The sequence below is a fragment of the Bufo bufo genome, chromosome 6, assembly GCF_905171765.1.
Source record: "Bufo bufo chromosome 6, aBufBuf1.1, whole genome shotgun sequence".
Lineage (NCBI taxonomy): Eukaryota > Metazoa > Chordata > Amphibia > Anura > Bufonidae > Bufo > Bufo bufo.
In genome coordinates, this window is record NC_053394.1 from 295,932,723 (window position 1) to 296,004,811 (window position 72,089).

At 43.5% G+C, this 72,089-nt stretch overlaps 2 protein-coding genes across 2 annotated transcripts; both read left to right on the plus strand.

Moving 5' to 3' along the window:
- The first annotated feature begins 6,755 nt into the window (after window positions 1–6,755).
- Window positions 6,756–30,327, plus strand: LOC121005671 (keratin, type I cytoskeletal 19-like). Its single transcript, XM_040438446.1, has 8 exons — window positions 6,756–7,244; window positions 7,539–7,621; window positions 9,794–9,950; window positions 10,181–10,342; window positions 11,596–11,721; window positions 11,994–12,214; window positions 12,619–12,653; window positions 29,912–30,327. The coding sequence occupies exons 1-8, from the start codon at window positions 6,756–6,758 to the stop codon at window positions 30,325–30,327; spliced, it is 1,689 nt and encodes a 562-aa protein (XP_040294380.1).
- Window positions 30,328–62,089: 31,762 nt separating this feature from the next.
- Window positions 62,090–68,869, plus strand: LOC121005672 (keratin, type I cytoskeletal 42-like). Its single transcript, XM_040438447.1, has 8 exons — window positions 62,090–62,181; window positions 62,268–62,499; window positions 63,179–63,261; window positions 63,651–63,807; window positions 63,892–64,053; window positions 65,855–65,980; window positions 66,889–67,109; window positions 68,857–68,869. Exons 1-8 carry the CDS (start codon window positions 62,090–62,092, stop codon window positions 68,867–68,869), a joined length of 1,086 nt encoding a protein of 361 aa, XP_040294381.1.
- The last annotated feature ends 3,220 nt before the right edge of the window (window positions 68,870–72,089 follow it).

A 72,089-nucleotide genomic window follows, 5' to 3' on the forward strand; every position in this document is an offset into this window, starting at 1 on the left:
TCAGTGTATTAATCTAACAAAATTATAATAGCGGGTGCAATGAAATACTCTAAACAGCTTCCCACCCCCAAAATGCTAAACACTGATGCTGTAATTTGAAGATAACTATCACAGCGGTAGCTGGTTTTCTACATAATATCTATCCCCTAATTAAGAATTTTTTTGTATTCATATTGCTAAGAATTATTATGTGTATACGTACATTATCTTATTCATCTGCAAACCTAAAAATAATCCTTGTCCCACCATGTTTTCTAATCTGTCCTCAAGATATATGGAATTTCTTTAATTCTCAGTGGATTTGATTATGCTTCACAATGGTTACATTCCTCCTTACAGGGTACAGCCACACAGTCAGGTTTCCTGATTCAGTTTTAGAAGCCAAAACGAGGAAGTCATATCAATCCTTAAAGGGTTTCTGTCACCCCATTAAACCGTTTTTTTTTTTTTTCTTTAATAATAATCCCTATAGTGCGATCTCATGATACCTAATCAACTTAATAATTTTGGTTCAGTAGATTTTGGTAAAAAACGATTTTTAAAATATGCTAATTACCTTGCTACCAGCAAGTAGGGCGGCTACTTGCTGGTAGCAGCCGCATCCTCCGATGGTAATGACGCCCCCTCGGCATGCTGATTGACAGGGCCAGGGAAGGTAATCCTTCTCTGCTGGCGCTGTTAGAATTTGAAATGTCGCGCCTGCGCCGTACCTGGCTTCAATCGGCGCAGGCGCACTGAGAGGCGGCCGCTCTGCTCGACCGCTCCATCCTCAATGCTTTAATGTTTTAATGGGGTGACAGAAACCCTTTAATACTTTTCTTTAATTGTCCACTCCTGATTCTTTACTCTAACTGCATCAGGAAACCTGACCATGTGGCTGTACCTCAACAAATGAAAAAATGACTAGACCAAACAAACATATAAGTTCCTGTAGAAGAATTTTTGCCATTCCGTGGTTCTGTTTTGGGCTAAAAGACACACAGGTAGAAGGTTAACAGTAAGTGATTTAGTTAAAATGAAATGGTATTGCACTGGTTCTTGTTTGCTTAGAAATACTGAAGCGGCCCATACACATGCAATATTTTTGCCTAAAAAGTTTCCACTTCTATTAAAGGAATACTCTGGGCACATTGGGGCAGAATTACTAAAGAAAATATATAGGATTTCTGAATAAAATTGAGTCAAAATTCTGTCGGTCCATGCTACATGACACATTTACTAAGTATCTTAGACACTTTTTGCATGCCACTGGATAACTGGTTGTGGCTTAGCCAGAAAGGGGCGTAAAGATTAACTGTCATTTCATTTTATTTTTAATATAGCGTAGGGACACAGATGGTACACATTTTTTTAATGTACTTCATTGGGGAAAGATGTTTCTCTCGACTAGAATACAGAATGTAAAGAGTCTTCTTAGCAAAGCTCTAACAGCATTGCTAAGGAGAATCTGTCTTCAGTCAGCAGAAATTGCCTCTGTGTAACATGCAGAGGCTTCCAGCTGCCTTGTTTCACTACCTCAGTCCCTGACTATGGACATGTGGCCTATCTTTGCCCATCACCCTGCCTGACTTGTTACACACAGGCATCTTTAGTGCTCAGTAAAACGCTGAAGACAGATGTCCCTTAGAACCACTCAGTTACAGCTTTGATAGAAGACTCTTTAAACTGAAATGAAAGTTACTCTTTAAGATACGGTCATGGGCACCAAAATTGCACCAGGATTTTGGTGAAAAATTCTGATTCAAAGTAAGCCAACTAAAGGTGGTATAAACTTAGACTAGACAGTCTAAAGAGACACATAATTTATCCAGCATCAGCCACTGTGTTAAACCTGGCACTGTATAGTCTAAACTTACACTGTCTAAAAATTAGGATTAGTAAATCTGCACCATTGTGTTATGCCTAATGCAGGGTCTTAAGAGATCCTCTCTCTAGAGTCCTTTGCATCACTTCCTTGGGCCCTCCACAAGATATAACACAGAAAATACAAGTTATTTTGCCTATATAGCATAAACACATTCTACATATTGTTTCTATTCGTATAAGTCCCTCTCTCCAATTGGGCTCCCAATTTAATTTCCCCATAGTTACATCGTTACATTGAATGTTGATGGAAATCAGACCTGGAGGAAACCCAAGCAAAAATGGGTTTGAGAATATTTTAACTCCAGGCAGATGTTGTTGAGGTGAATCCAAATCCAGAACCCAAGTGCTGCAAGGCAGCAGTGATAGTTCATCATAGTGTTCCATTAATATGTACCAAGTTTATGCTTCTCAATCTGAGGGTAACATAAATTTGTATCATAGTCCCTGATTAAATCACTTTATCACTTATTTGTGTTCCTGGAACCCAGAACTTAGTTCTGTTACTCAAGAGAAGCCGTTGGTTCCCACCATCCTCCTGCTACTGTTTGACAAATCTCTCCCCATAGGGAAAGAACTGTCAGTGATAAATGGGAGGAGACAGCTGATTGTTCATTAATACCAGGACTCCATTACACACATTGAGAATGGAGAGGGCTCCAACTGACGGTAATAAAAGTGATTTTTTGAAAACTACAGCAAGAACACCACAATGAATCATGGGTGCTCTCAGATAAGGTAGCATACACTTGTTTACAAATCTCCTTTAACATATTCCTGTTATGGATCTAGTAGATCACATACTCTCGATATTAGACTGTTGGTCACATCCCAGGGATGTGGCAGAAACAAATAAAAAAATTATTTATGCAGAATGAATAACCTTGAGGTGCACGTTGATGGCCAGGTATCTCAGTTACTAAAGCTGACTGAGCATCTGGCATTGCTTAGTTTTTCAACTGTTATTGGGCATAAGGCTTCCCTCTCCAGTTCTCTACTATGAAAAACAGGACAGGTCAGGTGTATTGTACAGGGAAATTTTACAATACATTAATCAGTTGTTTCTGTGTAATATCTCCATGGTTGTTGCCCAATTTGAATAACAGGTAATATAAAAATGTGTATGACTATCTTTAGTGAGATTTCCACCTTCCAACAATTTTAACATTTTATAGCATATGTTTTGTAGTGTAATAAGTTAAACTTGTTTGACAGTGAACAACTATTTCAAAGTGTTGGTTAACTTGCTAGTGGTAACTGAGAGGTAAGAAGTGTACTGGCACGGAGGAATGTGTCATCTCATCCTTGCCTAGGTGTCCCTATAGATCTGGTGGGACTTTTATGGGCAACAGTTCCCTTGTATTTTTTTTTTTTTTCTTGCAGGACATAGCACCAGACATACATAGTATTATATTGTGTTATATTTTGGACCATTGAGAAACTGAGATAATCATGACTTTGTCAAGAGTGTTCCTAGAGATGTTTTTCTGCCAGTTCTTCTGCTTATGTTCAATCTGTATATTTTTCTTGCATAAATAAACCTTACAAATCATAAATTGTTATACTGTTATTTTCTAGTCTATTTTTGAATGTTTCACAATCATAAATACCAGCATGAAAATACTCGAAGTACTTGTGTACGTGGTTTGGGCACGGGTCATCCTCGACAAATGTCTAGCAGTTATACATGGTAGTTAGATAGGGCAGGAGACAAGTATGTTGTGCAACATACAAATAAGCATTTTCATTCCCTCCATTTTACTCTCTCCACATCAGCCCCTCTCTATTTTCCTCTCCCATGTACAGCTAACGTGCTTTTTTCACCTTCCTAAATAATCTTGGCCCATCATGTCCCAGAGTGCAGCAGAGAAAAACCTCTTACACATCACACATACGCCCCTATACGCTTTCACCAGAAATAACTGCAACAGTGCAGTGCGTATATATTTTTCTTTGTTACTGAAATACGCCCCTATGCGCTTTCAACAGAAATAACTGCAGAAGTGTAATGCGTATATATTTTTCTTGTAGTACTGAATAAGATACTAAGACATAAAACTCTAAAAGCATAACAAAAAGCTTGAATGACAGAGCTGTCTAATGACTATTTGGATCCCCAAATGATCGTTCCCTGCACTTGTAAATCACTTTCCTATCAATGTCCCTAGCGCCTTCTGACGTCTCTCCCTCCACTAAGATGCTGTGAAATTATTCCTCCCTATCCTTTCCCTGCACTTATAAAATCGTTTTTTCTGTCTTTTTTCCCCACAATCATTTTTCCAATAGCTGTCCCTAGTGCCTTCACACGTCTGTCCCTGCACTCTGAACGCTGGAAAATGTCTGACTGTAAGATGGCCGACGTATTTATAGGGCTGTGACATCACAGGGTTGGCTGGCTGCTGATTGGCTGCATGCAGGCATGTCAATCTGGGTGATCCCGCCTTCCCAGAGTTCCTTGCCCCATGTCCTCTGTCCTCACACGTGTAGCCGCCATTTTAGGAAAAATGCGATTTGTTACCACGAAGCACGAGGAAATTCACATTTGTTGCGAATCAAATTTTTCCTGAAATTCTAAACAAATTCCACTTCGTCAGCTTCGATTCGCTCGTCTCTAGTGACTACTCTCTATACATTTTTCTCAATCTCTCTGCAGCATTTGATACTTTAGACCACCATCTCCTACTCATCATGCTCCAATCTATTGGCCCTAAGGACACCATTCTCTTTTGGTCTTCTTCCTTTCTCTCTGGCCGCTTCTTCAGTGTGTCATTTGTTGGTTCTACTTGTTCTCCTTTCCCTCTTGCTATTGGGGTTCCTTAGGCTTCAGTCCTAGGTCCTAACCTCTTTTCTGTCCCAATCGGAAAGACTACAAGCAGATTTGATACCCAACTCTCAGAATCTATTATACCAGAATGTTTATTTTTAATAAATTAACCCATACTGGTTTCAGAACTCATCTCCCAAAGCACTGTTCACATGCACTGCACATATGGGTATACTGTTCATGGCTTCAAAGATGCAATATGCTTGTGCCTGATGTCACTAGAAATGAGTCCTGAATAAGTTATACATTTAAGGAACAGATGGGTTTGATACGGGCAGGTGACTTAAAAACAATCAGTATAAGATCTTATCTGATGTACTTAATTGAATCCAGGTGATGGATTTATAGCTAGATAGCATTTGATTGCACAAATGGGTATTTTTTGTGGGTTACTATGAGTGTATACCACCTTAAAAGAATACAACTTGACAGATATTCAGATATTTAGGAGTGAGGGTCTCTGCCTATAAATGTCTTTAAAGTGCTGCATTTAACCCATTTATTGGTATATTCCAGGAATACATTTAAAATTTGAGGGTGGCTCCTGCTGCCATTTGTAGATTAAGTGACTTTAATTAAAGGGCTTCTGTGGGACTGCAATATTGATGACCTTTAATTAGAATAGGTTGATAATATCAGATCACTGGGTGTCCTTAAGGCCAATATGGCTCACATCCTGATGGCTCAGCTGTTTGGTTGGACTGTGATGCTCTAGAACAGGCATGGGAATAGAACAGAAAAGGAGACAACCATACACATTAGGCTACTTTCACACTGGCGGTTTGACTTTCCGTTTGTGAGATCCGTTCAGTGCTCTCACAAGCGGTCCAAAACGGATCAGTTTTGCCCTAATGTATTCTAAATGGAAAAGGATCCACTCAGAATGCATCAGTTTGGCTCTGTTCTGATTCCGCTTTGGAGACGGACACCAAAACGCTGCTTGCAGCATTTTGGTGTCCGTCTGATGAAACTGAGCCAAACGGATCCGTTCTGACACACAATGTAAGTCAATGGGGACGGATCCATTTTCTATGATACAATCTGGCACAATAGAAAACAGATCTGTCCTCCATTGACTTTCAATGGTGTTCAAGACGGATCCGTCTTGGCTATGTTGAAGATAATACAAACGGATCTGTTATGAACGGATGCAGACGGTTGTATTATCTGAACGGATCGGTCTGTGCAGATGCATGACGGATCAGCACCAAACGCGAGTGTGAAAGTAGCCTTAGACTGTCATCAAGTCCAACTGAAATAGGGGGGAAGGGAAGTTAACTTTGTATGGCCATATTAATACAGATGGTTGGTTCTTCATAGTATGGGAGGCATAGGGAAATGGGGAATAAATAAGAATGGTAGGGATGAAAGGGTGACAGGGAAGATTAAATTTAATGATTGGACATCCAACAGTCATTATGCTTAACTTCAGGTACTAAGGGCGGTAGGGCAGAAAACCCATAAAAGCCATGCCTTGGGTACTAACAGAGCTTGTGGTGGCAAAGTTGGCATTCTTTTACGTTGCAAGCGATCCTTCAAACTCCAGGTATTTTGGAACTTTTGTGGACATTTCTGCGACTATTATGTTTAATCACTCTCATATAAGCATTTAGTGAGCTTTAGTCAAAACCTTTAGATAACCTGTGTTCCAGAAAATACTTAAATATTTTATATGTAATGCTGTACTGCTAATAATATGCATGCTTACAATTTTATGATTACTTACAAAAGAGTTATGCTATTAAATAAATGTATAACATTTGGTGTTGTAAAGTACAGTATTGATAGGCTGTGGTTAATTATCTGTTAGATCTTTACTTTTACAGTGTATATAAACTAATAAACCAAATCAGTCATCATATGCTGCTTTACATTTTTCTCAGACAGATGCTAGACAAGCTAAAAAGGTCACTGATGCATATAAAATACATATAAAGTGGCCTAGCTTCAATGAACTGATCTACTATATAAAGAGGTGAGAGGAGAGAAGAACTGTACAGTTAAGATCAAGAACAAGCAAAAGTATCCACTGCTAAGACTGTTGCCTTAAGGAATCCTGACAGAAAACATGACCCACGGTATCAGCCATTCATCCTCCAAATCGCTCAAGGGCCACTATCACACTGCTGTTCACTGTTCTAAAGCCTCCAGTCATATTTCTTCACTCCATCGTGGAGAAAGACATAAGGTCCATCACAAGAACTCTGCTGCTTCCCATCATGGTGGCCACCGTAAAATGCCTATTGTCCATGGAGGCTCAAAGGTTTCTTTTTCTGCACACTCCTCTTCTGGCCATGGACACGGTGCTGTTCATTGTGGGCACAGTTATGGAATCCATCATGGATGGAACAATACTGGTCTTCTCAGCATTAATGAAAAGGAAACTTTACAACATCTTAACCAGCGACTGTCCTCCTATCTAGATAAGGTTCATTCTCTGGAGCAGGAGAATGCCCTTTTGGAGAGGAAGATCTGTGAGTGGTATGCCAACAATGCCCCCATTTCACTCCCTGATTCAAGCCAATACTCCGGAACCATCCAGGAGATCCAGAATATGGTAATGAACTAGTTGTAATGCAAGCAATGTATAGTTTTAGGTACAATATAAGTACTATACTATGGAATAATATTTGGTTTATTCTCATATCTTTATAGTTGACACCTTACATATTGCTCTCAGATTCCATTTATCATCCATGTAGAGCTTATTTGATATCAGTTAGTTTAATAGGCTACTTTTTGAACATTGATATCTACCTTGTACAAACATTATTAATGAGTATTAGAAAGCTATTATTCTTGAATATTTCTGGATTAAGTGCAAATCTTGACTGTTGTATACTTGATTTAGATACTTTCAACCACCATGGAAAATGCAAGACTTGAGCGTCAAAAAGACAATGCCCAGCAGGCAACCATTGACCTAAGAAGAAGGTATGTAGATAATCAGAATATATACGTATTTGCTAGCTGTTTAAAAAATCAAGCTGAAGTTCAGTTCAATTAAGCACTGTTCACACTTCATGTCTAAATTACATTGCACTCATGTGCCAAGCTTGGCTAATATGTGTGTACATACCTTTTAACTTGCTGTATACATTGAGGCATAATTGTTAATATCCTCATGGACTGCAGAGGAACATAATCAAGCTGTATTAAAGATAGGACACCCGGGAATCATGCCCTGGGGCCTCCACCTCTATACAGTAAGAAGGGGCTTCCAACATTTATGGCTGCTGCAAAGTATCTCTGCACTATGAATAAGCAGCAGGGTGGGGAGCTCTGCTCCCTACTATAGTCCTACTCAGGGTAATGAGAGGAGATCAGCAGCACATTGATCCACTGCACAGAGCTTGATAGAGAGAATGGAGCCAGCCAAGCCTCTATTCTTAACTCCGGCCACGTGACCTTCCCCTTTCTAATCCTCTCTCCTTTACCAAAGCTCCGCCTGTATTGACTCTGTGGTGCTGTGCTTCTCATCAAAAAGCGTCCATCCTACTGATGTTGTAAGAAACACTGTTTCCTCCAACAGCTGTAGACCATCAGCTCCATGAGGCAGTGCTTTCAATGAGCATCATGACCATGGAAACCATGGCGGTCCTTTGGAGAGATGACACGAAGACCATGCACGACACCAGAAATGAAGAATACCTAAGGTAGCAGTGAGGTTATAGGGAGGAGGATTAACATCCTCCCACTTTATCTATTTTCATATTGTACCTGTGTGTCACAGAGGTACAGTATACACCTATTTATAATGCACACATATACAGTATATACACTGTGTATATACTATACCTGTGTGGATCATATATGTGTATATTCTGTACCTGTGTGTCCAGTGAAGAACCACAGATCTGGCCTCTGTGTATACTCGTTAGGCCATATGTCAGCTGATCCCTGTAGTAGGTGATGAAGCTGAGCTGTGCCACAGGAAAAGTGTCTGCGCTGTCTATTCAGGGCCCTTATATGTAGTTGTCCTGTCTCTTTAAGGGTCATGTCTTTAAGTTATTCTCTTTTGTCTCATTGTTGAAAAGTCTATGCAGGGGTAAAATATGTCTGAGTAAGTTGGGTGACAATATATCTACCATTACATCTCCCATAGGGTTCATTATTCAGCTTTTTCAGACCCCTGAATAGCAAGTCTGTCAAGTTATACATATAATGTTACAGAGGGTTATGTCCCTCCCTACATTTCAAGATAGTTCTATAAGAATTCTACTGTGGGTGATGTAAGAACAGCCAATTGTTTGTCACCCAGCCTTCCCAGGCTTCTGAATGCCAAGTCTGCCTACTTATACAATGATTGTGGATAGAGAGATGTTTCTTACTAGATGGATTTGTTATTCAGAAGCCCACTGTGAGTAATTTAAGGATGTCCATATTGGTTATCACTTAGGCTTCCCAAACTCCTTAATGTCAAGGTTGGTCCTTCAGCACCATAAAAGTGAATTGAGCAGTGGACTAACATGTGCACTGATTCAGACAGGGGACTCAGGTACCCCTTGGTCTTAGGATTTTGGGGTTGGACTCCCCACCATGATCCATTATATATCACCTATCCTACAAATAAGATATAAATACTTGTCATGGGATAACCACTTTAATATCACAGCCTATGAGTCCAGTCCCATGTAGCAGCAGAAGTAAAAACCCAATGGGCATTTTTTTTTTTTTTTTTAAACAGATTGTTAATTGGCCACACAATTTTGCTGTTAAGAACAAATCTGTTCGGCCTTAACAATCGTGGGCATGCAGTTAAAATTATGAGTCCCTACCAGATTTTTGCTCAGGGACCACCACCAACCTTAATCCAGCCCTAAACATAATAATTGAGGAGACTCACAGTTTCTTTAAAGGGGTTCTACAGTTATTTTAAACTGATGATCTATCCTCTGGATAGATCATCAGCATCTGATCGGCGGGGGTCAGACACCTGGGACCCCCGCCGATCAGCTGTTTGAGAAGGCAGTAGCGCCGCGTAGTAGTTTAAAATAACTGCAGAACCCCTTTGAACATTTTGGTTCTCAAATCAAGATTTTCTTTACTGGTACCATCATGTGTTTCATTTTATTTGCTTCCCCTTCTTCACTGTTGATTAATCAGGTACCAAATGGAGGTAAACCTGAGGCACAGTATTGAATTTGATATTGCTGAGCAGAGCAAAGCATTGAGTGAATTTAATATGACAGTTCAAGACTTGGAAAGACAAGTCCAGTGTCTACAAGAAGAACTTTTCCAAATGAAGAACAACCATGCAGGAGTAAGTCTTCCCTACAGTGTTTCTTAATGTGCTAAGTTTCTTCTGCTAATCTAAATCTTGCATTTGAATCCTATAATATGGCAAATTACTGATCATTTTAGCGCCACATATTTCAGCTGGTGAACATCTCGGCTCTACGAAAGCCAGTTGCATTTATCACTGGTTAGAAGTTGATGATTACATTAGAAATAGAATGTATTTCTATTTTATATAATTATTATTTCTTAAAGGAAGTGAGTTTCCTACGACAACAACTTGGTGCCAGAGTTAATGTAGAAATGAATGCTGCCCCATCTGTTGATCTGAGTCAAGTGTTATCCGAAGTCAGAGATGAATATGAAAACCTAATGGAGAGAAACCTGATGGAAGTTGAGAGCATGTTCCAAACAAGGGTAATGTATTATTGTCTATAATCAGTTTTGCCTCATCCACTACTCCAACTGGTACACACATTATGCTCACAGTGAAATGACCTGTTCAACAGCAGAAGTAAAGGTTTATAGACCAGCACTGATAGAGTAAACATTCTTTCTCTACCAGTTCAACACTGAACATCATTACCTAGAGTTTTTTTTTTTATTGGCAGAGAGCAGACGGCTGTATAAAACAAAGTAGAAAACCATACTCATATACTAAATGTCCCACCACTCACATGTTGCCGCTCCGGTCCCCACTGGGTTTGAATGCCATTCAATATACAGGTGAAACTCGATAAATTAGAATATTGTGCAAAAGTTCATTGACTTCAGTAATGCAACTTAAAAGGAGTTGCTTTAATACAACTTAAAATTTGAATATTGTGAAAAGGTTCAATATTCTAAGCTCAAAGTGTCACACTCTAGTCAGCTAATTAATCCATACCCCCTGAGCAAAGGGTACTTGAGATTGTGACTTTGGGGGTTTCATAAACTGTAAGCCATAATCATCCAAATTATAACAAGTAAAGGCTTGAAATATCTTGCTTTGCATGTAATGAGTTTATCTCATATATTAGTTTCACCTTTTAAGTTGCATTACTGAAATAAAAGAACTTTGCACAATATTCAGTTTCACCTGTACATGTGGTACTCATCCACAGGTGACCGCTGAGACCTGAGATTAGTTGCAGTGGTCACGTGAATGATGAGAGGGGAATGGAGCTGCAGACTGGAGTGGTGGCATGGGAACAACAGGACATTTAAAAGATGAGCAAAGTTTATTCTTTATTTTAACCTATTTAAAGAAGTTGACCCATATGGATGCTTTCTTATCATGCCCAGTGATCAACTGGCTTGGGTCTGTCTTTTGTTTATGCCAAGTGATCAAATGTTTTTCCTATGTTAAGCTGCCTAAGGTTCCTAATTTTCCCTTAACTTATGGCTACAGAAAAAAGAAATATTACAAGGCGGACACTGAACCCAATGAATGACCATGTAATACACAGTCTAACTGAAGTCACCAAAGTGGGAACTGTTCTTTGTAGTGGCCTTTTTTCATATTTTTTTTTTAGAGGGGCTGGGTCAAAAGTTGTGACTCTATCTGTGGTGTCCATTTACTCAACTTGATAACCCATTTTGTAATCTTGCATAAAACATCATTAATAACTACTATTAAACTTACAATTAGATTGTATTTTTCAGCTCTCTGATTTATTTTATCCTTCTAGAGTGCAGAATTAAACCAGGAAGTTTCCATTGGTGCCGAACAACTACAGACAACTAGTAATGAGATCATTGACCTGAAACGTTCTGTGCAAGCCCTGGAGATTGAGCTGCAGACTCAGATGAGTCTGGTAGGAGAAGGGGTGGAATCCGGGGGACCAACCTTTTAAATAAAACCTAATTTGTGGCACATTACTGAACCAGAGCAATAAATGTTTTTGTCTCCTCGCATTATACAAAATATTGGTATCTTCTTATGTGCAAGAAGGAACTTTGGGTCTCCACGAGGGTGCATGTGCCATCTCTATAGCCCCTATAGCTATGCCCCTGATTAGACCCTTAGACTTAAGTACAGCTTAATTCAGTTTTCTAATCCTTGAATCTAAATATTTTCTTTTTTCAGAATAATGCTTTAGGGTCCACCTTGGCTGAAACAGAGGCCACGTTTAGTGCCCAGCTTGCGCAGCTCCAGTGTCTGATTGATAATATTGAAGCTCCACTGGCTCAAATCCGATCTACTCTAGAACGACAGAACTATCAGTACCAACTTCTAATGGACCAGAAAAACCAACTGGATATGGAGATTTCCACATATAGACATCTTCTAGATGGTCATAATATTAAGTATGTTTATATATTATTGGAATTCAATAAAAGTTCTCAATAGCTTTAGCAAATCTTTAAAAATGCCATTCTGCACATGCCTATATTTTAAGTGACCAATATGGAGATGCAGTACCAGACACAGTTCCACTTATATAGACATTGCTGTCTCAGATACTTCATTAATATTGACATGGCACCACTGCCCTTCATTTTGACAATTGGTTGGGGAACCAGGGTTGAGTCTTCCACTGATCACACATTCATTGCTTATCTAAAGGATAGGACATCAATGTACACTACCAGTAAACTCTCTAAATGGCTCAGTAAGCTTTGTTATTGTGGCACATATTTGTCATGGCTTGCTGATTACATAGCATAGGTAACTTTCTATTGAAACTCATCCATAATCTTTCTCCATACAGTGTTCCAACTCATAATTTCTTTGGAGCTAAACATGGTAAGTGATGTCCTCCATTTTTTAACAGTCATGGACTATCTACATCACAGTCTAATGCATATTCAATATTCATGAATTGCACTTTGATACTATATTTAATTAAGACTCACCAAAATTCACTTTTTGGACAGTTTCGCACCACCATATGAAGTGTTAGACTGAGAACATTGTCCAAAAGAAGACTTCAAATCTGGTTCGCACGTTTACAATGAAGAAAGAAGGCCTTTCAACTGCTCTTCTGTCTTTAGCTGACTGTATCTCACTGTCTTATTTAGCTCCCACAATCTTTCTGTTCAAATATGGTACTAAGCAGGTTATATACCCAATGGGAATCGCATATACTGTTAAGGCAGATATTATACTCTGGAAATTATACATACAGTAGATATAGAGATCTGTTGGTGGTTCAATTGGTATAAAGACTCCAGTTTATGTTCAGGAATTATTACATATAGAACAAGGGTCAAAGTTCTTAGCAAATTCATGAACTTGGCTATAAGTGTATTTGGCAAGTGAGCATGATACATTCCTGTATCACAAAGTATATATATATATTAAAAAAAAGTAGGAGACCAAGTCATGAATCAAAGATTGCAACATTAATTTGGTTGGTTTGGGTGGGTCTATATTGTAATAATTCTGATATGTCAACATCATCAATTACATTCTGTTTAGTTATTGAACTGATAACTCAATGCCTATGCACTATATACACTAGCCAAAAATTATACTAAGAAGATCTATTTGTATGTCAGTATTCCCAGGTTTTGTGTAAAATGGATTTGGACTGTATGGTCTTATTTTTTGAACTTCTGTAAACCTTTTCACATTTTCCTTATTGTCCCTAAATAAAAGTATCACATGCAAACTGCTTTTGTGTTTCATGTAATGTGTTTCATTATGTTGCTCAACGCGTTTCGGGGACAATATTCCCCTTCCTCTGGAGCAGGTACAGTACATCCAAGATGCTTTTAACCATCTTGGATGTACTGTACCTGCTCCTGAGGAAGGGGAATATTGTCCCCGAAATGCGTTGAGCCACATATTGTTTTACTGAAATAAAAGGATTGATCATAAGCCTCCAGACATGTGCTGCCATCAATCTTAAACATCTCTACATGCGATCCTGGCCAGGGGGGTTCAAAGTCTCAGGAGTCTTGAGGTCATCCTGCTGACTACCCCCCAGCGAAGTGAGTGCATACTGATTTTATTGTTTATTTTATTTTAATCTATTTTACTATTAATTTGATGCTCATGCTCATTTTAACTGATAGCATCAAATATTTCACCTGTGTATCTCTTTATTGTGACCTGGAGTTTCTACTTTCACTGAGACATATATAACTGCATCATTAACTCTCTTACCGAGTTCACTATATCCAATACAAAGGGAGTGGCGCTTATCATCCCGTTGTTGACATTTACCTTCAGTCTGGTGTAACCACATCATTACACGACTGTTCTTTTGTCACATTTTCCTGATTACTTATGTTTAACTGTTTGACTGCTATCAAACATTTTTTTTTTATAAGCTGCCTTCCCATCACCTTTATTAGTCCCCCCCTTTTTTTGTTTTTTCCATCCTCTATTAACCACTTAAGGACCACAGGTTTATACCCCCCTAAAGACCAGGCCCTTTTTTACAAATCGGCACTCCACAACTTTAGCGGTTTATTGCTCGGTCATGCAACTTACCACCCAAATGAATTTTACCTCCTTTTCTTCTCACTAATAGAGCTTTCATTTGGTGGTATTTCATTGCTGCTGACATTTTTACATTTTTTGTTATTAATCGAAATTTAACGATTTTTTTGCAAAAAAATGACATTTTTCACTTTCAGTTGTAAAATTTTGCAAAAAAAACGAGATCCATATATAAATTTTGCTCTAAATTTATTGTTCTACATGTCTTTGATAAAAAAAAAATGTTTGGGTAAAAAAAAAATGGTTTGGGTAAAATTTATAGCGTTTACAAACTATGGTACAAAAATGTGAATTTCCGCTTTTTGAAGCAGCTCTGACTTTCTGAGCACCTGTCATGTTTCCTGAGGTTCTACAATGGCCAGACAGTACAAACACCCCACAAATGACCCCATTTCGGAAAGTACACACCCTAAGGTATTCGCTGATGGGCATAGTGAGTTCATAGAACTTTTTATTTTTTGTCACAAGTTAGCGGAAAATGATGATTTTTTTTTTCTTTTTTTTTTCTTACAAAGTCTCATATTCCACTAACTTGTGACAAAAAATAAAAAGTTCTATGAACTCACTATGCCCATCACGAAATACCGTGGGGTCTCTTCTTTCCAAAATGGGGTCACTTGTGGGGTAGTTCTACTGCCCTGGCATTCTAGGGGCCCAAATGTGTGGTAAGGAGTTTGAAATCAAATTCTGTAAAAAATGACCAGTGAAATCCGAAAGGTGCTCTTTGGAATATGGGCCCCTTTGCCCACCTAGGCTGCAAAAAAGTGTCACACATCTGGTATCTCTGTATTCAGGAGAAGTTGAGGAATGTGTTTTGGGGTGTCTTTTTACATATACCCATGCTGGGTGAGATAAATATCTTGGTCAAATGCCAACTTTGTATAAAAAAATGGGAAAAGTTGTCATTTGCCAAGATATTTCTCTCACCCAGCATGGGTATATGTAAAATGACACCCCAAAACACATTCCCCAACTTCTCCTGAGTACGGAGATACCAGATGTGTGACACTTTTTTGCAGCCTAGGTGGGCAAAGGGGCCCATATTCCAAAGAGCACCTTTCGGATTTCACTGGTCATTTTTTACAGAATTTGATTTCAAACTCCTTACCACACATTTGGGCCCCTAGAATGCCAGGGCAGTATAACTACCCCACAAGTGACCCCATTTTGGAAAGAAGAGACCCCAAGGTATTCGCTGATGGGCATAGTGAGTTCATGGAAGTTTTTATTTTTTGTCACAAGTTAGTGGAATATGAGACTTTGTATGAAAAAAAAAAAAAAAAAATCATCATTTTCCACTAACTTGTGACAAAAAATAAAAAATTCTAGGAACTCGCCATGCCCCTCACGGAATACCTTGGGGTGTCTTCTTTCCAAAATGGGGTCATTTGTGGGGTAGTTATACTGCCCTGGCATTTTCCAGGGGCCCTAATGTGTGGTAAGTAGGTAACATAGTAACATAGTAACATAGTACATAAGGCCGAAAAAAGACATTTGTCCATCCAGTTCGGCCTGTCATCCTACAAGTTGATCCAGAGGAAGGCAAAAAAACCCTGTGAGGTAGAAGCCAATTTTCCTTACTTTAGGGGAATAAAAAATTCCTTCCCGACTCCAATCATGCAATCAGAATAACTCCCTGGATCAACGACCCCTCTCTAGTAGCTATAGCCTGTAATATTATTACACTCCAGAAATACATCCAGGCCCCTCTTGAATTCCTTTATTGTACTCACCATCACCACCTCCTCAGGCAGAGAGTTCCATAGTCTCACTGCTCTTACCGTAAAGAACCCTTTTCTATGTTTGTGTACAAACCTTCTTTCCTCCAAACGCAGAGGATGTCCCCTCGTCACAGTCACAGTCCTGGGGATAAATAGATGATGGGATAGATCTCTGTACTGCCCCCTGATATATTTATACATAGTAATTAGATCTCCCCTCAGTCGTCTTTTTTCTAACGTGAATAACCCTAATTTTGATAATCTTTCAGGGTACTGTAGTTGCCCCATTCCAGTTATTACTTTAGTTGCCCTCCTCTGGACCCTCTCCAGCTCTGCTATGTCTGCCTTGTTCACAGTAGCCCAGAACTGTACACAGTACTCCATGTGTGGTCTGACCAGTGATTTGTAAAGTAGTAGGAATATGTTCTCATCACGGGCATCTATGCCCCTTTTGATGCAACCCATTATCTTATTGGCCTTGGCAGCAGCTGCCTGACACTGTTTTTTGCAGCTTAGTTTGCTGTTTATTAAAATTCCTAGATCCTTTTCCATGTCAGTGGAAATGACCTGTGAAATCCGAAAGGTGCTCTTTGGAATATGGGCCCCTTTGCCCACCTAGGCTGCAAAAAAGTGTCACACATCTGGTATCTCCGTACTCAGGAGAAGTTGGGGAATGTGTTTTGTGGTGTCATTTTACATATACCCATGCTGGGTGAGAGAAATATCTTGGCAAAAGACAACTTTTCCCATTTTTTTTATACAAAGTTGGCATTTGACCAAGATATTTATCTCACCCAGCATGGGTATATGTAAAAAGACACCCCAAAACACATTCCTCAACTTCCCCTGAATACAGAGATACCAGATGTGTGACACTTTTTTGCAGCCTAGGTGGGCAAAGGGGCCCAAATTCCAAAGAGCACCTTTCGGATTTCACTGGTCATTTTTTACAGAATTTGATTTCAAACTCCTTACCACACATTTGGGCCCCTAGAATGCCAGGGCAGTATAACTACCCCACAAGTGACCCCATTTTGGAAAGAAGAGACCCCAAGGTATTTGCTGATGGGCATAGTGAGTTCATGGAAGTTTTTATTTTTTGTCACAAGTTAGTGGAATATGAGACTTTGTATGAAAAAAAAAAAAAATCATCATTTTCCACTAACTTGTGACAAAAAATAAAAAATTCTAGGAACTCGCCATGCCCCTCACGGAATACCTTGGGGTGTCTTCTTTCCAAAATGGGGTCACTTGTGGGGTAGTTATACTGCTCTGGCATTTTCCAGGGGCCCTAATGTGTGGTAAGTAGGTAAATGACCTGTGAAATCCGAAAGGTGCTCTTTGGAATATGGGCCCCTTTGCCCACCTAGGCTGCAAAAAAGTGTCACACATCTGGTATCTCCGTACTCAGGAGAAGTTGGGGAATGTGTTTTGGGGTGTCATTTTACATATACCCATGCTGGGTGAGAGAAATATCTTGGCAAAAAACAACTTTTCCCATTTTTTTATACAAAGTTGGCATTTGACCAAGATATTTCTCTCACCCAGCATGGGTATATGTAAAATGACACATCAAAACACATTCCCCAACTTCTCCTGAGTACGGCGATACCAGATGTGTGACACTTTTTTGCAGCCTAGATGCGCAAAGGTGCCCAAATTCCTTTTAGGAGGGCATTTTTAGACATTTGGATACCAGACTTCTTCTCACGCTTTGGGGCCCCTAGAATGCCAGGGCAGTATAAATACCCCACATGTGACCCCATTTTGGAAAGAAGACACCCCAAGGTATTCAATGAGGGGCATGGCGAGTTCATAGAAATTTTTTTTTTTTAGCACAAGTTAGCGGAAATTGATATTTTTTATTTTTTTCTCACAAAGTCTCCCTTTCCGCTAACTTGGGACAAAAATTTCAATCTTTCATGGACTCAATATGCCCCTCCGCGAATACCTTGGGGTGTCTTCTTTCCGATATGGGGTCACATGTGGGGTCTTTATACTGCCCTGGCATTCTAGGGGCCCTAAAGCGTGAGAAGAAGTCTGGAATATAAATGTCTAAAAAATTTTACGCATTTGGATTCCGTGAGGGGTATGGTGAGTTCATGTGCGATTTTATTTTTTGACACAAGTTAGTGGAATATGAGACTTTGTAAGAAAAAAAATAAATAAATTCCGCTAACTTGGGCCAAAAAAATGTCTGAATGGAGCCTTACAGGGGGGTGATCAATGACAGGGGGGTGATCAATGACAGGGGGGTGATCAGGGAGTCTATATGGGGTGATCACCCCACTGTCATTGATCACCCCCCTATAAGGCTCCATTCAGATGTCCGTATGTGTTTTGCGGATCCGATCCATGTATCCATGGATCCGTAAAAATCATACAGACATCTGAATGCAGCCTGACAGGGGGGTGATCAATGACAGGGGGGTGATCAGGGAGTCGCCTGTATGTGTTTTGCGGATCCGATCCATCTATCAGTGGATCCGTAAAAATCATGCGGACGTCTGAATGGAGCTTTACAGGGGGGGGATCAATGACAGGGGGGTAATCAATGACAGGGGGGTGATCAGGGAAGATCACCACAGTCATTGATCATGCCCCTGTAAGGCTTCATTCAGACGTCCGGATGCGTTTTGCGGATCCGATCCATCTTTCAGTGCATCCGTAAAAATCATGCGGACATCTGAATGGAGCTTTACAGGGGGGTGATCAATGACAGGGGGGTAATCAATGACAGGGGGGTGATCAGGGAGTCTATATGGGGTGAAAACCACAGTCATTGATCACCCCCCTGTAAGGCTTCATTCAGACGTCCGGATGCGTTTTGCGGATCCGATCCATCTATCAGTGCATCCGTAAAAATCATGCAGACATCTGAATGGAGCTTTACAGGGGGGTGATCAGGGAGTCTATATGGGGTGATCACCAAAGTCATTGATCATGCCCCTGTAAGGCTTCATTCAGACGTCCGGATGCATTTTGCGGATCCGATCCATCTATCAGTGGATCCGTAAAAATCATGCGGACGTCTGAATGGAGCTTTACAGGGGGGTAATCAATGACAGGGGGGTAATCAATGACAGGGGGGTGATCAGGGAGTCTATATGGGGTGATCACCACAGTCATTGATCACGCCCCTGTAAGGCTTCATTCAGACGTCCGGATGCGTTTTGCGGATCCGATCCATCTATCAGTGGATCCGTAAAAATCATGCGGACGTCTGAATGGAGCTTTACAGGGGGTTGATCAATGACAGGGGGGTAATCAATGACAGGGGGGTGATCAGGGAGTCTATATGGGGTGATCAGGGGCTAATAAGGGGTTAATAAGTGACGGGGGGGGGTGTAGTGTAGTGTAGTGGTGCTTGGTGCTACTTTACTGAGCTACCTGTGTCCTCTGGTGGTCGATCCAAACAAAGGGGACCACCAGAGGACCAGGTAGCAGGTATATTAGACGCTGTTATCAAAACAGTGTCTAATATACCTGTTAGGGGTTAAAAAAATCACATCTCCAGCCTGCCAGCGAACGATCGCCGCTGGCAGGCTGGAGATCCACTCGCTTACCTTCCGATCCTGTGAACGCGCGCGCCTGTGTGCGCGCGTTCACAGGAAATCTCGGCTCACGCGAGATGACGCCAATCGGCGTTAGTGTGACCTGGGAGCGCCGCAGAAATGACGCCTTTCGGCGTTAGCGTGACGGTAAGTGGTTAAATCCACCACTGTTTGGTGCCCGAATCTTCTTCATTCCCTCTGGGATCGCATGACCACCTAGGATTGAATTAACTTCCTTTTTCTCTGTTTTCACTGTCTTTCAAAATGGCCGCAGTGTTGGTCCCTGCCTCTCACACATTTTTTTATTTTTTATTCATCAGTCATTTATTTATTTATAATTCTTTATTTAGTTTTTTTTTATTCCAGAAAAGACAATAAACAAATCAGTTGTCTCATAGTAGTGCCAAAACATCTCTTGAGCTCAAAGTATAGGCAGATAATAATGTGACATCCGTTACAAGCATTACAGATAGGAAATATATATGTCACATACCAGTTGTTAATAACTCTGTGACAAATTAATTGTACAGAAAACGTGCTTAAGCTCATATAGATGCATAAATAAGGACATATCATTAAACAACGAATAACTACGAAGTAATAATGACAATAAAAAGAGGGGTGGAGGAGGGGGGGGGTGTTGTTGTTTAGCTCTAGGTCATCTAGCTAAATCTCCGGTCATGGCTCATTCCACAAAGATCAAATGTTTATGGCAAATGGACAAAAGAAAAAGGTGGTGGTGGGGGGCCTAGCTATAATTTTCCCCTCTGGGATTTGAAGCACCTCCAAGGGGACCATATCTCTGGTTCTGTTGTTAAGACTCGAAATCTCCTCAAATCTGCAAATTTCGTCAACTTTTTGAACCCATTCACTGTGGGTGGGAGGGTCCCTACTGAGCCAGTTAACCGGCACTAAGGCCTTGGCTGCTGCGAGTAGGTGTGTAATCAAGCTGTTTTTGGAGGGTGAGAATGATGCGTCTGCTCTTGCTATTGTAATGTGTTCGCTTTTCAAGGTATTGGAGGTTCGGCATACTTGATTAATGGTTAGTTCAATTTGTTTCCAATACATGATAATGGCTGTGCAAGTAAACCATATATGCAAGAGGGAGCCAATGCCATATTCACACCTGCAACAGATGTTTGATTGAGAAAGGTTATGCGTGAATAGGTATTCAGGTGTCCTATACCATCTGGTTAGGAGTTTGTAGTGATTCTCTTGAAGTCTAACACATGTAGAGAAACCATGTGAGGAGTTCAGTATGGATCGTACTTTTATATCCGTGAGAGAGATGTTCAGATCCCTCTCCCAGGAGGAAATAAAGGCTGGTCTTGTAGGTGTCAGGGGCTTTAGTAGTAGAGAATATATGTTTCCCACTTTTCTTGGCGCCTGTTGGCTGATCGTGAGTGTTGTTTTATACTGAGTGAGTTGATGTTTGGATGAGTAGGCCTTTAGGGAACCTTCAGAGACTTTGCGAAAGTGAGCCATATGAAGTGAGTTAATAGTGGTAGTTAGGATTGAGCTTGAAAAAAAAGTTCGGGTTCGCGACCCGAACTTGACCCGAACTTGACCCCGAACCCCATTGAAGTCAATGGGGACCCGAACTTTTGGGCACTAAAATGGCTCTTAAATAGTCCTGGAAAGGGCTAGAGGGCAGCAAAAGGCATCAAAATGTGCTTAAGAGCATGGCAACTGTTCTGCAAACAAATGTGGATAGAGAAATGACTTAAAATAACATAAAATACAGAAAAATTTAAAATAACAATCTGGATCTAGGAGTAGGAGGTTGAGGAGGCGGTGGTTGGGTGAATGTGGCGGTGTAGGTTGACGTGGCGGTGTAGGTGGAAGCGGCGGTGAAGGAGGAATAGGTAGTCAACACTGTTTTGTGTTATTTTTTAGTTTTAAATTGGGGTATCCTCCAAAATATTGGGAAATATAACAAAATAAAACTAAGAATAAGTGCACTTGAGTACAAGAATGGATGGTTGAGGCTGGTATAAATGTCTATTCTGCACAAGGTACGGACAAGTCCTGTGGGATCCATGCCTGGTTCATTTTAATAAACGTAAGCTTGTCCACATTGGCTGTGGCCTGTGATAATGCTCTCTGCCGTGCTAAACACACGTTCACACTATACACTGTCTGCAGGGCAGGTCAGCACCTCCAAGGCTGACAAAGCTTTTCCACATTTGGGCCATGCTACCCCTGCCTTCTCAGGTGCTGGCAGTGCCCCAGCTGCGTTGGAGACCTCTTCCTCCTCCTCTGCCTTCGCCTTGTGCTTCCACTGTGCCCCCGCTGTCAGGTGGGAATGCTATCATCAGCGTGCGCTTGTAGTCGCGCATCTTTCGATCAGTAACAGATGTTTTCACTAAATTTAGTTCCCTGTCAGCAATGCAGAGCAGGGGTTCATTCACGGCAAAAGGGGGTACATGTCAGCCAGCAATAGAACAGAGGATTTTGAGAGATTTAGGCCCCTGTCACCCAGGCACAGCAGGGGTTCATTCACAGAAAAAGGGGGTTCATGTCACCCAGCAATGCAACAGAGGATTTTGAGAGATTTAGGCCCCTGTCAGCAATGCAGAGCAGGAGTTCATTCACGGCAAAAGGGGGTACATGTCACCCAGCAATAGAACAGAGGATTTTAAGATATTTAGGCCCCTGTCAGCAATGCAGAGCAGGGGTTCATTCACGGCAAAAGGGGGTACATGTCACCCAGCAATAAAACAGAGGATTTTGAGAGATTTAGGCCCCTGTCACCCAGGCACAGCAGGGGTTCATTCACGGCAAAAGGGGGTTCATGTCACCAAGCAATAGAACAGAGGATTTTTAGAGATTTAGGCCCATGTCAGCAATGCAGAGCAGGGGTTCATTCACAGCAAAAGAGGGTACATGTCAACCAGCAATAGAACAGAGGATTTTGAGAGATTTAGGCCCCTATCAGCAATGCAGAGCAGGAGTTCATTCACGGCAAAAGGGGGTACATGTCACCCAGCAATAGAACAGTGGATTTTGAGAGATTTAGGCCCCTGTCACCCAGGCACAGCAGGGGTTCATTCACGGCAAAAGGGGGTTCATGTCACCCAGCAATACAACAGAGGATTTTGAGAGATTTAGGCCCCTGTCACCCAGGCACAGCAGGGGTTCATTCACGGCAAAAGGGGGTTCCTGTCACCCAGCAATACAACAGAGGATTTTGAGAGATTTAGGCCCCTGTCAGCAATGCAGATCAGGGGTTCATTCACGGCAAAAGGGGGTACATGTCACCCAGCAATAGAACAGAGGATTTTGAGAGATTTAGGCCCCTGTCACCCAGGCACAGCAGAAGTTCATTCACGGAAAAAGGGGGAACATGTCACCCAGCAATAGAACAGAGGATTTCGAGAGATTTAGGCCCCTGTCAGCAATGCAGAGCAGGGGTTCATTCACGGCAAAAGGGGGTACATGTCACCCAGCAATAGAACACAGGATTTTGAGAGATTTAGGCCCCTTTCACCCAGGCACAGCAGGGGTTCATTCACGGCAAAAGGGGGTTCATGTCACCCAGCAATACAGCAGAGGATTTTGAGAGATTTAGGCCCCTGTCAGCAATGCAGAGCAGGGGTTCATTCACGCCAAAAGGGGGTACATGTCACCCAGCAATAGAACAGAGAATTTTTAGAGATTTAGGCCCCTGTCACCCAGGCACAGCAGGCGTTCATTCACGGCAAAAGGGGGTACATGTCACCCAGCAATAGAACAGAGGATTTTGAGAGATTTAGGCCCCTGTCACCCAGGCACAGCAGGGGTTCATTCTCTGCAAAAGGGGGTTCATGTCACCCAGCAATACAACAGAGGATTTTGAGAGATTTAGGCCCCTGTCACCCAAGCACAACAGGGGTTCATTCACGGCAAAAGGGGGTTCATGTCACCCAGCAATACAACAGAGAATTTTGAGAGATTTAGGCCCCTGTCACCCAGGCACAGCAGGGGTTTGTATACGCCAAAAATGGTAAAATGTCACCCGACAATTGAAAATAAGAATTTTTTCAATTTAGGGCACTAAAATTGGCACTTTTTTAAATTAAAATGGCTCTAAAATACAGGTTCTTCTCAAAAAATTAGCATATTGTGATAAAGTTCATTATTTTCTGTAATGTACTGATAAACATTAGACTTTCATATATTTTAGATTCATTACACACAACTGTAGTAGTTCAAGCCTTTTCTTGTTTTAATATTGATGATTTTGGCATACAGCTCATGAAAACCCAAAATTCCTATCTCAAAAAATTTGCATATTTCATCCGACCAATAAAAGAAAAGTGTTTTTAATACAAAAAAAGTCAACCTTCAAATAATTAAGTTCAGTTATGCACTCAATACTTGGTTGGGAATCCTTTTGCAGAAATGACTGCTTCAATGCGGCGTGGCATGGAGGCAATCAGCCTGTGGCACTGCTGAGGTGTTATGGAGGCCCAGGATGCTTTGATAGCGGCCTTAAGCTCATCCAGAGTGTTGGGTCTTGCGTCTCTCAACTTTCTCTTCCCAATATCCCACAGATTCTCTATGGGGTTCAGGTCAGGAGAGTTGGCAGGCCAATTGAGCACAGTAATACCATGGTCAGTAAACCATTTACCAGTGGTTTTGGCACTGTGAGCAGGTGCCAGGTCGTGCTGAAAAATGAAATCTTAATCTCCATAAAGTTTTTCAGCAGATGGAAGCATGAAGTGCTCCAAAATCTCCTGATAGCTATCTGCATTGACCCTGCCCTTGATAAAACACAGTGGACCAACACCAGCAGCTGACATGGCACCCCAGACCATCACTGACTGTGGGTACTTGACACTGGACTTCAGGCATTTTGGCATTTCCCTCTCCCCAGTCTTCCTCCAGACTCTGGCACCTTGATTTCCGAATGACATGCAAAATTTGCTTTCATCCGAAAAAAGTACTTTGGACCACTGAGCAACAGTCCAGTGCTGCTTCTCTGTAGCCCAGGTCAGGCGCTTCTGCCGCTGTTTCTGGTTCAAAAGTGGCTTGACCTGGGGAATGCGGCACCTGTAGCCCATTTCCTGCTCACACGCCTGTACACGGTGCCTCTGGATGTTTCTACTCCAGACTCAGTCCACTGCTTCCGCAGGTCCCCCAAGGTCTGGAATCGGTCCTTCTCCACAATCTTCCTCAGGGTCCGGTCACCTCTTCTCATTGTGCAGCATTTTCTGCCACACTTTTTCCTTCCCACAGACTTCCCACTGAGGTGCCTTGATACAGCACTCTGGGAATAGCCTATTAGTTCAGAAATTTCTTTCTGTGTCTTACCCTCTTGCTTGAGGGTGTCAATGATGGCCTTCTGGACAGCAGTCAGGTCGGCAGTCTTACCTATGATTGCGGTTTTGAGTAATGAACCAGGCTGGGAGTTTTTAAAAGCCTCAGGAATCTTTTGCAGGTGTTTAGAATTAATTAGTTGATTCAGATGATTAGGTTAATAGCTCGTTTAGAGAACCTTTTCATGATATGCAAATTTTTTGAGATAGGAATTTTGGGTTTTCATGAGCTGTATGCCAAAATCATCAATATTAAAACAAGAAAAGGCTTGAACTACTTCAGTTGTGTGTAATGAATCAAAAATTTAGGAAAGTCTAATGTTTATCCGTACATTACAAAAAAAATAATTAACTTTATCACAATATGCTAATTTTTTTAGAAGAACCTGTAGTCCTTGAAAAGACTAGAGGGATGTAAAAGGCAGTAAAGTGTGCTTAAGAGCATGGCAACTGCTCTGCAAACACATGTGGATAGGGAAATAACTTAAAATGAAATAAAATAACTAAAAATTACAAATTATTAACCTGCAACTCAGAGAAGGAGGTGGATATGGAGTCGGAGGTTGAGGAGGCGGTGAATGTGGTGTTGTAGGTGGAGGCAGCAATGGAGGAGGAACAGGTAGCCAACAATGTTTTTTTATTTTTTTTATTGGGTAGGTAGCCCCCAAAATATTGGGACAAATAAAAAAAAAGAAAACAAATAATCATTGCACTTGACTAGAGTACAAGATGGTATGTTTGATGGTGGAATAAATGTCTATTCTGCACAAGGTACAGACAAGTCTGCTGCGTCTATCTGTAATGACGCCTTCTGCCGTGCTAAATACACGTTCAGAGAGTACACTGGCTGCAGGGCAGGCCAGCACCTCCAAGGCATACAGGGAAAGCTCTGGCCATGTGGACAATTTGGAGACCCAGAAGTTGAATGGGGCAGAACCATCAGTCAGTACGTGTAGTCGTGTGCACAGGTACTGTTCCACCATGTTGTTTAAATGCTGCCTCCTGCTAACACGCTCCATATCAGCAGTTTGGGGTGGTTGTTGCGGCGAGGTGAAAAAGCTTTTCCACATGTCGGCCATGCTAACCCTGCCTTCTAAGGTGCTAGCGCTGACACAGCTGCATTGGCGACCTCTTCCTCCTCCCCTGCCTTCTCCTTGTGCTTCCACTTGTCCCCCGGCGTCAGTCGGGAATGCTCTCAGGAGCGCGTCTACCAGCGTGCGCCTGTAGTTGCGCATCTTCCGATCACGCTCCAGTGAGGGAATTAAGGACGGCACATTGCTTTGTAACGGGAATCCAGCAGGGTGGCCACCCAGTAGTCAGCACACGTTAAAATGTGGGCAACTCTGCAGTGGTTGCGCAGGCACTGCAGCATGTAGTCGCTCATGTGTGCCAGGCTGCCCAGAGGTAAGGACAAGCTGTCCTCTGTGGGAGGCGTATCGTCTGCGTCCTCCGTATCCCCCCAGCCACGCATCAATGATGGGCCCGAGCTGCGTTGGATACCACCCCGCTGTGAACATGCTTCATCCCCATCCTCCTCCTCCATGTCCTCCAATAGTGGGCCCTGACTGGCCAAATTTGTACCTGGCCTCTGCTGTTCCAAAAATCCTCTTTCTGAGCCAATTCTAAAAGACTGGCCTGAAAGTGTTAGAGATGACCCCTCTTCCTCCTCCTCATCCTGGGCCACATCCTCTTCCATCATCGCCCTAAGTGTTTTCTCAAGGAGACATAGAAGTGGTATTGTAACGCTGATAACGACGTCATCGCCACTGGCCATGTTGGTGGAGTACTCGAAACAGCGCAACAGGGCACACAGGTCTCGCATGGAGGCCCAGTCATTGGTGGTGAAGTGGTGCTGTTCCGCAGTGCGACTGACCCGTGTGTGCTGCAGCTGAAACTCCACTTTGGCCTGCTGCTGCTCGCACAGTCTCTCCAGCATGTGCAAGGTGGAGTTCCACCTGGTGGGCACGTCACATATGAGGCGGTGGGCAGGAAGGCCGAAGTTACGCTGCAGCGCTGACAGGCGAGCATCAGCAGGGTGAGAACGCCGAAAGCGCGCACAGACGGCCCGCACTTTATGCAGCAGCTCAGACATGTCGGGGTAGTTGTGAATGAATTTCTGCACCACCAAATTCAGCACATGCGGCAGGCAAGGGATGTGCGTCAAACCGGCTAGTCCCAGAGCTGCAACGAGATTTCGCAGCAACCACTTGTCGGTCTGTTGTTCTATACCCCGCCACAACTCCTGCGCGATGTGGGGCCTGTCCCCCAAACACATCCGTTTCAGAACGGTCTGCTGACGTTTACCCCTGGCTGTGCTGAAGTTGGTGGTGAAGGTCTGTCGCTGACCGGATGAGGAAGTGGTAGAAGAGGAGGAGGAAGCCGAGTAGGAAGAGGAGACAACAGGAGGCAAAGAATGATGGCCTGCGATCCTTGGCGGCGGAAGGACGTGCGCCAAACAGCTCTCCGCCTGGGGCCCAGCCGCCACTACATTTACCCAGTGTGCAGTTAGGGAGATATAGCGCCCCTGGCTGTGCTTACTGGTCCACGTATCTGTGGTTAGGTGGACCTTGCCATAGATTGCGTTGCGCAGTGCACACTTGATTTTATCCGATACTTGGTTGTGCAGGGAGGGCACGGCTCTCCTGGAGAAGTAGTGGCGGCTGGGAACGACGTACTGTGGGACAGCAAGCGACATGAGCTGTTTGAAGCTGTCCGTCTCCACCAGCCTGAATGACAGCATTTTAAAGGCCAGCAGTTTAGAAATGCTGGCATTCAGGGCCAGGGATCGAGGGTGGCTAGGTGGGAATTTACGCTTTCTCTCAAAGGTTTGTGAGATGGAGAGCTGAACGCCTCCGTGTGACATGGTGGAGATGCTTGGTGACGGAGGTGGTGTTGTTGGTGGCACATCCTCTGTTTGCTGGGTGGCAGGTGCCAACGTTCCTCCAGAGGCGGAGGAAGAGGCCGAGGCAGCAGCAGAAGAGGGAGCAGGAGGTGCCTGAGCCCTTTCTTGGTTTTAAAGGTGCTTACTCCACTGCAGCCCGTGTCTTGCATGTAGATGCCTGGTCATGCAGGTTGCGCTAAGGTTCAGAACGTTAATGCCTCGCTTCAGGCTCTGATGGCACAGCGTACAAACCACTCGGGTCTTGTCGTCAACACATTGTGTGAAGAAGTACCATACCAGGGAACTTCTTGAAGCTGCCTTTGGGGTGCTCGGTCCCTGGTGACGGTGGCCAGTAGCAGGCGAACTGTTTTGGCGATGGCTGCTCTGCTTTTGCACCCTGCTCCCGCTTTTGCTACGCTGTTGGCTCGGTCTCACCACTGCCTCTTCCTCCGAACTCTGAAAGTCAGTAACACGACCTTCATTCCATATGGAGTCTAGGACCTCATCGCCCCCTGCATCGTCTTCCACCCAGTCTTCCTCTCTGACCTCCTTTTCGGTCTGCACACTGCAGAAAGACGCAGCAGTTGGCACCTGTGTTTCGTCATCATCAGAGACGTGCTGAGGTGGTATTCCCATGTCCTCATCAGGAAACATAAGTGGTTGTGCGTCAGTGCATTCTATGTCTTCCACCCCTGGGGAAGGGCTAGGTGGATGCCCTTGAGAAACCCTGCCTGCAGAGTCTTCAAACAGCATAAGAGACTGCTGCATGACTTGAGGCTCAGACAGGTTCCCCGATATGCATAGGGGTGATGTGACAGACTGATGGGCATGGGTTTCAGGCACCACCTGTGCGCTTTCTGCAGAAGACTGGGTGGGAGATAATGTGAACGTGCTGGATCCACTGTCGGCCACCCAATTGACTAGCGCCTGTACTTGCTCAGGCCTTACCATCCTTAGAACGGCATTAGGCCTGACCAAATATCGCTGTAGATTCTGGCAGCTACTGGGACCTGAGGTAGTAGGTTCAGTAGGACGTGTAGCGGTGGCAGAACGGCCACGTCCTCTCCCTGCACCAGAGGCTCCACCAACACCACCACCACGACTATGACCGTGACCCTTATTAGATGTTTGACTCATAGTTAGCGTTTACAAAGCAAAGTAAAAAGTGGTTAAGTCTGTTAAAAAAAATTAACCGCCAATAAAAATCCTGATGTAGGGTATTGCACAAATTATTATTTTTTTAAACTCTATATGACAGCGGTATTTGTGGCCTAAATGTGACACTCACTTATGCATGTCTTATCCCAGATGTGCAGTATGTCAGAGGCTTTTTTCACCCCAGTAACCAAAAAGGCGTATTTCTGGCCTAAATGTGACACTCACTTATGCATGTGTAATCAGAGATGTGCAGTATATCAGAGGGTTTTTTCATCCCAGTATGCCAAAGCAGGATTTCTGGCCTTAATGTGACAATCACTTATGCACGTGTAATCACAGATGTTCAGTATATCAGAGGGTTTTTTCACCCTAACCAAAAAGCTGTATTTCTGTCCTAAATGTGACAGTGACTTATGCACGTGTAATCACAGATGTGCAGTATATCAGAGGGTTTTTTCACCCCAGTAAGAAAAAAGCTGTATTTCCGTCCTAAATGTGACAGTGACTTATGCACGTGTAATCACAGATGTGCAGTATATCAGAGGGTTTTTTCACCCTAACCAAAAAGCTGTATTTCTGTCCTAAATGTGACAGTGACTTATGCACGTGTAATCACAGATGTGCAGTATATCAGAGGATTTTTTCACCCCAGTAAGCAAAAAGCTGTATTTCTGGTTTTAACCACTTCAGGACACATGACGTACCGGTACGTCATGTTGTCCTGGTTCTTAAGGACCGATGTATGGTTCCGATCACCGCCGACCGGCAGGCGGTGATCGGAACCTGGTGCCTGCTCAAATCATTGAGCAGGCACCTTGGCTAGATGCGCTGGAGGGTCCTGTGACCCCCCCATGTCGGCGATCGCAGCAAACCGCAGGTCAATTCAGACCTGCGGTTTGCTGCGGTTTCGGAAGTTTCTGATCCCCCGCGGTCTGTGTAGCTTACCTTAACGAGCTACACAATGCCCTTGAAGACCAAGAAAACAGGGGGCGTCGTAATAACCTGCGCCTTAGAGGGATCCCAAAATCTGTGTCACCTGGGGATATCCCGGCTGCAGTGAAAACACTGTGCACCTCGCTGCTGGGACCAGATTTTGCTCTCGATATAATTATAGAGAGAGCCCACAGAGCACTACGTCCTAAACCCAAGCCAGACGACCCTCCTAGCGACGTAATCTGTAAGTTCCTCAATTTTCAAGTAAAAGTGGCAGTTCAGGAAGCCGATAGGAACCAGTCGGACATTCTACTTGAGGGCGCTCCGGTGTCCATATACCAGGATCTGGCCCCTTCTACATTGAGAAAACGTAAAACCCTGAAACCACTGACGGAATGGTTACGGGAACTTACGGGCCAATAGAATTCAATACAAGTGGAACTTTCCCTTTGGCCTCTATTTTTCCCAGGGAGGGCGCCGCTTTAACATCTCAGCACATTCCGATTTGAAGGACATTTATGAATACCTGCAAATCCCCCCTCTACAGATAGATAACTGGGACTTATTCCAAGACATCACCATGCTCCCGAAGGTTCCAACAGTTGCACCTTTTGCTCTGCAACACACTCCTAAAGCGCATAAAATTGGGAAAAGGATCCGCCAGCTGACACCGAAGAGACTTGCTCAGGATCCTTAGCTCCTACCTAGCTGACGCATCTTCTCTGTGAGCTACCATATGGGTTTCTTCGTCGAGATACCACTATTCTGACGATCCAGTGGAAAAGGAACTTCAACTTACCAGCAGACCACAGCCGCACAGAAGTTCTAGAAGAATCCACAGTGTCTCTTCTATCTCTCATATATTTGTTTAGTTGTTTTCTCTTAATGACCCCCAATGTCAATCTGCATTCCTCCTTGTTCCTAAACCTCTTGTCTCTCAATCCTCCCTTCCAATGGTCTCGTTTTCGTTTCTAAGTCTACCCTGTCACTTTTGGCCTACGGTACGGCCCCCTCCTGGAACCCATTGTCTTCTCCCATTGTCATTAGTCTATTTCACCATTTTATTGATATATAATGTGCTGGACGGCACATAATCAGGTCTAGTGACCTATGTCACTTCACACAAAATGTTATTTTTTGATTATGTTTTATGTTCTCATAGTTTTTCCCTTTCCCTTGTTTGGTTTAAGGCACTCGATACTATCACCCAAGTACTATGGGATGTGGCAATCTGACTTCTGGACCTGGGCTCCTCCTCCGGATCGGATGGACATTGTTTCAATTAGCGCCTCAATGAATCCATTTTAGGAGACCCCAACACCATTGGAAAAGTAGCATCCTTATTAGATGAATATTTTAAATTAAATAGCCACCCTTCCCTTTCACCCCAGACTCTATGGGATGCACACAAACCCTTCATAAGGGGCGAATTTATCAGCATAGGACCACACCTGAAAAAACTTAGAGAGAGAAACATTGAAATCCTCCTCTCCAAAATAAAAAAGCTTGAGTCTCTACACAAACACACCTTATCTAATCCCCAACTCCAGGAACTCTCTAATGCGAGAGCTGAACTGAAAGCTCTACTACAAGCTAGATCCGCCAAATACTACCTCAACTCTCAACATAAGTTTTTCGCGCACGATGACAAAGCAACTAAATTCCTGATTAGCAGAATTAAAACCAGAAGGGCGGAAAACTACATACATCAACTATCCTCCCCCAATGGCAACCCCATTTTTGCATCTTCCCAAATTGCCAAGCAATTTAGGGACTTTTATGAATTACTGTATAATTTCCCTTCACCTTCTTCCCCCGAATCTCATCTCTCTCTTGTCTCCTCGTTCCTCGACTCAACCCCCCCCCTCTCTTACTCACCGAACCTCAAAAATTCTCGCTGGCTGTTCCCTTCACTATTGAAGAGTTATCTACAGCCCTTTCCCAGATGCCTCAAGGCAAAAGCCCTGGCCTTCCAGGCTCGTACTACAAAACCTTCAGGAAACAACTCCTACCCCACCTTCTAAATGTCTGCAACCTATCCCTACAAGGTAGCCCACTCTCTAGAGACATGACGACAGCTCACATAGCCCTGATACCCAAAGAGGGAAAGGATTCTAAGCTATGCTCAAACTACAGGCCCATTTCGCTCCTAAACATAGACCTCAAACTTTTAGCTAAAATGTTGGCCAATCGACTGGCAATTCTTCTTCCCCTCTTGGTACATGTGGACCAGGTGGGCTTTGTTCGGAATAGAGAGGGCAGAGACAACGCTACTAGAATCATTAATGTGTTATGTCATGCTAAACATACCTCCTCCCCACTCCTACTTCTCAGCACTGATGCTGAGAAAGCATTAGATCGAATCAACTGGGACATCTGAAACACGTATTGGTGAACTTCAGCCTACCTGGTCCATATGTAAAAGCTGTCTTTGCTATGTATACGCATGCCACAGCTCGCGTCATGGTGAATGGCGACTTATCCTCACCCTTCCAAATTCACAATGGAACCCGCCAGGGATGCCCCTTTTCCCCCCTCCTTTTCATTTTAGCAATGGAACCCCTTCTGGCCACTCTACGGGCAGACTCTGGCATTAAGGGTCTGAATTTAGGCGGCTATGAACATAAGATAGCGGCTTTTGCTGATGACGTTATGATAATGACAACTAACCCCAAAGACTCTCTCCCCATTATACAGAAACATCTAAACCACTACAGTATCTTATCCAACTTTAAGATTAACACAAGTAAATCCCTCATACTTAGTACTGGTCTATCTCCCCGATTAAAACATTCTCTAATGGAAAATTCTCCATTTAACTGGTCCTCCCCGACCATCACATACTTAAGAGTCAAAATTAGCCCCAATATCTCAGACCTTTTCTCACCTAATTATATCCCCCTTAAGGCATCAATATTCAAAACAATTGATAAACTTATTACCACTGCCCCTACCCTCTCTTGGTTTGGCCGCAAAAACCTCTTCACTTATCTTATCCTTCCCCGTCTCACATACCTTCAACAAGTGCTCCCTATCCCCATATCCAAGTCCTACTATGAAGTATAAAGTAGTAGGGCACACCAACACTTGGGCTACACACGGGGAGTTTGATATAACGATATATTTATTGTGACATATAGTGCTATCTATTCCGATATATTAAAATACATAGCTAAAATACATAAAATGCATAAATACAATATATTTAAACAGAAAATGAAAATATAAATAAATAGAAATAAATAATTCTCTATATTTGACCAGTGTTTCAGAGTCTATTGTATCCGTATACTCTCTCCAATAGGATTTCCCGACTGATAAAGTTCAGATAATAAGAATTATTCAGTGATCAGATACAGTTTTGTTCCAATAGTTATTTGTGTCTGATATAGCTGCTTTCACATACTCGGCACAGTATGGAACTACTGCAAAGTCACTATGAGAATGCTGCCTATTTGCAAAGATAAACCGCAGTCGTTTTACTCACTGTTTTGTAGCTGGAGTACTGCCGGTTTAATTACGACACTCGTGGCGTCCCACTGTCACAGCCAGGCCCATGACCGTGACTTCTTACCGCATGCAGTTGCCGGCGGTTTTGCATGGGTCTTCAACCACGGGGGAGGGCCGCTTGTCTGTGGCCTCACTTGTGGTTGCCGCGGGCAACCAGTGTTGGGGTTTAGCAGCAGAGCAGCCTGAGTGTTGCTAGGCAGCTTGCTGCCCTGGCATGCGGTCACACCTAGCAACCCTTTTTGTTAGGTGTGTGTGTTGTGTGCACTGGGTTGTATGTTATTGTGTGCACTTTCCCTTTATGTATGTGTGTTTTCCCTTCTGTGGCATTGGAAGGGTTAACTTCCTTCCCAGTGTGTGTGTGATGTCACTGGGTGTGTCCTACCTTTGGGTGTGGCCACTTTGGCCTATATATACCCTCTCTCTAGCAGGGCTCAGTAGGTTGCTTCAGTCTTGCTAGCTGAGGCAGCCTCCTGTGCTTTCCATTCCTCTGTGAGAGCCACCACTGTGGTCATAGGTTTATGTTCAGGTTTTATGTCTTATTAAGTTTATGCTTACCTGTATGTGTCATGTCTGGGTGATGGTCTGTTGGGATTTTCCTATGTTGGTTTGTGCAGCTAATGGTTCTGGATTCTCTGTGTCAGGGATCCAGTCAGCAAGGCTGTGGCAGGTTGGTTGAGCTTCTGAGTTCACCTGCCATTTCCGTTAGTCTGTTTATGTTTCCCCTTTTTCCCAACAGCTTGGCCGTTGAGACTCCTGCTCCTCCGTGCCTAGGAGGAGTGGGTCGTCTTACTCAGCTCCTAGCTTAGGGCCATCTTGAGGGCTAGCAGGGACTTCTAGGTTCCAGAGCATGAGCCCTCCTACCATCAAGGTTGGCTCATGTAGCTAGGAGCCAGGGTCAGGTTAGGGATGCTTTTAGGAGGTGACCAGCTCCCTAATCCTGTCTTCTTGGTCAAGCAGCCATACCATCACCTGGCTGCACACGGCTGAGGATTTCCCCCATCCTCAGCCGTGACAGTATGACCACAGCGGCTTCTCGCGTGGTGTTCCCTCGAAAGAGGGTAAAGCATGCACCGCTATCTGCGGATGGGGTGCATGCGCGTTCTCCGGAGGGAGAGCGTTATGGGGTTTTCACCATTTACGGCGCGGTGAGTGGCATTCCCCGCCATTCCTTGCTCACCGTGTCCGTGTTGGTGTCCCCTTTGTTTGTCTTTCCCCTCCCCCCCTCCCTTTGTTTTCTAAGCCTCACCAACTTTCCCCTTTTTTGTTGGGAGGGGCTTTGAGGGGTGGGAGTATATTCCCTCGAAAGAGGGTGAAGCATGTACCGCCGTCTGCGGAAGGGGTACATGCGCGCTCTTCGGAGGGAGAGCGTTCTGGGGGTTTCGCCTCTGACGGCGCGGTGAGTGGCGTTTCCCCGCCATCATCGTTGCCTCGTTTGGCGTTCCCCCTGATTTTAGTTACACGTGGTGTGTGTTTGGTATGCGGTATGCATGCCTTCGGAAGAGGGTGCAGCATGCAGTGCCATCTTCTTGTGGCCTGCATGCGCGTTCTCCGGAGGGAGAGCGTCCCGGGGGGATCACCGTTAACGGCACGGTTGGTGGCTTTTCCCCGCCACCTTTCCTTCCGTGTCCGTATTGGTAATCCCTCGTCCCTCTCCATGTTCCCATCTCTGGTCGCTTGCTGGCAGCTCTCCGTAAGTGGTCCGGCTGCGTGCTGGTTAGGAGGGTCTGCTGGCAACGACTAGAGTGGGGACGTTAGTGGAGAGTCCCCTCGTCCACTCTCTGTGGTTCCATTCCCTTGTCGCTGGTGCGGGCTGCAGGCCTCGTCGGACTGGCTAGTGTGAGCTGGGAGAGGATGCAGCTGACAGTGACCCCCTGGGAACCATGTCCTGAGAGTGGACGTCTCCTTCTCCCATCCCCTTGTGTGAGTCCCTCACCAGTTTCTTTTTTTTTTGGTGGGGGGGCTTTGAGGGGTGGGAGTGTCACGGCCAGGCCCATGACCGTGACTTCTTACCGCATGCAGTTGCCGGCGGTTTTGCATGGGTCTTCAACCACGGGTGAGGGCCGCTTGTCTGTGGCCTCACTTGTGGTTGCCGCGGGCAACCAGTGTTGGGGTTTAGCAGCAGAGCAGCCTGAGTGTTGCTAGGCAGCTTGCTGCCCTGGCATGCGGTCACACCTAGCAACCCTTTTTGTTAGGTGTGTGTGTTGTGTGCACTGTGTTGTATGTTATTGTGTGCACTTTCCCTTTATGTATGTGTGTTTTCCCTTCTGTGGCATTGGAAGGGTTAACTTCCTTCCCAGTGTGTGTGTGATGTCACTGGGTGTGTCCTACCTTTGGGTGTGGCCACTTTGGCCTATATATACCCTCTCTCTAGCAGGGCTCAGTAGGTTGCTTCAGTCTTGCTAGCTGAGGCAGCCTCCTGTGCTTTCCATTCCTCTGTGAGAGCCACCACTGTGGTCATAGGTTTAAGTTCAGGTTTTATGTCTTATTAAGTTTATGCTTACCTGTATGTGTCATGTCTGGGTGATGGTCTGTTGGGATTTTCCTATGTTGGTTTGTGCAGCTAATGGTTCTGGATTCTCTGTGTCAGGGATCCAGTCAGCAAGGCTGTGGCAGGTTGGTTGAGCTTCTGAGTTCACCTGCCATTTCCGTTAGTCTGTTTATGTTTCCCCTTTTTCCCAACAGCTTGGCCGTTGAGACTCCTGCTCCTCCGTGCCTAGGAGGAGTGGGTCGTCTTACTCAGCTCCTAGCTTAGGGCCATCTTGAGGGCTAGCAGGGACTTCTAGGTTCCAGAGCATGAGCCCTCCTACCATCAAGGTTGGCTCATGTAGCTAGGAGCCAGGGTCAGGTTAGGGATGCTTTTAGGAGGTGACCAGCTCCCTAATCCTGTCTTCTTGGTCAAGCAGCCATACCATCACCTGGCTGCACACGGCTGAGGATTTCCCCCATCCTCAGCCGTGACACCCACGTGTGGTAAAAGTCTTTATAGGTTGCGGTGTAATTGGAATTTCCACCGAGGCCACTGAAGAAGGAGTCGCAGCATACTCCGAAACGCGTATGGTAATCCCATGAAATAAGGTACAGGATTAAAATATCTAAAGCGCTTAAAGAAAAGGAAACGAAAAGAAAAGGGATCGGTGAGAACTTATCTTTCTAAAGGAAAGCTGGATACCTGTCGGCCATCTATGAGATACGCACTTGGTAATTATACAGTCTGCGTGATACAACTAAATAGCGCAGCAAAAGGATACTACTAAGCGATCTCTAGGACAGCACAACTTTATATATCACGAGGGTCCCGGATTCAACATTTTCACTGACTCGGTGGAAATTCCAATTACACCGCAACCTATAAAGACTTTTACCACACGTGGGACGCCACGAGTGTCGTAATTAAACCGGCAGTACTCCAGCTACAAAACAGTGAGTAAAACGACTGCGGTTTATCTTTGCAAATAGGCAGCATTCTCATAGTGACTTTGCAGTAGTTCCATACTGTGCCGAGTATGTGAAAGCAGCTATATCAGACACAAATAACTATTGGAACAAAACTGTATCTGATCACTGAATAATTCTTATTATCTGAATTTTATCAGTCGGGAAATCCTATTGGAGAGAGTATACAATAGAGGATACAATAGACTCTGAAAAACTGGTCAAATATAGAGAATTATTTATTTCTATTTATTTATATTTTCATTTTCTGTTTAAATATATTGTATTTATGCATTTTATGTATTTTAGCTATGTATTTTAATATGTCGGAATAGATAGCACTATATGTCACAATAAATATATCGTTATATCAAACTCCCCGTGTGTAGCCCAAGTGTTGGTGTGCCCTACTACTTTATACTTCTTGTTCAATAATTTTAGAGGATTGGGTGAATCCTTTTGTAGGAGCACCCATACCACTCTTGACTAGTAGGTGAGCCCTCCCTAATTTATACCAAGTCCTACTATGCCTCTCTTAAACAGAAGTTTAGGGCCTTCATCTGGATTGGACAAAAAGCAAGACTCTCCTACACTCTCTTGTCTCATTCCCGTCAGTCAGGTGGCATTGGGCTCCCAGACCCAGAATTGTATGGGAAAGTAATACTGTTGGCCAGAACTGTAGACTGGCTACGGAACACAAGAAATAAATCCTGGGTGGCTCTGGAACAAAGGATCTTAGGTATGCCTACCCGAGCTCTCTGTTTAGGCCATCAAACCCCACCTCAAACCTCACTATGTGCTTATCCAATCATAAAAGCCACTTTGGAAGTATGGAAGTGGTTTAGCTCCTCCCATTGCTCAGTGCCCTTTCCCTCCCCTCTACTCACAGTTAGTGATATTTTGGGTACTTCCTCCCCAGCCTTGTGCGACTCCTCTTCTAAAGGAGTTAGATCATCCTCCCTCCCAATTACCCATCTCCTCGAGTCTCAAGGAACCCTAGTCTCCTCAGACAGCCTGCGAGACCTGCTCAACCCCCAACCCTGTGATTTCACCCTAATACCACTCATCAAATCCTTTGCTCTTAGGAACAACACAAAGGGAGAATTCCTTCGCCCTTTAGTGTGGTATGTATCCATAATCGCTAATCCCAACCCCCCAAAAAAAATGTATCTCACAATTATATAATAAATAACGCTCTCCTCCCCTCATCATCAAACCTGCATTCATACGTACCTGGGAAAAAGATACTGGGATCGACTTGCCCTTTTCAATACTGCCCATATTATTTAATTTGCCCCATAAATCATCGCGTTGTGTACGCATTCAGGAAAACGGGTATAAAATCCTAACCCAGTGGTACATTACCCCAGTTAGATCCTCATTCTTTGCCGGTTCCCCTTCGGACAGATGCTGGAGATGCTTGAGGGAGAGAGGAACATTCCTCCACATCTGGTGGAGTTGCTCAATTATAAGTAAATGGTGTTCAGACTGTAACCGAATATACTCCACCTCAGTTAAGTTATCCCCCTATGGAGCCCTTTTTTCATACTTTGAAGAGGGATGCACCCCCTCTCCTAATCATCTCTTCAAACAACTATTGATCACAGCTCGCCTCCTGATCCCCAAGTATTGGCTCCAGACCTCCCTTCCCTCTGTGGAACAGTGGAAACTCAAAGTAGACCAACTCTACCGATTTGAGGAGCTTTCCTCCTGGGAATCTCGCACCCACCCTGCTTTTCTTAAGCGTTGGGCCCTGTGGTCAAATTACAGGTCTCCCAGACCTTTATAATACCAGATTAGCCTTTATTCAGGTTCCTACCTTTGGACTCCCACTGCAACACTAGGTGAAGTTTTAATACTAGCCTCATATTTATTCATTGTCTCTGACAGAGAACTGCTCTGGCCTACCCCTAGCTCCACCTATGCTTACTCATGCTAAAGTGTCAACTGAACTAGGTGTGCGTGGTCTTCTTTTTGTCAGCCTAGAATAAGTGAAGATTACTTCTCTTGTGCTAGTCATCTCCTTGCCTCTCACGTTGCTTATCAAACAATTAATTGAAGCCTGTAGATTTGTGTCGCCATCCTACATATACTTGATGACTCTTTTTGCCATTTGTATCCTGTACCATGTTACACCATTGCTGGTGTCTTGTTACCATGTTTTTATTTGAAAATGAAAATAAACTTTTTAAAACTTAAAAAAATAAAATAAATATGATATACAACAGTCAATCATCATTAAAGGATACATTCACTAGCTGTTGCTTCTTCTGGGGGCATGGGTTGCATTGGGTCAAGCTGGTGCGAATCATGCCACCAGAGGAAGGAATGGCAGAATGAGCATCAGGGTTCTGGTTGCCACATTAGTCTATGTGCCAGCATGGGTTTATATGAATGTATACTCTGGCAGAGTAACTACTAAAGAAGTTAACCCTCTATTTACTTACTTAAAAGGAATGTCTAATCAGAAAATTATCTATTGTTTGGATCAGGCGTGCTCGGCCTGCGGCCCTCTGGCTGTTGCGGGACTGCAGCTCCCAGCATGCGCGAACAGCCTACAACTATCAGCCTACAGCAGGGCATTGTGGGGGTTGTGGTTTTGCGGCAGCTGGAGGGCCGCGTGTTGAGAGTGCCTGGTTTAGATCATGTTTTTATGTTCTCACATATCTTTAACAAATTTTTGGTGGTTATATTTAATTTTCCATGTCACTTCCATGTCTAAATAAAAAATATTAAAAAAAATTCACAAATTTGTCTGTTAAATTTTTGGGTGAAATTCACCAATTTTTGGGTGTGATGTACCACTGTTATACCTAGTAGACAGGTTAAAAAAAATCACAAATTTGTCTGTTACATTTTCAGGTAAAATTCACCAATATTTGGGTGTAATATACCCCTCCTCTACCTAGTTGACAGCTTAATAAATTTCACAAATTTTTCTTTTACATTTTCGGGTGACAATAAACTATTTTTTTCTGTCATAGACCCCTGCTCTACCAAGTAGACAAGTTAATTAATTTCACACATTTTTCTGTTACATCTTGGGTTGACATTTTACAATTTTGGACGTGAATAAACCCCTGCTCTGCATAGGTGACAGGGAATAAAATTTCTGAAATTCTTCTTTAATTGATGCGCGCTACCTCCTTTCATTCAATGCTTAAACTTTAACAAGTTGTCCCACATTTGCGCTTCAATAATTTGTCACACATTTTCACTTTAATAATTTGTCACACATTTGCGCTTTAATAATTTTTCCCACATTTGCGCTTCAATAATTTGTCCCACATTTGCGCTTCAATAACTTTTCCCATATTTCCGCTCGATCAAAAAAAAATGTAATCCATTCATCTCCCTTGGATGTGGTCTCTCTTTCTCACGCTCCCTCTCCGGCATGGAACCCTGATTCGCCGATAACCGTGATCAACATGGTAGGCTCTGATAAGAACATCGAAAGTTGATAGAGAAGATATCCAAATGGATGGTGGACGTCACGGGGGAACCTCTGCATAGGTGACAGGAACATAAATTTCAAAAAATCATCTGTTACATGGTCAGGTGACATTTTACAAATTTGCCGGATAGAAACCCATGCATAGGTGACAGGGAATAAAATTTCAGAAATTCTTCTGTAATTGATGCGCGCCACCTCCTTTCATTCAATGCTTAGACTTTAACAAGTTGTCCCACATTTGCGCTTCAATACTTTGTCCCATATTTCCACTCTATCATATTTATTTGAAACAATTAACCTCCCTTGGATGTGGTCTCGCATTCTCCCGCTCCCTCTCCGGCATGGAACCCTGATTCGCCGATAACTGTGATCAACATGGTAGGCTCAGAAAAGAACATCGAGGTCCCGAACTCAAATTTTTTTGCGAAGTTCGGCCGAACCCGTCGAACCCGAACATCCAGGTGTCTGCTCAACTCTAGTGGTGGTGCCTCTCACACATTTATCCCCTTCCCCTTTGCAACATGCCACACAAAATGGCATTCCCAACCACTGTTTTCCATGTATTCAGGTGTCTCCATACTTTTTGACCACCCTGTATACTACTTATCAGGATAAACAATTCTGTGACCAAAAATGTGGGCATATATTGTATATCATAGAGACAATCCATAATCTTAGGGATCCCACTTACCCTTTTAGCAATGTTAGGAAGCATGTATGGTTGAAGCAAAACAAGGACATAGAGAATAGTAAGGAGTTGTGAAGGGGCAACAAGCATTTGGCAATTCAAATCCAGTATGGTAGTGTGTGGTGTCACAAACTAGCACTAGAACTCTATATTTTCCAGATAATCACTGAATGAAATTACCAGCTCTGTTACCACTTTAGAAAACATTAAGCAGACTGGGTGGGCGCTCTACCAGTGCAAATGACCATAATAGAAGAGTCCATACTCACTTATGACATGTCTTAAATGCATAACGACCCAATCTCTCTGTGATCAATGGTGGATGAAGATAGTATGGTCATTTACATCTTCTCTGTTGTTCAAAGTTTCCATGTGGCCTCAAAAACCAGACTGTGACCAAGTAGGGATTAATCCTTATGCACTTTACTGCTATTTATCGGTAGCCTAATTTAGTGTAGCGCCACATGGCTGCCACCACCATTGAAATGGGAATAACAGCAACCATGCAGCACTTTCCTGTGTGAACAGATCACAAAAGCTCACTGTTCCATGTGATCTCAGAAACTAGGCTGAGACCAAGTAGGTATTAACCTGAATGTGGTCTCATGCAGTTTACTATAAAAAAAATGAGGGGACAGAACAGCAAATGTGCCAAACAGCATAAAAAAAGATGCTTGCACATCCACATCCCTTATGCAGTTTTCTGCTAATTATCTCTTGTCTAATTTGGCTACCACCACCATTGAAACAGCAAATTTTATCTACTGCTTCTCAACACGATTTAGAACCATGGTCTGTGAAGTATACGTTTTGATCAAAATGTATAGGCCTACTCACCACGTCAAGGTGGCTTCTTTCCAAGGTTGCTACGACAAGGTGGCCTCCTTCCAGTTAGTCCCTACTCTATTAGCTGCAGCATCATATAGTGACATAGTGACTAACACTGTCTGTGAGATCCAGTAGCCCCAACAACACTCCTACTGTCAGGCTAAGCCCCCTTGGATCTAGGTGCCACCAATCTACAAGCACAGCACCATGGCAACAACAGCCAGCATGCATCACTGCCCCATGTGAAATGAGCTCAAAAGCTCACCTTTCAAAGTTGTCTCAGAAACCAGACATTGCCACCCTTGTCCATGTGTGATATTGAGCTTTAATACTAAACTGTGGTGATGTTGGAGTTATTTCCTTGAATACTTGAAGGGGTAGCTTCAGGAAATGGCATATGTAGACAAAGGTAATACAAACATTTACTGTGATTGTCCATAGTGCCTCCTTTGCTGGCTTAATTCATTTTTTCATAACATTATACAGTGCTCATTTCCCAATCCAGAAGCGGTGGCCGTGCTTGCACACTATAGATAAATACACTGGCCTCTCTGTAGGCATGCATGTTAGCAGACTCGGTCCAAGCCACCTTATATCTTCTCTGCAGCAGTTGCCAAAACCCCTGGATGTGTGAGCAGGGTATAATGCAATGTAAAAATTTATCAAGCCAGCAAAGAAAGCAATATGGACAATCACAATTCATTAGTATGTTCCTTGTATTAAAGAGGACCTTTCATCTGTTTTACTTATAGGAGCTAATAACCTGTACTTGCAGGTGGGCTGATGCTCCCACCAGTTTTTTTTTTTTAAATCGCTCCTACGCCCTGCTGCGCCCTCCTGAACTTTTCGCGCTCAGTATGCTAATACTGAGCATCAGAACAGGGAGAAGACGCCAGGGTTTCTCAATGGGCGTCTCCTTCTCCCTGGCTGTGCCACAATCCAATCACATCGGAGAGCATCACAGCCAGGGAGGAAAAACTTCCCTGGCTGTGACGCTCTCCGATGTGATTGGATCGCGGCACAGCCAGGGGGAAGGAGACCCTGGCGTCTCCTCCTCCCTGTACCAATGCTCAGTATTAGCATACTTAGAGCAAAATCTTCAGTAGAAGCGATGTTTAAAAAAATAAAAATGGGTGGCAGCATCAGTGGGGGGTACCCAGCAAGTACAGGTATTTAGCTCCTATATGTAAAACCGATAAAAGGTCCTCTTTAACTTTGTCTATATCTGTGATGGTTAACCTCTGGCACTCCAGCTATGGTAAAACTACAACTCCCAAGATGCATACTTGCTTGGCTGTTCTCAGAACTGAATGGAGCATGCTGGGAGTTGTAGTTTCACCACAGCTGGAGTGATGGAGGTTAGCGATCACTGGTCTATATAATAAATGCCATTCACTGACATGAGTCAACCCATTAGTAAACCAAAATACAAGAATAAAAAATTACTATTACTAATGGCATAGCTCTGTCAGGGAGGTACCAACAAGCCACTTAATATAGGCATAGGGCTAATTATTTGTCCTGTGTGAAAAAAGACATGACTAGGCATGACTGAAGGCACATTTGGGTCAGTCTGTATTTTTTTATATTTGTGTTTACTTTTATTGTTTTTTGTTGTGTAGTTTCAATATATCATATTGTCTTAAATATTAGAATCACTCTTCTGCAGGGTGTGGTGATCTTTAATGCAATATCCCATAATATTAGTTACATTTAATAAGCTTCTCCATTCCACCTCCTAGAAATGAATTGTTTTGTTGATAATTCTTAGGGGTTTTTTTATATCAAGAGAAATAAGAAAAAACACAATGAATTAGGACATTTTAATGACTTCTACTACATATTCAATTCTCACAAAGCAAAGGAGATGTATCCATTCCCTTCAACGGTTCAAGTTGAATCCATGCCAGAACGAAATTAGATCTTAATTAGCGAAACGAAGTCCATGGAAAAAAATAGTCCTGGACTATTTTTTCCATCATGTTTAACCACTTCAGCCCCCCTAGCTTAAACACCCTTAATGACCAGGCCAATTTTTACACTTCTGCACTACACAACTTTCACCATTTATTGCTCGGTCATACAACTTACCACCCAAATGAATTTTACCTCCTTTTCTTCTCACTAATAGAGCTTTCATTTGGTGGTATTTCATTGCTGCTGACATTTTTACTTTTTTTGTTATTAATCGAAATTTAACGATTTTTTTGCAAAAAAATGACTTTTTTCACTTTCAGTTGTAAAATTTTGCAAAAAAAACGACATCCATATATAAATTTTTCTCTAAATTTATTGTTCTACATGTCTTTGATAAAAAAAAAATGTTTGGGTAAAAAAAAAATGGTTTGGGTAAAAGTTATAGCGTTTACAAACTATGGTACAAAAATGTGAATTTCCGCAAAAAAGTGTCACACATCTGGTATTGCCGTACTCAGGAGAAGTTGGGCAATGTGTTTTGGGGTGTCATTTTACATATACCCATGCTGGGTGAGATAAATATCTCGGTCAAATGACAACTTTGTATAAAAAAATGGGAAAAGTTGTCTTTGCCAAGATATTTCTCTCACCCAGCATGGGTATATGTAAAAAGACACCCCAAAACACATTGCCCAACTTCTCCTGAGTACGGTGATACCAGATGTGTGACACTTTTTTGCAGCCTAGGTGGGCAAAGGGGCCCATATTCCAAAGAGCACCTTTCGGATTTCACCGGCCATTTTTTACAGATTTTGATTTCAAAGCACTTCTCACGCATTCGGGCCCCTAAAATGCCAGAGCAGTATAACTGCCCCACAAGTGACCCCATTTTGGAAAGAAGACACCCCCAGGTATTTCGTGATGGGCATAGTGAGTTCATGGAAGTTTTTATTTTTTGTCACAAGTTAGTGGAATATGAGACTTTGTAAGAAAAATAAATAAATCATAATTTTCCGCTAACCTGTGACAAAAAATAAAAAATTCTAGGTACTCGCCATGCCCCTCACGGAATACCTTGGGGTGTCTTCTTTCCAAAATAGGGTCACTTGTGGGGTAGTTATACTGTCCTGGCATTCTAGGGGCCCTAATGTGTGGTAAGTAGGTAAATGAACTGTGAAATCCTAAAGGTGCTCTTTGGAATGTGGGCCCCTTTGCCCACCTAGGCTGCAAAAAAGTGTCACACATGTGGTATCGCCGTATTCAGGAGAAGTTGGGCAATGTGTTTTGGGGTGTCTTTTTACATATACTCATGCTGGGTGAGAGAAATATCTTGGCAAAAGACAACTTTTCCCATTTTTTATACAAAGTTGGCATTTGACCAAGATATTTATCTCACCAAGCATGGGTATATGTAAAATGACACCCCAAAACACATTGCCCAACTTCTCCTGAGTACGGCGAAACCAGATGTGTGACACTTTTTTGCAGCCTAGATGCGCAAAGGGGCCCACATTCCTTTTATGAGGGCATTTTTAGACATTTGGATCCCAGACTTCTTCTCACGCTTTAGGGCCCCTAAAATGCCAGGGCAGTATAAATACCCCACATGTGACCCCATTTTGGAAAGAAGACACCCCAAAGTATTCAATGAGGGGCATGGCGAGTTCATAGAATTTTTTATTTTTTGGCACAAGTTAGCGGAATTTTTTTTTATTTTATTTTTCTCACAAAGTCTCCCTTTCCGCTAACTTGGGACAAAAATTACAATCTTTCATGGACTCAATATGCCCCTCACGGAATACCTTGGGGTGTCTTCTTTCCGAAATGGGGTCACATGTGGGGTATTTATACTGCCCTGGCATTCTAGGGGCCCTAAAGCGTGAGAAGAAGTCTGGAATATAAATGTCTAAAAAATTTTACGCATTTGGATTCCGTGAGGGGTATGGTGAGTTCATGTGAGATTTTATTTTTTGACACAAGTAAGTGGAATATGAGACTTTGTAAGAAAAAAAAAAATATTCCGCTAACTTGGGCCAAAAAAATGTCTGAATGGAGCCTTAGAGGGGGGTGATCAATGACAGGGGGGTGATCAATGACAGGGTGGTGATCAGGGAGTCTATATGGGGTGATCACCCCCCTGTCATTGATCACCCCCCTATAAGGCTCCATTCAGATGTCCGTATGTGTTTTGCGGATCCGATCCATGTATCCGTGGATCCGTAAAAAACATACGGACATCTGAATGCAGCCTTACAGGGGGGTGATCAATGACAGGGGGGTGATCAATGACAGGGGGGTGATCAGGGAGTCTATATGGGGTGATCACCCCCCTGTCATTGATCACCCCCCTATAAGGCTCCATTCAGATGTCCGTATGTGTTTTGCGGATCCGATCCATGTATCCGTGGATCCGTAAAAAACATACGGACATCTGAATGGAGCCTTACAGGGAGGTGATAAATGACAGGGGGGTGATCAGGGAGTCTATATGGGGTGATCACCCCCCTGTAAGGCTCCATTCAGACGTCCGTATGTGTTTTGCGGATCCGATCCATGTATCAGTGGATCCGTAAAAATCATACGGACGTCTGAATGGAGCCTTACAAGGGGGTGATCAATGACAGGGGGGTGATCAATGACAGGGGGGTGATCAGGGAGTCTATATGGGGTGATCAGGGGTGATCAGGGGTTAATAAGGGGTTAATAAGTGACAGGGGGGGTGTAGTGTAGTGGTGTTTGGTGCTACATATTACTGAGCTGCCTGTGTCCTCTGGTGGTCGATCCAAACAAAAGGGACCACCAGAGGACCAGGTAGCAGGTATATTAGACGCTGTTATCAAAACAGCGTCTAATATACCTGTTAGGGGTTAAAAAAATCGCATCTCCAGCCTGCCAGCGAACGATCGCCGCTGGCAGGCTGGAGATCCACTCGCTTACCTTCCGATCCTGTGAACTGCGTGCTTGTGTGCGCGCGTTCACAGGAAATCTCCCGTCTCGCGAGATGACGCATATATGCGTGACTCTGCGCAGGGCTGCCGCCTCCGGAATGCGATCCTGCGTTAGGCGGTCCGGAGGCGGTTAAGGAAACGAAACAGAACCATTATTTGTCCCCATAGACATAGTAACATAGTAACATAGTACATAAGGCCGAAAAAAGACATTTGTCCATCCAGTTCGGCCTGTCATCCTGCAAGTTGATCCAGAGGAAGGCAAAAAAAAAACTGTGAGGTAGAAGCCAATTTTCCCCACTTTAGGGGAATAAAAAATTCCTTCCCAACTCCAATCAGGCAATCAGAATAACTCCCTGGATCAACCTCCCCTCTCTAGTAGCTATAGCCTGTAATATTATTACACTCCAGAAATACATCCAGGCCCCTCTTGAATTCCTTTATTGTACTCATCATCACCACCTCCTCAAGCAGAGAGTTCCATAGTATCACTGCTCTTACCGTAAAGAATCCTCTTCTATGTTTGTGTACAAACCTTCTTTCCTCCAGACGCAGAGGATGTACCCTCATCACAGTTACAGTCCTGGGGATAAATAGATGATGGGATATATCTCTGTACTGACCCCTGATATATTTATACATAGTAATTAGATCTCCCCTCAGTCGTCTTTTTTCTAAAGTGAATAACCCTAATTTTGATAATCTTTCAGGGTACTGTAGTTGCCCCATTCCAGTTATTACTTTAGTTGCCCTCCTCTGGACCCTCTCCAGCTTTGCTATGTCTGCCTTGTTCACAGGAGCCCAGAACTGTATACAGTACTCCATGTGTGGTCTGACTAATGATTTGTAAAGTGGTAGGACTATGTTCTCATCACGGGCATCTATGCCCCTTTTGATGCAACCCATTATCTTATTGGCCTTGGCAGCAGCTGCCTGACACTAGTTTTTGCAGCTTAGTTTGCTGTTTATAAAAATTCCTAGATCTTTTTCCATGTCAGTGTTACCGAGTGCTTTACCATTTAGTATGTACGGGTGACTTGCATTATTCCTTCCCATGTGCATAACTTTACATTTGTCAGTGTTAAAGGGCTTCTGTCACCCCACTAAACTCTTTTTTTTTTTTTGTGTACTTATAATCCCTTTCCTGCCATATTGCCACACATTATGTTATTAATAATTTTCGTTCAGTAGATTTTGCAAAAAACTTACTTTTATGATATGCTAATTACCTTTCTACCAGCAAGTAGGGCGTCTACTTGCTGGTAGCAGCCGCAGAAAACCGCCCCCTCCTTCTGTTGATTGACAGGGCCAGCCGCGATCTCCTCCTCCGGCCAGCCCTGTCAGCATTTCAAAAATTGCGCGCCTGTGTTGATTCGGCGCAGGTGCTCTGAGATAAGGAGGCTCGCCTCCTCAGCACTCCCTCAGTGCGCCTGCGCCGATGACGTCACAGAAAGAGAAGACGGCATCGGCGCAGGCGCACTGAGGGAGTGCTGAGGAGGCGAGCCTCCTTATCTCAGAGCGCCTGCGCCGAATCAACACAAGCGCGCGATTTTTGAAATGCTGACAGGGCTGGCCGGAGGAGGAGATCGCGGCTGGCCCTGTCAATCAACAGAAGGAGGGGGCGGTTTTCTGCGGCTGCTACCAGCAAGTAGACGCCCTACTTGCTGGTAGAAAGGAAATTAGTATATCATAAAAGTAAGTTTTTTGCTAAATCTACTGAACGAAAATTATTAATAACATAATGTATGGCAATATGGCAGGATAGGGATTATAAGTACACAACAAAAAAAAAAAGAGTTTAGTGGGGTGACAGAAGCCCTTTAAACCTCATCTGCCACTTATCTGCCCAAGCCTCCAGTCTATCCAGATCGCTCTGTAGTAGTATACTGTCCTCTTCAGTGTTAATACTGTATATTAGGACGGAGTAAAAGGTAATGCCTCTTAAATTGCTCCGTTTTGCATTCCGTCCTAAAATTATGTTATATTCTGTTATAACTATGTTATAACAGAAACTATAATGAAATTCCATAAGGCCTCCTGCACACGAACGTGTGCTTCCCGTTGCCGTATTGTGGACCGCATTTGCGGATCTGCAATACACGGGTGCCGTTCCGTGGGCATTCCACATCACGGATGCAGACCCATTCACTTCAATGGGTCCGCAAATTCGGAGATGCGGAATGGTGCGGGACGGAAGCAAGTATTGGAACCCTACGGGAGCACTACGGAGTGCTTCCGTGGGGTTTCGTCCCGTACTTCCGTTCCGCAAAAAGATAAAACATGTCCTATCTTTTTGCGGAACGGCCGAATTGTGGACCTATTAAAGTGAATGGGTCAGCGATCTGCTGCGGCTGCCCCACGGATGGTGTTCGTGCATTGCGGCCCGCGATTTGTGGGCCACAGCACGACCACGGGGTGCACACGTTCGTGTGCAGGAGGCCTAATGCTAATGCGAACTCACCCTTATTCTTCATGAACCAAATGTTTTGGTAAAATTCGGTGAAGCAGCCGAATTGAATTTTCAAATACTTCGCTCATCTCTAATCTTAATGAGTCACAAGATCAGCCATTCATCTTCCAAATTACCCATTGCACTTTTACATTATTCTAAATCATCCAGCCACATCTCTTCACATCAAGGAGGCACACATAAAGTCCACCAGAAGAGTTCCTCAAATTGCCATTATGGCGGCCACAGCAAACTTCCTATTTCTCCTGGAAGCTCAAAACTCATTCCTCAACTGATTATTGTGTGCATTAGAGCCACAGCCAAGAAAGCAATGTCAAAATATCAGAAACCCACCATGGATGGAAAAATTCTGGCCTTACAATACTTCAATGGTACGTTGTCATCTTATTTGGATAAAGTGATTTTGCTAGAACAAGAGAATACCCAGCTGCAAAGAATAATCTGTGGATGGTATGCAAACAATATACCTGGCTCTTTGCCTGACTCAAGCATCTACTTGAGGGCCACAGCCTAGAAATCAATGTCAAAATCTCAGAAACCCACCGTGGATGGAAAATCTTTAGCCTGCTTGGTATTTATGAGAAGGAAACCTTACAACACTTCAATGGTAAGTTATCATCCTATCTGGATAAAGTGAGTTTGCTAGAACAAGAGAATACCCAGCTGCAAAGAATAATCTGTGGATGATATGCAAACAATATACCTGGCTCTTTGCCTGACTCAAGCATCTACTTGAGGACCATCAGGGAGCTTCAAAGTCCGGTACAGTTATAATAAAGTAAACTGTCCATTTATGATTCTTGAAATCTAGGAAAGCAAAGTATGCTAAAGTGCATAAAATGTGTAAGTGTGTAGTGGAGCATGGGACCATGCCCATGCTGTGCTGGATGTCAACACTGCAGGGACTGGAACATGGACATAGCAGAGGCAGCACAGAGGACTGAAGCAAAAGGTAACTATCAATTTTCTGTTTACAGCGGCAGGCAGTGGGCATTAGATTAAAAATAATTATTTCGAGAAAAACTCTTTAAAAGTGGCAATACACATTATATCAGTTGGGTGATGAACAATAGTTTTGATTGACTAATGACAGACATCATCTGGAAAGAAGTCAGCTATGTCCAAAATTTGTCGCTAGTACTTTAGTGTATATGGTACACTCAGCCATTAAACAAACGATCACTTTCCTGCACCAAAAGATCAATTATCCAATGGAAGATTGTTTGTCCTTCACCAGTGTTGAGCACTAGTGTTGATCGAGCACCAAAGTGCTCGAGTAAAACACTTCACGATGCTCGGATGTTCTACCGAGCACCCGAGCACAATGGAAGTCAATGGGAGAACCCCAGGCACCCCCTGCTCCGAAGAGGGGAGGGTGTCGGGACTGTAGTTCGGATTAGGAGTCCCTGCTCTGACTTCATATACAGGTATATCCATATATGGAGTCAGTGCTTGGGGACACCCCAGTGTATTTAAATCAAATTTCTGAAAAGTTTCTGCCAAGATGTGAACTCCCAACATTGTACATTAGAGGCAAGGACCTTATCCACTCAGTTATAAAGCTGAATGCTAAACTGTGTCAGAAAAACCTCATAGAAGTTTCTTATATAGTGAGTGTTCCTATTTAGCAGAAGACTTATTTTATATTTCTGTGCAGGTTAACATATAGCTGTATAGTGGTTAACATCCTTGCCTCTGATGTACAAGGTTGGGAGTTCGAATCCTGGCAGAAAAGTTTTGGAAATATGTATATATATAAGTTTTTAGCCATAATATATTTACATTTATTATTATACACTCACCTAAAGAATTATTAGGAACAGCATACTAATACGGTGTTGAACCCCCTTTTGCCTTCAGAACTGCCTTAATTCTATGTGGCATTGATTCAACAAGGTGCTGATAGCATTCTTTAGAAATGTTGGCCCATATTGATAGGATAGCATCTTGCAGTTGATGGAGATTTGAGGGATGCACATCCAGGGCACGAAGCTCCCGTTCCACCACATCCCAAAGATGCTCTATTGGGTTGAGATCTGGTGACTGTGGGGGCCATTTTAGTACAGTGAACTCATTGTAATGTTCAAGAAACCAATTTGAAATGATTCGAGCTTTGTGACATGGTGCATTATCCTGCTGGAAGTAGCCATCAGAGGATGGATACATGTTCTCATTCTGTTTACGCCAAATTCGGACTCTACCATTTGAATGTCTCAACAGAAATCGAGACTCATCAGAGCAGGCAACATTTTTCCAGTCTTCAACAGTCCAATTTTGGTGAGCTCGTGCAAATTGTAGCCTCTTTTTCCTACTTGTAGTGGAGATGAGTGGTACCCGGTGGGGTCTTCTGCTGTTGCAGCCCATCCGCCTCAAGGTTGTGCGTGTTGTGGCTTCACAAATGCTTTGCTGCATACCTCGGTTGTAACGAGTGGTTATTTCAGTCAACGTTGCTCTTCTATCAGCTTGAATCAGTCGGCCCATTCTCCTCTGACCTCTAGCATGCACAAGGCATTTTTGCCCACAGGACTGCCGCATACTGGATGTTTTACCCTTTTTCCACCATTCTTTGTAAACCCTAGAAATGGTTGTGCGTGAAAATCCCAGTAACTGAGCAGATTGTGAAATACTCAGACCGGCCCGTCTGGCACCAACAACCATGCCACGCTCAAAATTGCTTAAATCACCTTTCTTTCCCATTCTGACATTCAGTTTTGAGTTCAGGAGATTGTCTTGACCAGGACCACACCCCTAAATGCATTGAAGCAACTGCCATGTAATTGGTTGACTAGATAATTGCATTAATGAGAAATAGAACAGGTGTTCCTAATAATTCTTTAGGTGAGTGTATATTTAGAATATATAATATATAAATATATTATAACTATTATAAAATATGTAAATATATTATAACTAAAAACATCAGTAGTAGTTTCCCACATATTATGCATTCATATATATATATATATATATATATATATATATATATATCAGAAGTATGATAGTATGATTATATATATTATATATATATATATATATATATATATATATATATATTAGTAATTAGACTTTTTTTTGTGCCATACATTTTTTACAATTAATAAAATAAAATAAAAATTTATGTAGATTTAATCTCTACTTCTGAAAATTTCCTGCCAGGATTCAAACTCCTAACCTTGCACATTATCGGCAAGGACCTTATTCACTCAGAAATAAAGGTGAATTCTGAACTGCTTTAGAAAAACGTCATAGAAGTTTCTGATGTATTTTTTTTTTGTAATTGTAAAAAATGTATGGCACAAAATAAGTGTGTAATTACTAAGAAAAAATAAATATATATAATTATACTTCTGATTCTTCTATATATGAATGCATAATATGTGGGAAACTACTACTGGAGTTTTAGCCATAATATATTTGCATATATTATATATGTTTCTGCCAGGATTCAAACTCCCAACCTCATACTTTAGAGGCGAGGACATTAACCACTACACAATACAGCTACTTGTTAACCTGCACAGAAATATAAAATAAGTCTTCTGCTGAATAGGAATGCTCACTACATCAGAAACTTCTATGATGTTTTTCTGCCACACTGTAGCATTCAGCTTTATAGCTGAGTGGATAAGTTCCTTGCCTCTAATATACCAGGGGTTGGGAGTTCAAATCTCAGCAGAAACTTTTCAGAAATAGATGCTAAATTACATTTAAATACACTGACTCAAGCATAGAGATGCTTGAGCCAAACTGGTGTTAGGCCGAGCATGCTCGATCAACACTATTGAGCACTTTTTTCACCTCAAACATTGCGGTCTTGTATTCAGCCATCCTATATAGACATGACTTGGCCATTGCATAACATTCCACTTCTTTCCCTTAAAAAACTCTTTGGCTGCTTTTGCAGTATGCTTTGGGTCATTGTCCATCTGCACTGTGAAGTGCCATCCAATGAGTTCTGAAGCATTTGGCTGAATATGAGCAGATAATATTGCCCGAAACACTTCAGAATTCATCCTGCTGCTTTTGTCAGAAGTCACATCATCAATAAATGCAAGAGAACCAGTTCCATTGGCAGCCATACACGCCCACGCCATGACACTACCACCCCCATGCTTCACTGATGAGTTGGTATGCTTAGGATCATGAGCAGTTCCTTTACTTTTCCATAGGAAAAAAGGTGGTCAGTAAGGGGATATGGGAACAACCCCTAGATACTGCTAAGGTACAAAAGTCAAGAAACTATAAGGGGCAGTATACTGAGATAAAAATACTATTTTAATGAAAACTGGGAGATAAAATGACAGCCCCACAGACAAACAACACGAAAAACCCATGCGCATACGCCAGGCGCACGTGGTAGTGCCGCACCAGGCGAGTGAGCAAAAGTTAGGAGACAAACACACACATATATATGTATAGGTGACGGACACGTCTGATGGTAACAGAAGGCGGGCAGAACAGTATGGAGACCAAATAAACTGGCCCTATTGCCTCCCTGCTTGTCCTAAGTCACCCTATAGACTATGTCCTACGGACGGGGTCCAAAAAGCCCCGCAAGGGGTGGCCCAGACAGGAACTCTCTCCCTGTTAAATGACCCTGATCAGGCCCTAGCAGAGGGGAGAGTATCCGTCCGAAGGAATGGCATATACAGCAGAATACAAAAAAATGAGTAAAAATACCCCACTCAGTCACCCCAGGAGGGGAAAGGAGGGTGGGAAAATACTCATGTGTCCCGACGCGTTTCCTCACTGGATGCCCCAAGATTCATCAGGGGACACGGGGCAAGAATGGCAGTTATCCTATTCAGGCTGGATAGCCCAGGAGCAGGGAAATGGCCTGCGTAAATACTTCAGTCCTGGTGTGGCTGAGTCTAGGGATAACACAAAAGCAAAAACAGAACGCCAATGTAAGTCACATAACCTAAGCAGACCTCCATTTGACCACCCACAGGGGGGGGCGGGTTCAGGAGGAGAGGTACTCACGTGTATGGTTGGCAGCGGTCAGCGTACAGCTGTGTATCCACCTTCACAGCTAGGACCCAGGGTGGTGGTGTCCGCTGTGTTGGGGTGACCGGCAGCGAGTGGGGCGACAAGCGCCCCTTTATAGAGGCCATGGGGCCCTGTTTAGCGTCCCATACTCGCCGACGCCTCCCTAAGACGTCAGAGGAGGTGTGTCGCGGCGAGCCCATGCAATCGCACGGGCGTCCTTTCGCGCATGCGCACTCGGCGCCCATGCGTTCCATAGGGCCCAGAGTGGAACGCAAAGCTGTGCTTCCCTACCATGTGATCGCCGCAGGACGCCGCCCACAAGGCTGATGCGTCACGGCGGCGGTCACATGATCGGAACCAAGCCACAGCAGAGGCGCTCCTGGTGATAGGCAGGCCGGGTAAAGCGCCTTACTTGTTAAGTATAGAACCCACCAGGGGCATCCTCGATATCTTGTGACATGCAGAACCGCTCCCCCGGTCTGCATGCCTCAAGGCTGGGTCACTCCCCCATCAAGGGTGTATCAATAGGGGGCAACACAGCGCTCGTAGTGGCTAAAGTAATAGGACAAAGGAGAAATACACCAAGGGGGAGGGGGGAGGGGAAAAGGAGGGAATCCCCTCAACCATATATGAGAACCCTAACCCCCTTGTCCCTATTACATATGGGGACCTGACGGTACACGTCCAACATCCCCAAAATTGAGACCAAAGATACAGGGGTTAAATGGCCGTACATCCCGGCCACGGAAATAAGACATAAACAGCCAGCACTCAGAGAAAACAGCTATAGTTGATTTGTTCATTAAGGCCATGGGGGGCGACCGTGTTGAGGGTAAACGTCCACCAACATTCCCTCTGCAAGATATGTCGGTTCCAATCGCCTCCCCGTATGGGTTTGGGTACCCTTTCGATTGCCATAAACCTGATTGCCGAGACACGTCCATCGTGAGCAAGCTGTACGTGACGTGCTATGGGGGTATCCCTACTATTCCGGATGTCCCCGAAATGTTCCCCCATGCGTTTACGCAATTCTCTAAAGGTCTTACCCACGTATCGGAGCCCACATATGCATGTCACAAGGTAAATCACACCAACTGTGCGACAGTTGATAAAGCCCTTCACCTGGTAAACCGTGTTGTTGGGTTCCCCAGTGAAGCTTTTACCTTGTGACAGGCTACCACAGAAACTACACGAACCACACCTATGACAACCAGTCACGGGTGTATTAAGCCACGTCCGTGGCTTGGCTGGTGGAGTAAAATGGCTATGAACCAAACGGTCCCTCAGATTACTGCCTCTCCTAAACGTTAAAGAGACTGTGGGACTGAGGACATCTGAGAGATCTGGGTCCATAAGAAGGGTATCCCAGTGTCGGGCCAAGATTCTCTTGACCTGAGAGGCCGCGGCGTCAAAAGTACCTACCAACCGGACAATACCTTCAGGTTCGCTCGTCACCCCAGTTGTAGGGTGGAGGAGCTCGGTTCTCGTACGGATCTTAGTTTTTTCGTACGCCAGTCTCAGGGTCCTGTCCGGATAACCCCTCTCCTGGAATCTCAGTCTGAGATCCCTAGCCTGGCATTTAAAATCGTCGAGTTCCGAGCAGTTACGTTTAAGCCTGAGGTATTGTCCGGTTGGGATCCCCTTCTTAAGGGGGACGGGGTGACAACTGTCCCACCTCAACAGGGAGTTGGTCGAAGTTGGTTTCCGATAGATGGATGTGCTCAGGCCTCCTCTATGATCTCTGCAGATCACCACATCTAAGAAGGGGAGGCGGTCCCTGACAATCACAGAGGTGAATCTGAGATTAAAACAGTTGGAATTTAACTCAGACATGAGTCTGCCGAATTCGCCCTCTGGTCCGCTCCACAAGACGAAAATATCGTCTATGTAACGTGACCAGAGGGCGATATGCTCGGTGAACCACGGAGATGGGTCCCCGAACACGACAGACTCTTCCCACCAGCCCAGGAGTAGGTTGGCATACGACGGGGCACAAGAACTGCCCATCGCCGTACCCCTGAGCTGGTGGTACAGTCGGCCATCAAACAGAAAAAAATTATTCAATAGAATAAAATTCAACAGTTCAAGGGTAAACTCATTATGCTTCGTGAATTGGTGACCCCTGGTTTGGAGGAAATGGCTAGTGGCTTCCAACCCACAGTCATGTGGGATGGAGGAGTATAAGGCCTCTACATCGATGGAGGCCAGGAACCAGTGTGGTTCGATGCAGATATCCTCCAGCTTCCCCAAAAGATCCCCGGTGTCCCTCACATAGGACGGTAGGGATGACACAAAGGGACGTAGCACCTCATCTACATAAACGCCACAATTCTGGGATAGGCTCCCCACTCCCGAGACAATGGGTCGTCCTTTTAAGGGGACAGTCTCCTTGTGCACTTTCGGTAAGCAATAGAAAGTGGCTGTGACAGGGTGAGACGGATACAGGAAATCGAACTCCTCCCCACTGATTAGAGAGGCTTTTTTGGCCCTCTCAAGAATGTGTCTGAGGGTCCTTTGTAGATCATTAGTAGGGTTATGAGTAAGTATCTCATACCCCGTAACATCTTCCAGGATCGAGAGACACATGCTTTTGTATGCCGCCATGTCCAACACGACAACGTTGCCCCCCTTGTCTGAAGGTTTAATGATGATATCTTTATCACCTTCCAGACTGGCGATGGCCCTTCTCTCCTCCCTACTACAATTGAACCTAGGGGGGACCGGATGTATAGTGGCCAAATCTGCGGTGGTGTGCTGAAGAAACACATCCACGCAAGATACGTCACCCATGGGGGGCATGCGGGTACTTCTGTTCCTAAGGGTCGTAAAGGGGCCCAGCCCCTCTGCATTGGGTGGGGCCTGATCGAGGTCAAAAAGGAGATGGACGTCCTTCAAGATGTCGACAGGCACGCCCAGTTCTCGACTTTCCCTCTTCTCTTTCAGTTTGTAAAACTTGTGCCACTTTAATCTCCGGGCAAAGAGGTGTAGGTCCCTTGTCCACCGGAAAATATCAAATTTATTTGTAGGAACAAAAGATAATCCCCGTCCCAACAACTTGAGTTCGGTCTGTGTGAGTACACGGGAGGAGAGATTAATAACCCGTTTGTCCACACAGAGCGAAGGGGGGATAGTAGAGTTATGTATGTTGTCTACGGCTGAGTGTTCCGGCTCCCTTGGATCTATATGCACCCCGGCCTCGCCCCCTATTCTTGGGGTATCTTTCCCTCTCCACATCAGAAACTTCTGTGTCGGTGGAGGAAAGATCTGTATTCTGCGTGGCGGGTGGATTGGTCAAAAATTGATAGGCCTTATTATCCCGGAAGTCCTGGAAGTCCCTGTTGAACTGTTTATGTTTGCGGTCCTTTAGCTGGTATTGATACCGTTCAACCGTGTTCTGTAGTTGGGCTTCCTTGACCGCAAACTCCGATTCTGACTGGAACTTCTTAGCAACCTCAATTTGTTCATCGAGGCTGTTTTCTGCTCGAGTCAGAATCAGTTTCTCCTCATCCAGGAGAAGTTGCATGAGTTTAAGGGAGCTGGATGTGGCTTCCCTCTCCCATTTTTTCAAGAATTCAGGACTCCTACTGCGGTGTCCGGGAGTGAGGGTAATCCGAAGACCCCTAGGTACGATGCCCTGTCTAATGTAATGTTCAAGGCCTTGAACCTCCCACCATGAACTGATATGTTCCCTATAGAGCCGGGTCAGCTCAGAAAAGGCACAGTTCAGAGTGGGAGTATACTTTTTCTTTTTTTTGTGCCCCGTCGTATGCCAACCTACTCCTGGGCTGGTGGGAAGAGTCTGTCGTGTTCGGGGACCCATCTCCGTGGTTCACCGAGCATATCGCCCTCTGGTCACGTTACATAGACGATATTTTCATCTTGTGGAGCGGACCAGAGGGCGAATTCGGCAGACTCATGTCTGAGTTAAATTCCAACTGTTTTAATCTCAGATTCACCTCCGTGATTGTCAGGGACCGCCTCCCCTTCTTAGATGTGGTGATCTGAAGAGATCATAGAGGAGGCCTGAGCACATCCATCTATCGGAAACCAACTTCGACCAACTCCCTGTTGAGGTGGGACAGTTGTCACCCCGTCCCCCTTAAGAAGGGGATCCCAACCGGACAATACCTCAGGCTTAAACGTAACTGCTCGGAACTCGACGATTTTAAATGCCAGGCTAGGGATCTCAGACTGAGATTCCAGGAGAGGGGTTATCCGGACAGGACCCTGAGACTGGCGTACGAAAAAACTAAGATCCGTACGAGAACCGAGCTCCTCCACCCTACAACTGGGGTGACGAGCGAACCTGAAGGTATTGTCCGGTTGGTAGGTACTTTTGACGCCGCGGCCTCTCAGGTCAAGAGAATCTTGGCCCGACACTGGGATACCCTTCTTATGGACCCAGATCTCTCAGATGTCCTCAGTCCCACAGTCTCTTTAACGTTTAGGAGAGGCAGTAATCTGAGGGACCGTTTGGTTCATAGCCATTTTACTCCACCAGCCAAGCCACGGACGTGGCTTAATACACCCGTGACTGGTTGTCATAGGTGTGGTTCGTGTAGTTTCTGTGGTAGCCTGTCACAAGGTAAAAGCTTCACTGGGGAACCCAACAACACGGTTTACCAGGTGAAGGGCTTTATCAACTGTCGCACAGTTGGTGTGATTTACCTTGTGACATGCATATGTGGGCTCCGATACGTGGGTAAGACCTTTAGAGAATTGCGTAAACGCATGGGGGAACATTTCGGGGACATCCGGAATAGTAGGGATACCCCCATAGCACGTCACGTACAGCTTGCTCACGATGGACGTGTCTCGGCAATCAGGTTTATGGCAATCGAAAGGGTACCCAAACCCATACGGGGAGGCGATTGGAACCGACATATCTTGCAGAGGGAATGTTGGTGGACGTTTACCCTCAACACGGTCGCCCCCCATGGCCTTAATGAACAAATCAACTATAGCTGTTTTCTCTGAGTGCTGGCTGTTTATGTCTTATTTCCGTGGCCGGGATGTACGGCCATTTAACCCCTGTATCTTTGGTCTCAATTTTGGGGATGTTGGACGTGTACCGTCAGGTCCCCATATGTAATAGGGACAAGGGGGTTAGGGTTCTCATATATGGTTGAGGGGATTCCCTCCTTTTCCCCTCCCCCCTCCCCCTTGGTGTATTTCTCCTTTGTCCTATTACTTTAGCCACTACGAGCGCTGTGTTGCCCCCTATTGATACACCCTTGATGGGGGAGTGACCCAGCCTTGAGGCATGCAGACCGGGGGAGCGGTTCTGCATGTCACAAGATATCGAGGATGCCCCTGGTGGGTTCTATACTTAACAAGTAAGGCGCTTTACCCGGCCTGCCTATCACCAGGAGCGCCTCTGCTGTGGCTTGGTTCCGATCATGTGACCGCCGCCGTGACGCATCAGCCTTGTGGGCGGCGTCCTGCGGCGATCACATGGTAGGGAAGCACAGCTTTGCGTTCCACTCTGGGCCCTATGGAACGCATGGGCGCCGAGTGCGCATGCGCGAAAGGACGCCCGTGCGATTGCATGGGCTCGCCGCGACACACCTCCTCTGACGTCTTAGGGAGGCGTCGGCGAGTATGGGACGCTAAACAGGGCCCCATGGCCTCTATAAAGGGGCGCTTGTCGCCCCACTCGCTGCCGGTCACCCCAACACAGCGGACACCACCACCCTGGGTCCTAGCTGTGAAGGTGGATACACAGCTGTACGCTGACCGCTGCCAACCATACACGTGAGTACCTCTCCTCCTGAACCCCCCCCCCCCCATGTGGGTGGTCAAATGGAGGTCTGCTTAGGTTATGTGACTTACATTGGCGTTCTGTTTTTGCTTTTGTGTTATCCCTAGACTCAGCCACACCAGGACTGAAGTATTTACGCAGGCCATTTCCCTGCTCCTGGGCTATCCAGCCTGAATAGGATAACTGCCATTCTTGCCCCGTGTCCCCTGATGAATCTTGGGGCATCCAGTGAGGAAACGCGTCGGGACACATGAGTATTTTCCCACCCTCCTTTCCCCTCCTGGGGTGACTGAGTGGGGTATTTTTACTCATTTTTTTGTATTCTGCTGTATATGCCATTCCTTCGGACGGATACTCTCCTCTCTGCTAGGGCCTGATCAGGGTCATTTAACAGGGAGAGAGTTCCTGTCTGGGCCACCCCTTGCGGGGCTTTTTGGACCCCGTCCTTAGGACATAGTCTATAGGGTGACTTAGGACAAGCAGGGAGGCAATAGGGCCAGTTTATTTGGTCTCCATACTGTTCTGCCCGCCTTCTGTTACCATCAGACGTGTCCGTCACCTATACATATATATGTGTGTGTTTGTCTCCTAACTTTTGCTCACTCGCCTGGTGCGGCACTACCACGTGCGCCTGGCGTATGCGCATGGGTTTTTCGTGTTGTTTGTCTGTGGGGCTGTCATTTTATCTCCCAGTTTTCATTAAAATAGTATTTTTATCTCAGTATACTGCCCCTTATAGTTTCTTTACTTTTCCATACTCTTCTCTTCCCATCACTCTGGTACAAGTTGATCTTGGTCTCATCTGTCCATAGGATATTGTTCCAGAACTGTGAAGGCTTTTTTAGATGTCGTTTGGCAAACTCTAATCTGGCCTTCCTGTTTTTGAGGCTAACCAATGGATTACATCTTGTGGTGAGCCCTCTGTATTCATTATGGTGAAGTCTTCTCTTGATTGTTGACTTTGACACACATACACCTTCCTCCTGGAGAGTGTTCTTGATCTGGCCAACTGTTGTGAAGGGTGTTTTTTTTTGTAGTCTTCTGGTTCTTTTGGTGTTGCTGAGCTCACCGGTGCGTTCCTTCTTTTTACGAATGTATCAAACAGTTGTTTTGGCCACGCCTAATGCTTTTGCTATCTCTCTGATGGGTTTGTTGTGTTTTTTTCAACCTAATGATGGCTTGCTTCACTGATAGTGACAGCTCTTTGGATCTCATCTTGAGAGTTGACAGCAACAGATTCCAAATGCAAATAGCACACTTGAAATGAACTCTGGACCTTTAATCTGCTCATTGTAATTGGGATAATGAGGGAATAACACACACCTGGCCATGGAACAGCTGAGAAGCCAATTGTCCCATTACTTTTGGTCCCTTAACAAGTGGGAGGCACATATGCAAACTGTTGTAATTCCTACACCGTTCACCTGATTTGGATGTAAATACCCTCAAATTAAAGCTGACAGTCTGCAGTTAAAGCACATCTTGTTTGTTTCATTTCAAATCCATTGTGGTGGTGTATAGAGCCAACAATTTTAGAATTGTGTCGATGTCCCAATATTTATGGACCTGACTGTATGTCTTTGTAGTATGGCCTCACAGAGAACTGAGGGCTTCCATACATGTACACTCGAGTAGACTAGTAGTCAAACATTTTTTTTTTTTTATCTGGACAGTACTTTCCAGTACTACATTCATTATATTTTACATTTTATATGAATGAATATATGAGTTACTTTCATGTTTTGTGACTACTTAGAAAATTATGATTGACAGGCTATAATTAAAAATATATTGACAAGGTGTGGTGAGTGTATCTCTCTGATGTCTGAGACATGGTTTCGTACTTCAGTCAGCTGATTCACTAATCCCATTATTATGCCTTAGTTTTGTCAGTAGCTTTGAAATCTGACAAACTTAAAAGACATATGATGCAGAATGATGCATATAAAATGTCTATAAACTGACTTAATGTCATTACGCAGTCTCATATATATAAAGGTCCAGTGCAGAGGACATTTGTATTGTGCACTTCAACAAGCAGCAATCTCCAGTTCCCTGCAGTAAGGTGTGAAAACAAAGAAAACAATGAGCCACGGTGCCAGCCACTCTTCTTCTCGATCTCTGGTGGGAGTCTGTCATATTGGTGGTCAAAACCATAAAGCCTCCAGCCATATCTCTTCTCTCCACCATGATCTCCATAAAGACCATCAGAAGAGCTCTTCTATTTCACACCATGGTGGTTACCACAAAGATTCCAATGTTCATAGAAGAACCGCAAGAGTATCTATTTCCACACGGCCTTTTGGTCATGGTCATGCAATTGGGAAAGTCCATGGTGGTCATAGTCATGGAAGTCTCCTGAAAAGCTCTAGAGGTCATAATGACTGGAAGAATACTGGTCTTCTGGACATCAATGAGAAGGAGACCATGCAACATCTTAACCAGCGACTATCTTCCTATCTTGAAAAGGTTCATTCCCTGGAGCAAGAGAATGCTCAATTGGAGAGAAATATTTGTGAGTGGTATGCCAACAATGCACCAAATAGTTTGCCAGATTCCAGTCAATACTTTAGAACCATCCAGGATCTCCAAAATAAGGTAAAAAACAAGTAGTATACTCTTCAAGATAAGATATTTAGTAGAGATGACCAAATTTCTTAAAAGCTTGATTTGACTGATTCACCGAATTTCACAAAAAAATTTGCTTAGTGACTTATTACTTTGTCACGAAGTGCATTTTTTTTGTAAGTAGCGGGTGCAATAACAGGGAGCTGCGATAGCACCGCCCCCGTCCTTGTACCCCTCAGATGCCGTGTTCATACATGATCACGGCATCTGAGAGTAACATTAACAATAAAAAAAATTAAATCAAACTTGCTGCCTCCATTTGCTCGCGATGGGCCAGCTGTCGCCATCGTGCTTTAAGATCTCGGCCGAAAACTTGTGTGGTGCGAGATTATGACCGGCTGGCCGGCGTGATTATGTAATCTCGCGCAGCACGGGAATTCGGCCGAGATCTTCAAGCAAGGTGGAGGCTGGCAGCCCGTCACGAGCAAATGGAGGAGGTAAGTTTGAATTTTTTTGTTTTTTATACTATTTCAGGTTAAATCGATTAGCTGACATGAAGCACGAGGAAATTCGGCTTCGTGGCGAATCAAATGTATCCTGAAATTCGGATCGAATTCCACTTCGTGGGATTCGATTCGCTCATCTCTAATATTTATGTTAAATATATATATTCTGTAAAAAAAAATCTAAAATTCTGTATTACTTTCAGATCTTTTCCATCAATGTGAATAATGCACAAGTTGTCCTGCAAATAGATAATGCACAGTTGGCAGCAGATGATTTGAGAAACAAGTATGTATTTCAGTGCATATTGCAGTAAATCAGTTTTTACATTTTTGTTCTTTTACATTTCTTCTGTGTTAGAAGGGTTCCCCGAAAAAGGTGATTGCAGCACTTTCCACTGACATGTCATCACAGGGGAAATGAACTATTACATGATAGTTATTGGACTTAATGGATTATCAGTGTAATGAATGGCAGAGCATCCAGAGAGTCTGTTACAGTTAACCTCCTATTAACTAAGCATGTACATAGGGAATTTAAAATTGGGTTTTTTACTTGAAATTTCAGGCCTTAATATAACCAAATCAAATTGCAACTGGCTGGCCTTATTATATATTTTTTATAAAATTGAAACATCAGTTGCCTAATGCCAAGTTCTTGTTAACTTTATTACATAGATATGAAATTGAGCTCAGTTTGAGAAGTAATGTTGAAGCAGATGTTAGTAGCCTTCGTAAAGCCTTGGAAGAGCTAAACATGCAAAGACAAGATTTGGAGATACAAGTTCGATGCCTTCAAGAGGAGCTTTTACAATTAAAGAGCAACCATGAAGAGGTAAAAGGAAAAAAAGAAATTGTACGTTTATTGCAATGCTTTAGACAACATAAATATATTGTACTTTTGTTGTTGTCTCTTAAGGAGGTGAACACTCTGAGGGCTCAACTGGGTGCTAGAGTCAACGTGGAAGTTGATGCCGCTCCTTCTGTAGATTTAAATAAAGTCCTATCTGAGGTTAGACAACAATATGAGAACCTGATGGAGAGGAACCTCAGAGAGGTTGAGAGCATATTCCTTGCAAGGGTAAGACTTTAATAATGTTTTTTTTGTAATAAACATGTCAATTGCTTTGTAAGCCTTTTATATTCTGTCAGAGGATCTTATATACTGTAGCATAAAGTCACCTATTCAAGCTTCTGAACACTACTATGTCACAGAAATGGGCTGTAGACATGGGAATTCATAGTCTACTATTGTCTCATATTTTACCGCCCTATGACTTTGAGTTTATACAAAGGCGTACAGGGGTTTTCTTTTCCAATAGTGTCATTTGAAATGTTAAATAATAATAATCTTTATATAGTGATGGCATATTTCGCAGCACTTTACAATTCAGAGGGATCATGTACAAGCAAAGTGGACATTACAGATTAAAAAGTCAACAATTCACACTCATAGGAGTGAGGGTCCTGTTTGCGAGAGCTTACAATATAGGGGTGACACACAAAGTGTAAGTGCTTGCATTGTACAACGGTCCAGCCATTTTTTTTATATATTATAGGGAAGTACATATAGGCTGCATGTGCTGACACTAGTCAATACAAATAATAAGTGGTTGGTTGAAGGGTATAGGTTCTAGGAGATAATATAGAACGGGGCAGAAAGGCGTTACATTAGGGAATGTTATAGGCCTGCCTAAAAAATGTGTTTTTAGGGCACACTTGAAACTGTGGATGTTGGGAATCAATCTGATTGTATGGGGCAGTACATTCCAGAGAACTTGTGAAGCATGAGTATAGTCTTTTAGAAATTAGTGGGTGGTTCAGATTATGGAGGATGTCAGTCTGAGATCAATGGCAGAGAGAAGAGCGCAAGTATGATGGCAGACAGAAATGAGCGAGGAGATACAGGGCAGCGCAGCACTGTGGAGAGCTTTGTGGATAAGAGCGAAAAGTTTAACTTTGTATTCTATATTGAATGGGCTACCGGTACAGTGACTGACACAGGGCGGAGTCATCGGTAAAGTGGTCTGATAGAAAGATAAGCCTAACTGCTGCATTTGGAGTGGATTGGAGAAGGTAGCATTTAGTGAGAGGGATACCAACCAGTAGGGCATTCCTCTAGTCCAGATGAGAATGAATCAGGGGAACAATTAGAGTTTTGGCTGGCTGGAAAATACTATATTATAGAGGTATGCTATATTATACAGGTAAATTGCTATATTATACAGTTATTTCTCCTATAAGTATTACCATGCAAAGGCACACATAAGTTCATGTTATTGAACTATATGGAGTCATTTTTTAAGACCAGCATTTTAAAAGCTGGTCTTAATAACCTTGCGCTGGTGTTTGATGCTCCTAAGTTATGTGCGGCCTATACATAACATAGGTGCATCCACCACCGGCCAAAATATGCGACAGCTCCCTTGCTGGAGTAGATTTAGATAATTTTCTATATCTAAAACAGGCATAGAAAATGATAAATGATATGGGCCAGGCGGCCCACCCCTTCCCTGCCCACGCAACACACCCTTTTTTAGAACTGGCATACGTGGTGTGGACAGGAAAAAAGTTGCAGATTCAGCTGCAAATCCCATTTGCGACCGAATCGGCTACAGATATAAGCGAAAAATGTGCATGTATCTATTCATAACTAACCCCCATAATTTTTTCATGTGAGACCATACCTGGTCTGTGCAAAGCTATTTCAATGTGTAATACATGTAGTTTGTGATTTGGAAGACTTGTATTTTAGTTTAGTTGCTAAACATTTCCAAAATACCAATATGTGATAAAGAGTGTAGAAGAAGTATTTTCTATGACTCTTCTGTTCAGAAACTTTCCTTCAGTTAGACTTTCTTTCTACTCTTCTCTCATTACAGAGTGCAGAACTGAACCGTGAAGTTTCCTCTGGTGCTGAACATCTACAGTCAGTTAGTAATGAACTCATAGACCTAAGACGCTCGGCTCAGGCCCTGGAAATTGAGCTGCAGAGTCAACTGAGTTTGGTAAGAGTTTTAAATACAAATATTCCATAGAAAACACAATGAATATTGTCATTGATTTAAGAGGTAATCTGGTTTAGACAAATCCGACTTTTTAGTAGGCTCCTGGAGGAGATAAATATCTGATCATGGGGGTACAACTGCTAGATTCTCCACAATTATGAGAACATTGTTCCCATGTCACTTATCAATGGAGCAGCAGGTGTTGAGCATGTAGGCTGAACACAATTCACTCACTATGGAATTGACAGAGATAGCCAAGTACAGAACTGGATGAGGGATACTTTTATATTTTGGGGAACTGTCTTTAAAGGCTATGTACACCTTTGGGTGCAGTTTTTTAATATTATTGCATTGTGCTCATTTTGAGCTAAAAATGTTTTTTAAATTGGTCTTTATTAAAAATATGGCGTCCTTTTTTTCTGTACAGAGATGAGATGCTCTAGTTAGCACCCTTTGGATTATTTGTCTTCACCGTCAGACCAGGAGCAGATGGACTCTTTATCTCTGCTCTCTGACATTATAAACATTATAGCTCAGTTCTTATCTTACTGATAAGAACTTGGCTTAAATAAGTGTTTAGGACCTCTCAGTAGTTTAGAGATAAGGCTTATTAGATGACCGGCACAAAGTGAAAGTATCAGTCACACAGCTAGAAACACAGTTAACTCTTTCTGACAGAACAGCTCAATATTTTTAATAAAGGCCCATGGAAAAAATTATTTTTTAGCCAAAAAGAGAGTAACATTCAATCATAAAAAAATTGCTTCCAAAGGTGTACATAGCCTTTAACTAAGAATTCTGTAATAAGGTAAATGGGGTTTCTAAACTGTGCAGACTCTTCAAAGTGGAAGGGTGTTCTTCAAGTGGTTACTTTAAACTATCTAAATAGTATGTTCACTTTATTATAGAAATCAGCCATGGAAAACACTTTGGCAGAAACAGAAGCCACGTTTGGTTCCCAGCTTGCTCAGTTACAAGCAATGATTGATAACATCGAAGCTCAGCTTGGCCAGATACGCTCTGACCTTGAACATCAAAACATTGAATACAAAATCCTTATGGATCAGAAGACCCATCTGGAGATGGAGATCGCTACATACAAACAATTGCTAGATGGCCATGACATACAGTATGTAAATCAGAGGACCTCCTTGATTTTATTGTAAACAATATGATAATAGTAACAATCTAATTGTAACATAATATTTTTATGTTTGTACAGCGTTCCACTTCATCATGGCACAGAACATAAAGACAGTAAGTCTCATTCTTTCTAAGATTCTGGAGGGCCATAACATAATATAACCTCAAGTGCCCACCTCTGTCTACCAATTTAACTCCATTTTATGAATCTAACAGTATAATATCATTTATATGTTTTTTGTTGTTAATGAGTTTTTAACTATTATTAACTTCTCACTTGTTCCAACAGAGCTTCTTCACAGCAAGTGCTAGTTGTTTGTGGATGACCACTAAGACTCGTCAACAAGCAAATCTATGCAACTGCAATACAATACATATTACTTTAACCAACAACATTGTACGCATATGATGCATTTGTCTTTCCTCGCATTTTTTTTGTTGAATTGTACAAAGCAAGTTATTCATCCAATGGCTTCATTTCACTGAGAATATATCACAGAGTCTTAGGGTACTTTTACACTTGCGTTATTCTTTTCCGGCATTGAGTTCCGTCCTAGGGGCTCAATACCGGAAAATAACTGATCAGTTTTTTCCTAATGCATTCTGAATGGAGAGCAATCCGTTCACAATGCATCAGGATGTCTTCAGTTCAGTCTTTTTGCCATGTCTTCAGTTCAGTCTTTTTGCCTTTTCAGGATGGAGATAATACTGCAGCATGCTGCGGTTTTATCTCCGGACAAAATTCCGGAACACTTGCCGGACCCATTGAAATGCATTAATGCCTGATCCGGCCCTGAGTGTTCTGGCAAAACGGATCCGGCATTGTGGTCTGTGCATGATCAGACCGCAAAAAATGTAAAAAAAAATTAATGCCGGATCTGTTTTTTCCAGGAGGACACCCGAGAGACGGATCCGGCATTTCAATGCATTTGTCAGGCGGATCAGGATCCTGATCCGTCTGACAAATGCCATCAGTTTGCATGTGCTTTGGCGGATCCGGACGGAATCCTCTGCCGCAAGTGTGAAAGTACCCTTAGCTAGGTTTTTCTTCACCTTCACACTTCTCTTGCATTATTTAAAACACTTGGCCAAGCCAAAGTAGCTTGTTGGCACCCCTGCTACCCAGAACCCCTGAGATATGCCAACAGCATACCTTCCTAGAACATTGCTGTCTAATCAATAACTTACTTATGATGTGCATTGGAGGCTTCCATATACCCCTGGGTTTCCACTGCAATTATATAAAACCCTCTGCAAGATGTAACAGTAGTACTGTACACTTGTCATGACACAGACCTTGGACAACATCAGATTTTTTATGTCATGATATCCTCATGAATTTCACTGTTTATCCCTCCATTTTCCTAAATGCAAAATCTGTTACAGGGCCTCTACCTACCATGTGCCATTTATAATACTGGTGTCTTCTAATGTCGCAGAAGGGCCTTTAGGCTTAACTGGTCACCAGGGCATGTGTGTTCCTGCTAACCCATAAAGCTACAGTGTATGTTCCTAACTGGCTCCAAAGTCAACTGCAAATGGGGTTGTCATCTGCCTCTCCATGCCTGGGCCTACAAGATGATTTATATTCCATCAGATGTTTTATTTTTCATTACTTTACTGTGAATACTATTCTCAATGATACCCTGATAGGCACAGGATCTATTTGATGGATTTGGACTGTATGTTCCCTGCACTTATTTTGACTATGTCTTGTTCTGTTTTTCTTCCAGTCTTCCTCAATAAAATTGCTTATTTCTTGCAAACCGTGGTCATCATTCATTATTCTTATATTTCTATTCATTAAATGCGTTATAAGATTACAAATAAGAATCAGCTTTTTTCCAGTAACAGTGCTGCACTCGTCTATGGGCTGTGTAAAGTGTTACAGCGCTGCTCCACTCCAATGAATGGAGCTGATATGTAATACCAGACACAACCTATGGATGAAGGGAGAAAGACATGAAATGTAGAAAACCAACTGGTCTTACAATACGAATACCTAGTATGTAGAAAACAATTACTAACTATATAAAACATACAGTAAATGCGGTATAACTTGTAGATAGCCTATTCCAGGATGGTGACTGTAATGGAAAGTGCACCCACCTAGGGTACATGCACACGTTCAGGATTCATGTGCGGAGAATCCGCACTGAAATCCGCAGGTGTTCGCAAGCAAATCTGTGCGGTCAATCCGCATTAATTGGTGCGGATTTGCATACGGATTTGCGTGCGGATTTGGTGCGGATTCGGTGCGGATTTTCCGCATGCGGATTTCACTTAGTAATGAAGAAAATCCGGTCAGGAAAAAAAAAATTAATTGACATGTCGCGGATTTTAAAATCCGCACCGCAGGTCAAAATCCGCGCGGAAAAAATCCGCATCGTGTGCATTGAGAATTTCAAATTCTCATAGAATACAATGGACATGACCTACGGTGCGGATTTTCCGCACGCAAATCCGCGCGGAAAATCCGCACGCAATCCTGATCGTGTGCAGGGGCCCTAAGGTCCCAGGGGAACGACTTCAAGCTATACAGGGAGTGCAGAATTATTAGGCAAGTTGTATTTTTGAGGATTAATTTTATTATTGAACAACAACCATGTTCTCAATGAACCCAAAAAACTCATTAATATCAAAGCTGAATATTTTTGGAAGTAGTTTTTAGTTTGTTTTTAGTTTTAGCTATTTTAGGGGGATATCTGTGTGTGCAGGTGACTATTACTGTGCATAATTATTAGGCAACTTAACAAAAAACAAATATATACCCATTTCAATTATTTATTTTTACCAGTGAAACCAATATAACATCTCAACATTCACAAATATACATTTCTGACATTCAAAAACAAAACAAAAACAAATCAGTGACCAATATAGCCACCTTTCTTTGCAAGGACACTCAAAAGCCTGCCATCCATGGATTCTGTCAGTGTTTTGATCTGTTCACCATCAACATTGCGTGCAGCAGCAACCACAGCCTCCCAGACACTGTTCAGAGAGGTGTACTGTTTTCCCTCCTTGTAAATCTCACATTTGATGATGGACCACAGGTTCTCAATGGGGTTCAGATCAGGTGAACAAGGAGGCCATGTCATTAGATTTTCTTCTTTTATACCCTTTCTTGCCAGCCACGCTGTGGAGTACTTGGACGCGTGTGATGGACGCGTGTCATGTTTTTCTTGAAGGATGCAGACTTCTTCCTGTACCACTGCTTGAAGAAGGTGTCTTCCAGAAACTGGCAGTAGGACTGGGAGTTGAGCTTGACTCCATCCTCAACCCGAAAAGGCCCCACAAGCTCATCTTTGATGATACCAGCCCAAACCAGTACTCCACCTCCACCTTGCTGGCGTCTGAGTCGGACTGGAGCTCTCTGCCCTTTACCAATCCAGCCACGGGCCCATCCATCTGGCCCATCAAGACTCACTCTCATTTCATCAGTCCATAAAACCTTAGAAAAATCAGTCTTGAGATATTTCTTGGCCCAGTCTTGACGTTTCAGCTTGTGTGTCTTGTTCAGTGGTGGTCGTCTTTCAGCCTTTCTTACCTTTTCCATGTCTCTGAGTATTGCACACCTTGTGCTTTTGGGCACTCCAGTGATGTTGCAGCTCTGAAATATGGCCAAACTGGTGGCAAGTGGCATCTTGGCAGCTGCACGCTTGACTTTTCTCAGTTCATGGGCAGTTATTTTGCGCCTTGGTTTTTCCACACGCTTCTTGCGACCCTGTTGACTATTTTGAATGAAACGCTTGATTGTTCGATGATCACGCTTCAGAAGCTTTGCAATTTTAAGAGTGCTGCATCCCTCTGCAAGATATCTCACTATGTTTGACTTTTCTGAGCCTGTCAAGTCCTTCTTTTGACCCATTTTGCCAAATGAAAGGAAGTTGCCTAATAATTATGCACACCTAATATAGGGTGTTGATGTCATTAGACCACACCCCTTCTCATTACAGAGATGCACATCACCTAATATGCTTAATTGGTAGTAGGCTTTCGAGCCTATACAGCTTGGAGTAAGACAACATGCATAAAGAGGATGATGTGGTCAAAATACTCATTTGCCTAATAATTCTGCACGCAGTGTATATAGAAATATTCATGGTCATGAAAATTACTGAGTGGACTTAGGAATAACAGTTGTAATTTTAAGGCATCAGCTATTTTGAATACACAAAATATCCAGGAAAAAGTAACATGGAGGTCCCTTTGCGTATTGCCCCACTGGTCTATTTTCGTAGACAGTGGTGGAATCCAGCCCCACCCCCCACCGCCTTGCTTGGGCAGCAGGAACTGCTTGGCACAGGAACCGCTTGTGCTTGCTAGTGCCCGCATCACACTTCACATCCCTGTACAGCAGTTCCATGTGGGCAATGAATGCAGCAGAATCCGCTATGCACAGAAGCTGGTGAGCACTGAACCCTAGTTTAGAACTACCCACATCATCCCTTTACAGAGCTTCGATGTGGGCACTGATTGCAGCAGGAGCGGCCGGCCACAGGTTGGTGAAGCAGGAGCAGCTGAGCCAAATATACAGGTTAGTGTAGTAGGGGCAGCTCTCTGCTACACTGCTGAGTACAGGGCAAAGCGCACAGTGGAGTGAGTTTGGATAAGATGGCAACCCCCCCCTCCCACTTGGTATCATCCAGATCACACTGTACATTCCTGTATAGTGCCTTCTGTGGGCACTGACTATAAGTGTAACAGAAGTCTCTCTCCGCTATACTGGTGAGTGGGTGGCATGGCATCATTCTCTCTCAGCCCCCAACCCATTAGGTGTCAAGTAACCCCTCTAGTGGCCCACTTATATACTGTATTTTCTGGGCTATAAGATGCACCTATTAGAAAATAGATTTTTATTAAACGTTCCCTGGTTGTTTAATTAAGTGGAGGGGTCAAGGTCAGTAACTTACACAGTATTGCTGCATACACACCTGACTAACACAGCTGGCACACACACAGC

Bases quoted from the DNA above. Each gene is read 5' to 3' on its own strand.
- LOC121005671 (XM_040438446.1), top strand. From the start codon at position 6,756: ATGACCCACGGTATCAGCCATTCATCCTCCAAATCGCTCAAGGGCCAC. The intron at 12,215-12,618 runs GTATGTTTATAT...TTCTCCATACAG, and splicing joins CTAGATGGTCATAATATTAA to TGTTCCAACTCATAATTTCT. The intron at 12,654-29,911 runs GTAAGTGATGTC...CGGTCTGTGTAG, and splicing joins TTTCTTTGGAGCTAAACATG to CTTACCTTAACGAGCTACAC.
- LOC121005672 (XM_040438447.1), top strand. From the start codon at position 62,090: ATGATCTCCATAAAGACCATCAGAAGAGCTCTTCTATTTCACACCATG. The intron at 63,808-63,891 runs GTAAAAGGAAAA...TTGTCTCTTAAG, and splicing joins TAAAGAGCAACCATGAAGAG to GAGGTGAACACTCTGAGGGC. The intron at 64,054-65,854 runs GTAAGACTTTAA...CTCTCATTACAG, and splicing joins AGAGCATATTCCTTGCAAGG to AGTGCAGAACTGAACCGTGA.